Here is a 69,818-nt window from a genome sequence, read left to right on the forward strand (position 1 = left end):
CACCTTCATCGGTGACTTCCACCTCGACCGCTCTATTTGATCGGTGTCGCCAACCTTCGTCCGGTCGAGAGTCCGCTGACCGTCGGCAACCGGAGCAACAAGTATTTTCAACGGCTACCTTCATGTTCTCATGGCGCAGCTTCAGCCCAAGATCTTCTGATGTATTGAACATCTTGGCGAGGTCAAGGAAAGTTGAAGGTTCCTCTTTCTTCGGGAAAAAGTAGGGGAACAACGCCGACAAAGCCCCACTGGCATTGGCCACGCCTTCACGAATTTCGCGTCCATGGGACTCTAGAAGAGAAAGTGCGTCAAGGAGAGGGTCATTGACAGTGTTTCTCCAGATCAAAATCTTGGTTGGTTTGAGCTGCCACATAAAACAGAATGTTAGTCGAAAACCAAGAAACAAGAAGTACAAACAAAACAGAAGGGACAAGCGATATTACTCAGCGTACGTCGACTTTGCGAATTCAAGCGCTTGATGATCCCTTGTTCTCGTGCAACCTCGTGCAGATTTTTGCTCGTGCAAGGCAGATTCAGCATCTTTGAGCCTTTGCTCGCAATTCTTCGACACTAGCAGCCTTTGCTTTGGCATCATCGGCTTCAGCTCGGCTTCGCTAGCGGCAAGCTCAGCCTTCTTGCGAGCCGTTTCACTTTTCTCAAGATTCCGAGAAAGTGTCTCGGCACGTTTGTTAGCCTCTGCAAGTTTTTCCGTTGAGAAAGGAAAAGAAAGAGAAGAAAGATTAAAAATAGCGACAAGCGTAAGGAGTAAAAATTCAAGGAAAAACAGCAAGTACAACAGTCGTTACCTTCGGCTCTGCTGGCATACTCGCGGTACCCAATAAATTGGGATCCGATGCGGATGAGATCCTTGATCATAGGCTGTCAAAGAAAAAAGTAAGAAGGGGAAAAACTTCGGCATTACAAGAGTAAGGGTCCGCAAAAGCAAAATAGAGGAAATATAGATCTCGATAAACTTACATCATCTAAGAGTCGCGACGAAGAGTTGCTCGATTGAGGAGGAGGCTCAACGATCATTTCAACCCTTGCCCTTTTTGGCGAAGGGACAAGGGGGCTCGATGGTGGAGTAGTAGTGACGACGTTTTGTTGGGGAGGCGATGTTTCATCTCCTTCAACTAACGTGTCCGAAACAAGCACATGCACGTGACGTGCTGGTCCGAGGAGCTACGTCGATGAATCGGTACTTCTTCCTCATCACTAGTAAACAAAAATCGACAAGACAAAAAGCAAGACAAGAGTTAAAACCTTTCGAGTACATAAAAAAGAGGAGGAGAGATAAAATTGACTTACGAGCTGATGAGGGATTCAAAATAAGGATCATAAGCTGCCTTCGGATCAGAAGGAGCAACTTCTTCAGCCTTAGAAATGCCGGAATCCTCGACTTCAGTCCTTTTCCTTTTGTTCTTCGGAGAAACAGCAGGAGGAAGGGATTCAGTCGATTCACTGGCTTCAGACTCAACCTCTCTCTCATGAGAAGCCGCAGATTTGTGAGAACCCGCGACTTCACTTTCAGGAACAGAAGAGCCCTGAGTATCGTCGGCAACGATGGTCATTTCTTCGACCTCTCCACCCTCAGGAAGAGGAGGAAGGGAAGTTATACTAGGATGGTCCTGAAAAAATAGAAACCAAAGAAAACGTAAAGAGATGACAATACAATGAGATGCAGGAAAAAAAAGGCGCAACAAGATAAAAACGCGGAAAGACAAAATACCTTGGGGAGTGGATTGGTGGAGCTGTATGGTTCCACGCGACAAGAAGAAGGAACTGGATCTTTGCCCAGGCGAGAAAGTCTTCGAACCAACTTCTCTAAGTCCTTGGTGGAAAGGTTACCGGAGATTCTGTTGGCGTCATTTTCACCAGAGTACGTCCAAAGGGGATTTTTGCGAGCCTGAAGAGGCTGCACTCTAATCCTAAGGAAGTAAGCAGTGATTTGAACACCAGATAGCTCCTTGCCTCGAGTATTTTGAAGCTGGCGAATGCGAGACATGAGCGCCTCTGTCGCCTTTTTCTCTTCCTCAGAAGCTTCGGCATCCCGTGAGCGACGGCGCTGAATTTTGGCATTCCCGTCGAAGGGAATTATGTTGTGCTCAACGGAGTTGGCGCTTTCTTCGTGAATGTAAAGCCACTTCTTGCGCCATCCTTGGACAGAATCAGGAAACTTGACGTCGAAATAATCGACATCAGTACGAATACAGATAACAACGCCACCTATGTTATAAGTGACGTTGTGGGAGCCATTGCGGCGGATGCAGAAGATGCGTTTCCAAAGAGCCCAATTAGGAGCGACTCCAAGAAAGCATTCGCAAAGGGTGATAAAAATAGAAATGTGAAGGATGGAATTGGGGGTCAGATGATGCAGCTGAATACCATAGACAAAGAGAAGACCGCGGAGGAAATCATGGATTGGGGTAGAGAGGCCGCGGATAAGATGATCAACGAAACTAACCCGATACTCCATTGGAGGCTTGGGATAGCTTTCTTCACTGGGAAAGCGGATGGCGCCTTCCTTCTTCATCAGGCCAAGCCTTTTCATCAAAGTTGGCGTCTTGGTTGGAGATTTTGGATCTCTCCCACTCAAGATCTTCAGCGGCCATCGCGGACTCTGGAGTGCTGTGGCGGGTCAAACGCGCACGCGGCGGCATCCACGGCAGCGGATTGAGCAATGTATGCGAGAGCGGGAAATCGGCGAAGATTGGGCGCAGAGGAAGATTTGCGAAGAGGAACAGGGAGCGGCGCAAGCGAGGGATGAACGGAGGTTGAAGACAGGTTTATATAAGAATTGGGTGAAGCAAGTTGTACCGTTGGATGAGGAAATCGTGTGGTGAGAATTGATCTTCTAGTTACAAGGGCAAAAAGTATTTTTACTGGGATAGGCGTTACCGCACGAGCACCAGAAAAAGCGGAGGACGTGTGTCCCCCACTTGCACGACGTGTCAACATGGTGGGAACGATGGACCCACAAAGCAGAAAAATATCGACCAGTGATAGAGTTGAAGAAAATTTGACAAGGGAAAATATGTCGACAAGAGAAAGGAGAAGGGCGACAGGATAAGTTATTTGAATGCATCGGGAGCCTTTGGTCAGAAACAAGTTTTTGCCCAAATGCTCGGGGGCTACTTTGAAAAAAGAAAACTTTCGACAATGGCAAATATAGAAAATGTTGAGCCTACAGTCAAGCACAAGTTCTTGGCTGTAGCCTCGGGGGCTACTCCCATCAGGAGCGCTGTTCGCGCACCCGATAAATAAAAAAAAAGAGAGAGGAAAAAAAAGAAAGAGAGAAGAAGAAGGAGGAAAGAATATCAGGAGATAATGGCAATATAGTGACAAGGTGGACTAAAATGTTGAGCCTACAACCAAGCACAAGTTCTTGGCTGTAGCCTCGGGGGCTACTCCCATCGGGAACGCTATTCGCGTGCCCGATGAAATTAACAAAGGAAAAATAGAACAAGCAAGAGAGTATATTTCGAGTTATCATTAACTCTCCATATACTCCCATCGGGAAAGCAATATAAGTCATATTTGACTCAATAAAATGTGCCATTCCAACAGCCGGAAAAGCACTCGACAATATATTCTCGAACGCCGAAGTTGCGATCAATTTCTCGAATGCCGCAAAATTGCGAAGGTAAGACCCCGGACCTATTCTGCTGGGCGTGGCATCGCCGAAGACTGCGCGCTCGCTACTTTTATCCGTATCAACGGATACGAAGAAAAATCCTAACGGACGCGTTAGGTACTCGATAAATTTAACTCGGGACTCGACGGAATGGTAAGACCTTAAGCGGCGCTCGTCGAAGTTTACACCAGTATCCCGAAATCATGTCCAGGGACGTGATTTTGAAGTAGGTTTTTGCGGATTGCCACTAGAGCAGTTAACTAGTACCTGATCCGTCAGATGAACTAGCCCCAACTACCAGTATCCCTGTACAATATAGAATTTTATGAGAAAAAATATAAAAGTTAAAAGCTTTCGAGTAAAAATAAACAGTGGAGATTTTCCCTGATTCTACGATTCAAGTAAAATCTCGGGGCTACCGACATAGGCATCCCAAATGGGCCTGCCTAATATAGTACCCGGGTTTATTGAAGGCCCACTACCCGAAGAATAAGAAGACTCGAGAGCCCAAGATGTATTTAAGGAAAAGATAGAGTTGTAATAGGAAGTGTTATTTGTAAATCTGGCGGGATGAGTTAGAAACCGTCCCGGACTCGTAATCCTTGTATAGCACGAATCCCTCGGCTCCACCTATATAAAGGGGGGTCGAGGGACGAGAAGATCATCGAATCATTGTCTGCAAACCCTAGTTTTCATATTCGTCGAGTACTTTTCGGCTGAAACCTTCGAGATCTACTTGCCCTCTACTTCTAACTAAACCCTAGCCTATAATCCATAGGCATTGACAAGTTAATCCTTTGTCAGTAGTACCGCTTGAGCCCCACGTGTCAGCTCTGCAGGCCGAGCTAAGACCCAGAGCGGTAGTATCGCTCCCATGAGCGGTAGTACCGGTTGTGCGGGAACTGCACATAACGGTTGCATTTGGGGGACACTATAAAAGGGGGCCTTCTCCCTAAGCCCGAGTTAGCTCTTGCACAACCATTCTCTCTCCTCCATTGTTGATCTTGAAGAGCTTGATCCCCCTCTTGATCCCCCCTCTATTTGTTGCATCTTTTTGGGGCAAAACACTCTCTTGTATCAAGAATTTGACTTTGGAAGACAAACCATTTCATTTTGGTACTTTTGTGCCATCATGAAAAGTGTTGAGGGTTTGGTTTATTTAGAACCTTGCTTTCTTTGGGAGTTGGTTAACTCATTACTTGATATTTGGTTTTAGATTCTTAAAATTTAGGAGTTAGCTCTTTCACATCTATTTTATCTCCTCCATTGTTGACCTTCAAGAGCTTGATCCCCCTCTTGATCCCCCCACTATTTGTTGCATCTTTTTTGGGGAAAGGAGAGAGGAGATCTTGATCTAGTGCTCCACCAAATGAATCCCCCTCCTTGCGAGGGGATCTTGGATTAATTTTGTGTTCCTCCTCCTATTTGTTATTCCTCCCTTATTCCCCCAATAGCTTATGTAGCTTTGTTGGAATTTGAGAGAGAATGACTTGGGCATCTTAGTGGTGTTCTTAGTCATTGCATTAGGTGCATCGGTTTGGGTTCTCTCCGGGGTTTCGGTCTCGTATGAGTTCCCTTAAGGGTTCTTGGAACCCTAGAGTGCTTGTTGACCTTAGTGGTGTTGTAGCCTTCGTGGCCTTGTCGCCTTTATGGTGTAGTAGCCATCGTGACCTTGTAGCCTTTGTGGCCTTGCCACCTTTGTGGCATGGTAGCCTTTGTGGCGTTGTCACCTTTGTTGCGTTGGAGCCTTTGTGGCCTTGTTGCGTGTGTGGCGTGTTGTAGCCTTTGTGGTCTTGTACTTGAGAGCCTCCGGTGTTGTGGAGTTTGCCTCAAGCTTGATACTTGGGTGTTTTCCCCAAGGTTGTACGGGTTCGGTGACCACCCTTAAAGGTCCCTTAGCGGATCGAGGCTTTCCCTTTGGTGGAAAGGCTCGAGGAGAATATGGTGGCCCTAGCCGCTCATTTGAGTGCCTCGTACCTTCACACCGCTCCAACGGAGACGTAGCACACAAGGGTGTGAACTTCAGGAAAACATCATCGTCTCCTCGTGCACCCGTTACTTCTCAACCCGAGCTCCTTTACCTATGCGCTTTACATTGTGATAGCCTTCGTGCTTGATGTTCTATATCTAGTTTGCTATCACCTTGTTGCTTATCTTGCTTAGCATAGGTTGTTGGTGGACAAACCGTAGTTTGTAGGCTTAGTGCTTGACAAGTAAAACATAGTTTTATTCCGCCTTGTTAAGCCCTCAAGCAGAAGTTTTTATAGCTCGCCTATTCACCCCCCTCTGGGCGACATCCTTGTACATTCAACCGGATTCTTTGCACCGGTTGGACAACCGGTGCTAAAGCCACTTACAAACTGGTGCTGAAGCCCCGTTTTCCACTAGTGTAATACGTTTCCAAAAGGAGGAATCACTAGGTTTTACTAACACTTGTGCGGATTTATCATTAAAATGATTATTATGGAGTAGTTCTTGCTAAACAAAATATTCATTCAAAAGTTTAAGCAACCATTCGATGAGTAAGCATTTGTTTCTATCTCAACATTTTCAATGCCAAGGCCACATTGGTTTCTCGGTCTACAAATAATACCCCATTTAGTCAATCTATTTTCCATTGATGTTCATTGCATTGCCAGAAAAAATTGGAAGATAATAGTCCATTCTCTTGTGCACTCCTTTGGAAACTTCAAAGAATGGCAACATAAACATACATACCGTGAGTGGTAAGAATTGTGTTAATAGGACACGAATGATATATTTTTTATGTATTGTTGAGACCTTGTGGATTGTATTGCTGGTACTAAATTATGTGAACTTTATACATGAAACGAATTAGTGGTGGAGCTAATTCACACACTGCTTGTATCTCACATTCTCACTTCTTTATAGGGGCATAAGGATTGTAAAAAAGGAATTTGACGAAAGCAATGGCTGGCAAAATCTAATAGCATGGGTTGCATGGCTGCTTGCTCACGTTATGTGAAATTTGGTTATTATTTTTGCTCTTGGTTCGCGATGAATCAAGCGAATGAAGAGCAAAAATATACCCCCTATGTACATGAACATAGGTAGTACTTTCTTGCCGGCATGTCATGTGGTTTTGGAGGTACCGATCAATATGGAGACTGCCCACTGGTATATGTCACTGAACAAGTCTGTTCACGCCAATCGGATTTGTGTGGTACTTCCTTCCTCCGTATCTAAAGAGATGCCATTATTAGGAAAACTAGCAAGATGGTCTTCGCAGAACCAACCTCAGGTTGGATGGTTAGGAGGGTGGTTGTACCCCCAGCCCACCAGAGTTCAAACCCCAGGTTTGACATATGTGTGTCTCATAAAGGCGGAATATTCTTTCAGTGAGAGGCGACGTTCCCGTCGACAGCGAGGCGCCTGTGGTGACTTCGTCAATTTCAAGATCCAATCCGCCGGCTCGGTCTTCCGGAGGTGCTCATAGGGGTAGGGTGTGCGTGTGTGCGTTCATAGGGGTGAGTGTATGCGCGTGTATGTGAGCGCCTGCGTTTGTACTGTGTTTCTAAAAAAAAAAATGCAAGAGCATTATTGTAGTGTTTGTGGTAAAAGTAAGTCTATATGTTATATGTATTATTTTTAATGTGTAATGATTTTCTTAATAGAATAGGAAAGTAATTTGTTCATGATGCAATTAATAGAAAATAACTTACTGTTTGTTAATTTGTATTGCTTCGTGTGGAATTTTCTTTGTATCATTTTCTATACCTATTTAAAATACATGATAGTTTTCTAAAAAAATATGGTACATTCTAAATATGAACATGTACTCCAAGTCCCAATTCGTGCATTGTTTTCTATACAAATATATATCTTAAATTAAAAGTAATAAACATAAATAGAAGTAGAAAATCACCTGAGCTTAATTTATATATTTCTTTATATTGGTAGCCAATTTCTATATAAATGATTAAATTTTAGAAAATTTAGAAACCATTCCATGGGCAAAATGTTTCATCGTCAAGACTCAACTAAATAAATGATCCGTTAATTAAGGTCATTCGGGTATAGTGGCAGGAAGTCTCCAACTCTTAGATATGGCAAAATATCTTAGAAAATATATTTGTGAAACATTGGTATCCATTAGACTATATTTTGTATACTCAACCATGAATACATATAGGTATACACTATACCCGACTTCATATAGATATATTCATTAATTTATACATGAGATTGTACCATACATTTTCCATCACATTTAAGCTAGCTAGCTTTTTTATGTGTCAAGCTAGCATATGCTTATAGTGTACGTTTTTTTTACCAACGCAGATAGCACAGTTAAACCTAACGTTAAAAAGTGGAGATAAAATATGTTCCACTAATCTAGAGACTTGGGAAACCAAAACCGTGTCGCTCAAAATCAGAAGTGGTCGTACATAATTATTGATTTTTGTAGTTTTTTTTGTATATTTTTTAGATTTTCTTTTCTGTTTCCACATAGTGGAGCTGATGCCATACATGAGAAAGTTTATTTTTTCTTGTGTGTTGTGGATCTCGCAATTTAAGTTCGGAAAGTATGAAGTTGTTGGAGTTTTTTTTTACTAAAGGTGTTAGAGGTATGATTCTCTTTCCAGATCTTAGGGCATCTCCAACCGCGCGACCCAAACGGACGCGCTGTGCCGTCCGTTTTGGGCCGTTTGGGTGGCCGAACGGACACCCGGACAGCGGCCCGCGTCCGCGTGTCCGTTTGGGTCGCACGCTGCGCCCAACGCGCGGACGCACCGCATATGTAATTAAAATAACAAAAATAAAAATAAAAAAGGAAAACAGCCAAAAATAACATTAAAGTAGTGGTTAATTAAACTTAGCCCTATTTTGGGCAATTTTTACACAAAAGAAAGCCCTATATGGGCTTTAAACTATATAAAAAAAAACCTAGACAGGGTTTGCGAGCACGGTGGCCGCCGGCAGTACTACTCCCAGTAGTACTCGTCATCGTCGGCGCCGACGCCCCCCGGCGGCGACGGGCTGTTCCGGCGACTCCGGCCAGGGCTCCCACTGCGCCCTTTCCCAGGGGGAGTGCGGGTTCGGCGGGCTCGCCGGCCTGCGCAGCCGTGCCCTCCGCGCGGACTCCTGCCGGAGCTGCTCCTCCGCTGCGGCCTGCGCGGCCACGCGCTCCTCCTCCGCCAGGCGCGCGGCCCGGCGCTCCTCCTCCTCCCGGAGCGCCGCCTGACGCGTAGCCTCCTCCTGACGGCGCGCCAGCTCGAGGAAGGCCCACGCCTCCGCCTGGGCGTCCTCCTGGGCCTTCCTGGCCGCCTCCTCCCGCGCGGAGGCGCGCAGCGCCTCGGCGAGGTGCGGCCATTTGGCCAGCTCGTCGAGGTCCTGCTGCTCGCGGGACGCCGCGAGCGCCGCCTGCAGCTCCGGGTCGTTCTCCTCCTCCTGGGGCTGCGGCTGCGGCTGGGGCTGGGGCGCGGGCACGTTGATGTAGAGGCCGCCGGGGCGGCGGCCAGCCCGCCTAGCAGGTGTGCCTGGCTGCGCGCGAGGCCGCGCCGTCGCGGATGTGAAGCATGTGCGCCGGCGCGCATCGTGCTCCACCTCGAACCACAAGTCCCAGTTGGGACTTGCGTCGCCGTACGCGGGGTCCTGCCGGAGGTCCGCCGGCAGCTGAGCGCGGCGCCTCCGGATCTCGGCGTAGCGGGCGCGGCCGGAGCCCGGGATGGGCGGCACCGGAACCCGATCTGGGCTCAGGTGCCAGCCGTGGGGAGGTGCACGTCCCCCCACGGCATTGGGACGCCGGCGTCCCAGAACATCTGCGCCACCGCTACGGTGACGTAGATCCGCTCGCGTCTGGGAGGCGCCGGCGGCCCCATTGTGAACGCCGGCGGCGCGACTTGCCGGCTGCTGCCGGCCTCGTGGTCGTTGGCGGACGGCTCGAACTCGCGCTTCGGTGCCATGGCGGCGCGGAAGCTTCGAGCTCGCGCGTGCGGCCGGAGTGGAAAGTGGGGACTGGATAGGGACAGTCCCCTTCCCCGATCCACATTTAATAGGACCGGGGCACCGACAGTGGGCCAGCCACGCGGACAGGGCGGACACGCGAGGACGCCGCGTGCCATCCGCGGCCACGCAAACCCGGCCCAGATTTGGGCCGGGTTTGCGTCGTTCCGGACGCCGCGGCCGTCCGCTTTTGCGGTGCGTCCCCGCGTTGGGCCGGGTTTTTGTCCGGCTGGACCCATCCGGATGCACGGGCGCGGGATGGGTCGCCCCGTTGGAGATGCCCTTATATGAGCAACACGAGTAACCAAAAAAGTATGTACATGCAGCTGGACACGTCCCTAGATGCGATGGGAATTCTTTTTTTTTTTAATTAATTACATGTAGCAGGATAGGTCTGGCCATATCGCTTGTGGGAATCAGTTCAATTGTTTGAGCTGAATTAGGGAAAAACTGATCAGCCGGGTACGTCATGGACTCTTATTTATTTCTAAAGAACATGTCTATCGATCTGCCATTACGTTTCACAAATTTAGTTTTGTACATGTACAATATTGTGAGTAACACTTTTTATTTTTAATCTCAGACGCTCAGATTAATACCATCGGCTTATATTTGTTAAGCATTTGTGGATTAACCTGGTGCTTCGAAAAACACTCTTATTTTGCTTTTAATATATAATAATAGATAGATTAACCTTGATCAGTTTTGCAAGCCACCCTCTTGCTAGCCTCAACCGCTCTCAGACACGCACATCTTGCTGCTGCCAAATCTTTCTATTCTTAATAGGTGATCCCATTTTCCTGCACATGCAAGGTATCCACCTCATCAAGCATCACTGAGCAATCATAACCTGCCACCTAATCAATTCTTCCACATCATCATGTACATGACCCATGTGGAAAAGACTCCACTTACTCTCCTGCAATAACGCGACCACGCATCTTTAATTGTCCAGCCACTGCATCTTCATGTCCTGTCCATTCGCCTCCACTCCCATACATTAATCCCACCCCGCTTTTCTTCCATGGTTTCACCACCGCATAGCTACAATTTAAAACTAGCAGGATCCCAACAATTGTCCATCTTTACTACTCTAGGTAAATGCAGAAGAAACGGTGGGGAACTGAATGGCCATGATTTGTTTTAAATACCAGGCACAACTGTGGGACGCTGCTCACATCGCCTATCATTTCACCCACAAGCTATCTCATTTTCTTGCATTTTTTGTTGAATCCCATGCTTCAAATCCGGTGTTTCATTTTCTGTAATCAACAAGGATTGATTATTTGATTTTGTCATGGTGGCAGACGATTTGCTCGAATGGTAAGTCTTACTGTTGTTCATTGTTTTCTTCCCTTCGGCAGGAAGTCTTCCATCTACCAAACAACTTCCAAAGGATAAGCGTGGCAAGCAGATTCTAATAATGAGCATGAATCGCTTGCGATCCTATCCAGGCAAGAAGGTTGCTGCCCTGTAGTCTATGATCCGCCCTTTCTTTTCATTTTAGATTTAAGCATATGAATCAGGGATTCATTCCATAAGTACTGATCCATCTCATTTTGGACAGAATAAAATCCTGATGTACAACTTCCATTTTGGTAACGTGTTAATTATGTATTTTTATTTCACTTTCAAGTTTTGTTTCCTGTTTGTGCAGGACAGTATGAGTTGCAAAACTATGTTTTAGAGAGAGAAAATCGTAATTACAATACATATTCCAATTCTGATCACCAATATATATTTTATTTTATATATGTACAAGATCGGTGTTAACCGCAAGAAAGGCTCTGTTAGCGGAAAACATTTAAAGGGTACTGCTTGAATCATTGTATGCCTTAAAGCGCTTAACCTTCTTTTTTTCATGTAGCTTCTACCGGGGTTCATCTGCGATGCCATCTCAGAGTTCTCAAGAGCAACACCAAAGGGAGTGGTTGATGCACACTTAATAAAGGCTTCCGCGGATCACCTTGGTCGCAGAAGCATGACCACGATATAAGCAACTTTAGCCATGTCTTGGGCGGTTCTGATTTCAGCCCTCAATTGTGGACAACAACTATGGCCCGTGCTAAGCAAAGAGTAGCTATACATGCACACTATCAATTGATATTTAGCATTCTGGTATTTTCCATTGATCAATTGACATATTGTATTTTTTTCGAAAAAAGTTAACTCATCTGTTTCTCAGAATCCTGGTCATTAAACTGGTGTTGGACTATACATGTGTTGGCAATCGAGCTGACAGCGTGCTTCCATCCCAACGATGTACTTTATGAAATTAGGGTCAACTTTTCAATTTGTTGTCAACACCTAAATTCTCTACATTTCTCAGGGATAAATGATTTTGTGTTTACAAAGACATATAGCAACATTCATCCTGTTGTGATTCTAAAATGTGTTTCAGCACCTTCATTTAGTTTTTCCATCTTTATGTTAGAGAAACTTTTCAAATTGAGTAATAATAAATAAATATTTCGCAGCAACGCGCGGGGTATCATCTAGTTTATCTAAACGGTATCATTGTGTGGCAACAGATGAAGGGTTGCACAGTCTTTCATGATTAATGGAATCTCCCATTCCCCCACAAAAATATGGTCTTGGAGGCAATATAGCCAGATACATAAGTAAATAACTATAATCGGATTTGTTTGTCGGGTTGATGTGCAATAGCAATGATTATATATAAATTTTGTAGGCCCTTTGTCTCATGAAACATGTACATCTTTAATGGGATGGAGGGACAAGTAGTTTTGAAAGATGTTTTTCACGGTTCTCCACTTTTACAAAATGGTTTTGTGAGCACACAAACTCAATTTCATACCAACATTATTGGAGGTGAATAATGGAAAATATTTATTATGGAGAGAAATATATGTGGTAAGCAATATGAGTAAAGTTTAAAGTGATCAATATAGAGGTTCTAGTTCCAATATATAATATCTAAATTTCTATTTGGAATAGTTTCTCCTAAGATTCCAATCAAATGTCAAGATTCATTTTCAAAACTACTTCTAAATCAGGACCATAGTCCATATTCCATATTGATTCCATCTATAATTCAAATCCAAACATGTACGAGAAAATACACAAAAAAACATGATCATGTTGAGTGTAATTATTTTATAATTTAATTATTAATTTATTATACAAACATGATTAAATTATTAAAAAATGGTATTATAGCAAGATATAACTATTTATATTCGATAAACAAATCAAGGTGAAAGTTCATCATCCCGGTGTACCAAATTATAATCAAAATATGTCTCACTGAAACTTTAACGTGAGTCTAATATCTAGTTGAAGGATCATCTAACTACTAATTGGAATAGTAGATACATGACAACTTAAAACTAAATAATTCATTCGTTCATACTAAACTTTTTTATATCAATGTAACTCATCTTGTCAATAAACTTGTGTCTTTTTAGGTATATATCCTTCTATATATTCTCTTAAATATTGTTTTTAGACATAATTAACAACATATGAACATTTATCAATATTTAATCCTAAATTTCAACATACATATTTTTCATATTTATCAAAACAATTTTTTTTTTTGATTTGCTAACTTGTGAATTAATTTCATCATCAAATTTTGTAGCTTATTTTTATTGATTTTAATTTGGGGTGCTTGAGAAAATATTTAGTTGCAATGGGCTTGAACCTAAGTCTTAGTATAAATATTTAATATTATAGCACTTAACCAAACAAAGTATGCTTCGCAATATGTATTAGTTATAGTGTGTTTTTCCTATGGTATCACGTCCTTAAATATTTCCGAGAGTATTTAGAGTGAGTCTAATACAATGATGGAGGTTTCTACGACTTTCATGAAAAACAAGTTTAGGTGTAAAGTATTTTAAACTGTAGATTGTATGAGTTATTCCTCGAATTCCCTCATGCTCCCCCGCTAATTGGTGACCCCACTTATGCCTCAAATTCACCATCTAGCACATGTTGGCTATGTCTTTTTCTTCGAAATCATACTATCTAACATGCATGAGCATCTAACATTCAACCTTTGATGTGTCATAATATTGTCTTATTTTACTATTATATTGATTGTTTTTTTAGAATAAAACATAATGTGTGGTGTCAAAGTTATGCAACCCAGATACAAATGGGTCTCTAGTGCTAGCTCTAAGTTAATCCTATCCTCATGAAACCAACTCGATCTAGAACAAGTTATTGTATATTCAGATGACAACTTTGAAAAATGTATGTGTAACAAGAAATTACATTGCATGGTCCAACATCTCTATCAAATTAGTTAGAATCTCATTCCTTAAAACCATTATATGGACTTTCATATTTTTTGTAGAATCTATGATTGAGGGTGCTAGACCAGATTCACTAAAGCATGTTCCTTCAAAATTTTGTCCAAAGGCACGGATGAGCGAACCCCAACATCATCAGTGTTTAAACCCGCATTCTTCCTCTGACACAACTAAATATGGGGAGGTGGACCTAGCAGTCGACCAACTCGATCTATTATGAAATGATGGGGCAAGTCCTCCTCTCCCCATCAAGGGCGACCACTGCAACCACTGCAACCTGGAGTTCATCGGAAAGAATGCAGGGGACGAGCGCCACACGAAGGCAAATGGGGTGGAAGAAGTGGCCATAGCAGGGAGAGTGAAGGAGGAAGGAAACATCAACAAATACGGTGGTTGAAAAGCAGCCACAAGCAATTATATTCATGTTCAGGAGGGTTTCGAATAAATCTATCAAAAAAAAAATGGAGAGCAGCGTTGGGAAGAAGTGATGTCAAAAATAAAGAGCAACGGTAAAGTGGAGGCGAACAAACATGTACTTTGATTAGTGTTTTTGATGCTTGATTGTTTTACAGACTAAGATATACACAAAATGTTTGGACAAATACAAGAAAAATTTGTGAAATTCTTCATAAATGAAGGATTTTAAAGTATATGCTAGAAATTTGTTTTTCTTGATATTTCTTAACTTTAAGTAATTAAACTGTTTAAATTTTTAGTGCATGTTTGGTTCTAGACATATTTTACTAATCTAAGTTTGGCATGCCTCAAACACTTCCCCCTCCCCTGCTCTAACCCTGCTACAGTAGCTTTGAGAGGCTCTCCACCTTGACCGGGCCGCCGATGGCCACTCCGCCGGATTAGCTGGCCGGAGTTGGTTTAGGTTGGGCGCCGGAGTAGTCTAGGGCTAGATCTATAAGTTTTCTTGGGTGTTCCGGCCTCTGCCGGCGTTTTGGGCGTTTTGCCCGTAGTGGAGGCGGAGCTCTGGATCTCGGTCGCTGATACGTCCAAAACGTATCTACTTTCCCGAACACTTTTGCTATTGTTTTGCCTCTAATTTGTGTATTTTGGATGCAACTAACACGGACTAACGCTGTTTTCGGCAGAACCGTTCGGTGTCTCGTTTTTGTGCAGAAATCCAACTTTCAGGAAAAACCTTGGGATTTTGACGAAAGGGCCTATTTTCCCAGAATAATGACGGAGCCAGAAGGACAATTGAAGTGGAGGCCCGAGGGCCCCACACCACATGGTGGCGCGGCCCAGGGGGGCCCGCGCGGCCATGTGGTGTGGCCCCCTCGGCTGGCCTCCGACGCCCCCTTCGGACTACTTATTCGCCTCGACCTAAAAACGCACGGGGAGAAGTCGAAGTCGCCGAAACCCTCCGTAACGCCGCCACATCGCGAAACTCCGTCGCGGGAGCCGAAGTCTCCGTTCGGCACTCCGCGGGACGGGGAATTGGAGGAGATCATCACCGCCATCACCGCCAACGCCTCTCCATCAACCAGCAATGTTTCCCCCATCCATGTGTGAGTAATTCCCCCGCTGTAGGCCGAAGGGGATGGTAGGGATTGGAAGATTGGTCATGTAATAGCATAAGATTGTTAGGGCATAGTGCCTAGTGTCCGTAGATGGTACTTTTATGATATTGTTGCAACTTGTTATGCTTAATGCTTGTCACTAGGGCCCGAGTGCCATGATCTCAGATCTGAACATGTTATTGTTTCATGAAGATATTCGTTGTTTATGATCTTACCTGCAAGTTGTATACACATGTCGCTGTCCGGAACCAATGGCCCCGAAGTGACAGAAATCGGGACAACCGGAGGGAATGGCAGTGATGTGAGGATCACATGTGTTCACGGAGTGTTAATGCTTTGCTCCGGTACTCTATTAAAAGGAGTACCTTAATATCCAAGTAGTTTCCCTTGAGGCCCGGCTGCCACCGGCTGGTAGGACAAAAGATGTTGTGCAAGTTTCTCATTGCGAGCACGTACGACTATAATTGGAACACATGCCTATTGATTGATTAGTACTTGGATACCGTTTTATTATTATCTCGCAAATGCCCTGCTATGATTGTTACATGAGTTTCTCTCATCCATGCAACGCCCGTCATCCGTCCCCGTGCCTACGATATTTTAATCCTGCTGTTTACTAAAATCACTACTGCTGTCTTTGTTACTCTGCTGTCGTTATTTCACTACTCGCTACTACTATAAAACTGTTACTACTCGATAAACTCTTGCGAGCAAGTCTCGTTTCCAGTGTGCAGCTGAATTGACAACTCCGTTGTTAAGGCTTTCAAGTATTCTTTGTCTCCCCTTGTGTCGAATCAATAAATTGGGTAATACTTCCCTCGAAGACTGTTGCGATCCCCTATACTTGTGGGTCATCAAGACTATTTTCTGGCGCCGTTGTCGGGGAGCATAGCTTTATTTGGAAGTTCACTTGGATTGATATTGTTCGCTGCAAATTCTCCATCATGGGTAAACCTCGCGATACTAAGGTCGCCATATTACCATCCACTACAAGAAAAGGTACAACTCCGAGTACCTCTGCTCGCTCTTGATTCACCATCTCGTGATTGATAAACTTGTTTCACCGCCACATGCTTCAAATGCTGGTACTTCGCTGAATCTGAAAACTCTCATAATATCGATAATATTTCGCTGTGCTTGATGATAGTGGTTCATTGGGAACTTTTCTAGATGCTAAAATTGCTAGGTCTAGACAAATTGAAAATACTGAAACTCCCGATGTTACTACACATCCGAACTTGAATACTCTAGTGATGATCTTGATGAAGATTATGTGGAACTTGATGATGATTTTATTGAAAAATGCCATGCTACTACCGATGCAAGAAAAATTAAAAAGTTGCTTGCGTAACATACCGTTAGATATAAACTCGTCTCCCGATCCTAAATTTGCCACATCTCCTATAAACATTAGGGATAAAGATTATGATTTTTCTCTTGATCTATCTCATATAGCTATTGTTGAGAAAACACCCTTTTGTGGTACCGAAAAAGAAAGTGCCGTTGAACACATGACCGAGTTATCTACTTTGAGTAGCTTGTTTTCCGATGATGTTAAGAAGCGTACTTACTTTGTTGCTAAAATCTTTCCATTCTCATTAAAGGATGACGCTAAAACTTGGTATAATAGTTTGCCACCTAGCTCTATTAAAAGTCCAAAAGAATTGCTTGTCTGTTTTCTTTCGGAAATACTTTCCCGCTAGTGCTCAACATGCCGCATTGCAGTAGAGTTTATAATTTTGATCGGGGAGATGAAGAGAAATTGCTCGAGGCTTGGGCGAGATTTTGCTCTCTTATTAGAGCTTTGCTCGACCATGATTTAGAAAAGCATGATTTACTTGATATATTTTATAGTGGACTAACCATTGAGTCTAGGGCATACCTGGATAGTTGTGCTGGTTGTGTTTTCAGAAAAGAACTCCGCACGACGCCGAAGAATTATTGGCTAAAATAGGCCGGAATTATGATGATTGGAATACGCCCGAACCAACTCCAACGCCAATAGTGAAGAAGAGGGGTTTAATTAAATTGAATGATGAAGATATGAGGGAAGCCAAGAAGTCTCTCAAGGAGAAAGGTATTAAATCTGAAGATGTGAAGAATCTACCTCCTATAGAAGATATATGTGAGATAATTCCCCCTTCATCCATGATTGAGGTAAATTCCCTTCAACGCTTTACTAGGGAAGATATTCCGTATTCAAAACCTCCTCGCGCAATGCTTAGATGAGTTTGATAATTATATTGTTAAGCAAGAAAATTTTAATATGAGAGTAGAGAATCATCTAATGGAAAATTCTCAAGCTATTAGTCAATTGCATGATATTGTGGAGAGAACCTCCAATGATGTTAAGATGCTTGTTAAACATTTTCATATGATTCAAACTCAAATTGATCAACTCACTAAAGTGCAAAATGACTTGTTAGGAAATAATGCTAAAGAAAAACATGCTTATGAAGTAACAACTAGAGGTGGTGTCTCTACCCAGGATCCTCTATATCCCGAAGGGCATCCCAAAAGAATTGAACAAGATTCTCAACGCATTGAACCTAGAGCTCATTCTAAGAAAAAGAAGAAGAAACATAAAAATGTTGTAGAATCCTCTCGAACCTCGCTAATGATCCTAATAGTATTTCTATTTCTGATGCTGAAACTGAAAGTGGTAATGAACATGATAAAGATAATGATAAGAATGATACTCCTGATAAAGAAGAGGTTGAAAAAGAACCTGAAAAGCATGCTAAAAATAAAAAGTATACCAAAGAAGATTTTATTGCTGAGAAACATGGTAATGAAAGAGAACCTTGGGTGCAAAAGCCAATGCCTTTTCCTGCTAAGAAACGAAAATCAAAGGAAGAGGAACACTATAATAAATTCTGTGATTGGATGAAACCTTTATTTTTGCAAATTTCTTTGACTGATGCTATTAAATTGCCTCCTTATTCAAAGTATATGAAAGATATTGTTACTAACAAAAGGAAAATCCCCAATGAGGAAATTTCCACTATGCTTGCTAATTACTCTTTCAATGGCAAAGTTCCAAAGAAGTTGGGCGACCCAGGTATACCTACTATTCCTTGTTCTATTAAGAATAATTATGTTAAAACTGCTCTATGTGACTTGGGCGCCGGTGTTAGTGTTATGCCTTTTTCTCTATACAAGAGACTTTACTTAGATAAGTTGATACCTACCGATATATCTTTGCAAATGGCTGATAAATCTACTCGCTATTCCCGTTGGTATATGTGAGGATGTTCCCTGTTCAAGTTACTAATAACCGCTTGATATTAACTGATTTTGTTGTGTTGGAAATGCCTGAAGATGATAATATGTCTATTATTCTTGGGAGACCTTTTCTTAACACCGCAGGGGCTGTTATTGATTGCAATAAAGGAAAAGTTACTTTCAATGTTGATGATAAGGAACACACCGTCTATTTCCCCAAGAGGATTGAAAAAGCGTGCGGAGTTAATACTATTTCTCATGTGAGAACTATCAAAGTTGGAACTATCGATTGCCCTATATATGAGCCTAAAGAAGAATATCAAACTCTTGTGATTGGATCCATATCAATACAATTCAAGGTAACATGATTGATTTGAGGTTTATTTCTTCATATGCTATATAAAATTTATTTGGTGGCAAGACTTGATCAACCTTGTTAACAAATACCTTTTATATGCATAGAGGAGGTAAACAACATCTCTTTATTTCTCCACTTGCTTTAGTTGCTGTAGCATTTTTAATTTGCTTCTTAGTTGATTTGAGATTTCAAAATTTTTCCTGGCCAGTAATAATAAACTTAATACCCAGAAAATGTGCATTTTTCAAAGTTTTCAAAAATTCACGAAAATTACACCGTTGGTCCTATTTTTCGACGAGGCACTGGGAGCACCGGAGGATGACCCGTGGGGCACCACAGGGTGCCACACCACAGGCCGGCGCGGCCAAGGAGGTGGCCGCGCCACCATGTGGTGTGGGCCCCTCCTTGCCCCACTACATCATCTCTTTCTCCCAAGCACCTTCTCTCTCCCGAAAAACTCGAACCAACTTCCTCTCACTCGCGTTTTTGCTCAAGAACTCCAGATTTCTCGATCTCTTTGCTCAGCCCAGATTTCCTGCTGAAATTTGGCACATTTGCTCCTTGGTATGTGACTCCTCCACCCATCCAAGTAGAATTTTGTTTGGTTGAGTATATCTTGAATATTTTGCTGCTGTAGGTAACATGTTTAGTGAGCTTGCATGCTTGTTCTAAGTGGTAGAAATTAGTTTTGATGCATGATTAGTACTCTAGCAAGTTCCTATAGTAGTTCCCCTCAATTATATGTCACCAAATCAAGTTTTATATTGTTTGTTGAAAATTTTTAGAAAATGGAAGGAGGTAGGTACCAACTCAACCAACATGAGTTGGAGGTGCCACAAGTCATGAGAGTTCACCGGGAAGAAGGAGTATATCCCACTTACTATCCGTGTGCGGATTTCATGAGAAGTGCAGGATTTTGCAGGACGTCCAAAATTTAATCTCTCGTGCAGGATTGGATGATTTTGTTGATGGGGAACCATGCCAATATGTGAAGCTGACTATGTCAGTAGTGCAAGATTTTAAATTCAATTGGTCGCAATCTAACCCCATGGTTCAGTACAAAATTTATAATAAAATTGTCAACTTGCCATTCAATGATTTTTGTGCAGCAATCAAAGTGCCGCAATGGGGATCATGCGAGAAGATAAAGGGATCGCCGCAAGAGCTCTTGGATCTCTTCAAGATGATTTGTCATGGAAGGAGTTTCTCAGAGGATGATGGTAAAATCAGTAGTATTCATTTCCCAGCTATTCGTTACTTCGCCTATTTCATTACCAAGTGCGTTCTAGCAAGAAAGAATGGAGGTAAAATAACTATCCCAGATCTAGCCTTTCTAGCTGCTGCATTACAAGGTAATAAGACTTATAACTTGGGAGCTTTGATAGCCAACAGACTTGCCACTAACCGTGAGAAGGGAGGAATTTGTGGGGGTCTCATCGCCTCTCGTTTATTAGCTATGCATAATGTGAGACCTCACAGTCTTGATATTCCGCTCCCTATGGAGAAACTTGACATAGCTTCCATGATTAAGCATGAATTTCTTTCTAATTCGTCTAATTTTGGAAACCTGTCTTATAGAATAACATTTTACAAGAAATCTTGGACAAGGACTAAGAAAGTTGAAAAATTAGTAGGATTGCCTCGCACCTTCTCTGTTTAACTTTGATTCCAGGGAGGATTGGTCAGTCACGGAAAGTGCGGTTAACACATACATCGAGGGAGGAAGCCATCGTGCACGAGACAACACGGATGAGGTCGAGGAACACCTCGACTCGTCATCCGATGCAGCAAGCTCTTCGCATCCACAAGCTGGGTATGAGGAACCCCCACGCTTTTCTTCTGCATCGGTACCTTATTATGACTACTCCACGTATGATCCACCGGCGTGGAACCCAGGCCCTCGATGGGGTTGAACTCCACTTAGGCCAAAAACCTAAGCTTGGGGGGAGGTATACCGGCATCACTCATTCTTTGCATTTTATGATTGCTGGATACTTGTATATACTTGTTTAGTCTCTTTGAGTGGTTTTCTAATGAGAGGAAGATGATATTTGGGGAAGTGCTGCCTGAAAACAGATTCTGGGCTGTTACCGTAAAAATTCGTGCGCACAGCCAGAACGTTATTTTGAGTTGCAAATTTTTGTGCATGTTCCCCAGGTTATTATCTAACTTTCATTAGTTGAACACTTTTTGAACTGAGCAACGTAAGATTTTTGTAAAAATCGATTTCTGTACTGCTGTCAGGTTTTGGCAGATTTCTGCCATCTCGCTTTTCTCGTGTTTCTTTTAGTTTGCTATTTCTTGTTTCCACTTTGTTTCTTTCCCAAAACACAAAAAGACCAAAAATATTTCTGTTGTTTCTCTTCATCATTTGTTTATCTTGGTTTCTTGCATTTGTTTCGCTTTATTTGCTATTGCTAGTTTGCTATAAGAAAACCCAAAAAGATTTTGCTTTGTTTGCTTGTTTCCTTTTGTTCTTGTTCTCAAATTCGAAAACACCAAAAATATTTGCTGCTCTTCTTTGGTTTGTAAAGTTCATCATGAGTTCAATGGTTTTCGGTGGCTGGAGCGTGGTTTTCATTTCATATTATCCAAGCTACACAAGTGAAAAGGCAATAATGACGATCTACGACAATCTGATTGTGGTGAGAGGCTGGTATGAACTCTATTTGTTTTCATTTTTGTACATATACTCATCCATGTGAGCATGCTTAGTTGGTTCATGTGAGGTATATGTCATTTAAGAAAGTCTAGTAGTTCATGATCTCTCATGATTAACTCCAATTTATTAATATGAGTAGCATGTCATGGATGTTTGCTTGCATTGTTTTATTCATAAGTAAGTATGGCATTGTGGTATCCTCCTCTGAATAATTCATTTATATCGACTTGGCACATGCTCACGCATGCATATGACTGAACAAGAGTCAATTAAGCCTCAATGATTTACATTGCTTCAGAGTTCTTGTATCACTTTTATGCCTCAGCTTAATTTATTTTGCCGCAAGCATGATTATGACAAGCACTTGCTCTCTTGATTTATCGCTCCCTAGTCTTTTTGCTAGCCTTCACTTGTACCGAGCGGGAACGCTGCTCGTGCCTCCAAACACATGAAAACCAAGTTATTCCGCAGTGTCCACCATAAATACCTATGCATGGCATTTCAAACCATTCCAAAGTAAATTCTCATGCGCTACCTTTAAAATCTTCAAAATACTTCTCAATTTGTGTTTATGTTTCATAGCTCATGAGGAAGTATGTGGTGTTTAGCTTTCAACCTTGTCATTTACTCTTGACGGACTCTCATATGGAATAGTGGCACATCCGCTTATCCAATAATTTTGCAAAAAGAGCCGGCAATGGGATTCCCGAGTCCCGAATTAATTAACTTAAATAGACACTCCTCCATGGTTTGTGATTGTTGGACTAAGCACCGAAGGATTCGGTTAGCCATGGCTTGTGTAAGCAAAGGTTGGGGGGAGTGTCATCATCATAATAAAACTAAACTAAAAAGGCACTCCTTCATGGTATGTGATTGTTGGCGGGCACCCGAGGATTCGGTTAGCCATGGTTTGTGTAAGAAAGGTTGGAAGGAGTGCCACATAAACATGCAAATAATTCATGGGATCCGCTCTTGAAAGTCCGGTTGGCGAGGTAGTTGGTGTACCCATTACCATTCGTTGACAACAACAAACACCTCTCAAAATAATTTTACTCCTGCTTTACAAATGAAAAGCTCTAGCGCATGTTAATCCCTCGCTTCCCTCTCGCGAAGGGTCAATCTTTTACTTTTATGTTGTGTCTCCATCCTTTCTTTGAGCACTTTCTTGAGAGCACAATTGTCATTCTTAGTATAATATGCTTGTCTCAAAATATGATTGATTGTGGTATAACTTTGATGCTTTTATCTTTGACAATCACTACTTCTAGTCTTTCTATGAACTCCAGAGGTGCCCGGGCATTTATGTTTTGCCAATCAAATACAGTGCAAGCGAGATACCACTTTATCATACTCTCTTATGAACATTGCAATCCTGTTTATATACATGATTCATGATGCTTATTATTAATTGTTGGTACCTCTTCATGATTGACATAGTCTGTTAGATGATCTTATTTGCATGTACCTTATTATGAACTGCTCAAGTATTAGCCATATCATGAGAATATATACATCATATGAGCAAATGTGTTCGTGAAAGTTCTTTTATCGCTCAGTTGTTAATTGAATTGCTTGAGGACAAGCAATAAGCTAAGCTTGGGGGGAGTTGATACGTCCAAAACGTATCTACTTTCCCGAACACTTTTGCTATTGTTTTGCCTCTAATTTGTGTATTTTGGATGCAACTAACACGGACTAACGCTGTTTTCAGCAGAACTGTTCCGGTGTCTCGTTTTTGTGCAGTAAATCCAACTTTCGGGAAAAACCTTGGGATTTTGACGAAAGGGCCTATTTTCCCGTAATAATGACGGAGCCGGAAGGACAATTGAAGTGGAGGCCCGAGGGCCCCACACCACATGGCGGCGCGGCCCGGGGGGCTCGCGCGGCCATGTGGTGTGGCCCCTCGGCTGGCCTCCGACGCCCCCTTCGGACTACTTATTCGCCTCGACCTAAAAACGCACGGGGAGAAGTCGAAGTCGCCGTAAACCCTCCGGTAACGCCGCCACATCGCGAAACTCCGTCGCAGGAGCCGAAGTCTCCGTTCGGCACTCCGCCGAGACGGGGAATTGGAGGAGATCATCACCGCCATCACCGCCAACGCCTCTCCATCAACCAACAATGTTTCCCCATCCATGTGTGAGTAATTCCCCGCTGTAGGCCGAAGGGGGTGGTAGGGATTGGATGAGATTGGTCATGTAATAGCATAAGATTGTTAGGGCATAGTGCCTAGTGTCCGTAGATGGTACTTTTATGATATTGTTGCAACTTGTTATGCTTAATGCTTGTCACTAGGGCCCGAGTGCCATGATCTCAGATCTGAACATGTTATTGTTTCATGAAGATATTCGTTGTTTATGATCTTACCCGCAAGTTGTATACACATGTCGTCGTCCGGAACCAATGGCCCCGAAGTGACGTAAATCGGGACAACCGGAGGGAATGGTAGTGATGTGAGGATCACATGTGTTCACGGAGTGTTAATGCTTTGCTCCGGTACTCTATTAAAAGGAGTACCTTAATATCCAAGTAGTTTCCCTTGAGGCCCGGCTGCCACCGGCTGGTAGGACAAAAGATGTTGTGCAAGTTTCTCATTGCGAGCACGTACGACTATAATTGGAACACATGCCTATTGATTGATTAGTACTTGGATACCGTTTTATTATTATCTCGCAAATGCCCCGCTATGATTGTTACATGAGTTTCTCTCATCCATGCAACGCCCGTCATCCGTCCCCGTGCCTACAGTATTTTAATCCTGCTCGTTTACTAAAATCACTACTCGCTGTCTTTGTTACTCGTCGTCGTTATTTCACTACTGCTACTACTATAAAACTCGTTACTATCGATAAACTCTTGCGAGCAAGTCCGTTTCCAGTGCAGCTGAATTGACAACTCCGCTGTTAAGGCTTTCAAGTATTCTTTGTCTCCCCTTGTGTCGAATCAATAAATTGGGTAATACTTCCCTCGAAGACTGTTGCGATCCCCTATACTTGTGGGTCACCAGTCGCCGGATCCATGGTGCTTCTAGGGTTGCTGATGCTCGTGCTGTTACTTCCTTGGTCGAAGCTTGGCGTGGGAAGTGGCAACACCGTCTCCAACAATAAATCGGTGGCCTCAAGATCATCTCTTCTCGGATTTTGCTGCAAGATGGACAAGCTCTTGACCGGCCATGGTGGCGAGGGAGAGTGGAGTCTACCTTCAGCAAGGTTCCCTCTTTCTTCTTCCCTGGACGGCTGACATAGGTATGCCTAGAAGGCATGCCGAATAAGGTATCCAGGTTATCTGAAAAGGGACAACAAGCCCATGAACTCAAAGATTAAGAAGCCCGAAGGCCCAGAGAACTTCAGACAAGGAAAGTAGAGTTGTAATAGGGAATATGATAGCAATATAGGAAATGCCCATATGCCTCTTGTAGTTTGTAACTTGTACGATATGAAAAGCCTCGGTTCTACCTCCTATATAAAGGGGAGTCGAGGGATAAAGAAAAGATCGAACCTATAGTCAACAGAACCACCATAATCTTTAGTCGAGCACCTTTTCAGCTGAAACCTTGAGATCTACTTGCCCTCTACTTTCCAGAAAACCCTAAGTCTACAATCTGTAGGCATTGATAAGTTAATCCCTTGTCAATTGGCGCCGTCTGTGGGATTGGAGGCAACAAGGTCCTGATCTCGATGTCACATTCAACATCTCGTGGTGGCGAGGAGGCGCTGAAGAAGGGTGGACCGATTTTGGATCCTGGAGTGGGATCTTGCCTCTCCAGCTGTTGCTGCTCCTGCTTGAGTGGCCACTTGAAGTTGTCGATCCTATCCTGCCATGGTGGCGAGGAGGATTCCGACGATTCCATGGTTGCTCCGTAGAATCTGCCTCAGCTTCTGCCTGCAGGGTGCTATGGATCGTTGATCCTTTGTGCGGAACACATGGTGTTGCTGATCGACACTATGATCTTAGGCCGAAAGGGCGGCCCGTTCTCAACCTCCATCGTGGACGCCTCCTTCTCTTCTGCCGGGGAAGCTCGACAACGCCCTGCTACCAAGTGGTTTCGTCCCCGGTGGCTTGGCGACGGCTGCTGGCAGAAGAGTCTCATCGGAAGAGAGCCCTCGAGCTGTCTGCTTTTGTTCCTTGGCGGCAACGCCCGGAGGACGCCGGCGGTCGTTGGCAGAGACACCCTAGTCCTCGATTGCTTTTTTCAAGTTCTTTGTAGGGTGTTTTTCGTAAAGTGCAAGCCCCTTTCTTCAAATACTAGGTTCTTCGAGCGAGTGTTGTATAAGGGGTTTTCTGTAAAATTATGTACCTACCATGTTAATGGAAGAAAAGCTGGGGTCTTCTGGACCCCTCTCTGTGTTCAAAAAAAGTTTGGCATGCAGGATTTCAGCAAGTTTAGCTGTATCAATCGGTACCGTTCTTTGCAAAACATGACGAAAACTGATTACTAGCACAGCACGGATCTTGAAGTAATAGATCGGCGGATAGCTAGGGTGCACGGTTGAAATGCCGTGTTTTTACATTTGGAAAAGGTTCAAAGACCTGGATGTATCTGCCCACCCGCCCAATTAATGCTCCCCTCGGGACCAGCGCATCACTTCAATGCCAAGAACCAAAAGACCCCGAGGAGAACGAAAAAAAAAATACTCGGACCCGAGGAGGAAACCAGCAGCGGTAGAAGCAGAGCGCGAGGAAGAAGGCGCCCGGCCGCCCGCAGTGGGAGACTGGGATCCCTGTGACCCCCAGCCGCATGGCAGCCGCGCCCTGAGCCCTCAGCGCCCACCGCGCTCCGGCGGCAGAGATGCGGCCGCGGGGAGCGGCGCTGCTCCTCCTCGCGCTCGCCGTGCTCTCCATTTATGGTAAGTATGTGTATCCTCTGAGATTTTCTACCTCCACCCTGCTCTTCTTGCCGAGGCGTTTCCTAGCACTTTTCTCGGATTCGAGCTGCAATGCCGAGTAGAATTCCTGGCCTGGTTCGCGGCCCTGCACTGGGATCGCCGCCCGGGAAAAGCCGCCGGCATGGCGTGCGTGGCAAGTCCCCCCATGGTTATGCGGGGAAAAAAAAGGGGTTTTGCCTTTGCTTCACGGAGCTTCTCCTCCTGTGATTTGCGCATCTGAATCTAGTTCAGGTACATGGATGTCAGCTCTCCTGCCTCCTTTCTCTCTCTCCCTTTCGTGCATCCAATCAGCGCTCAGTGCCTCGAGCTTGGAGTTTTGTGGTTTCGATTTGCTTGCATTGGTGTCGCTAGGCCGATTTGATCCCGAAAATTTTAGGTTTTGGTGCAATGCTGGCGAGGGTTTTGGCCTCTTGGGCGGTGTCCGCTCCGCCCTCATCTTCTTGCGTACAGCTGCCATCGCACTCGGCGTCACTCGACCAACTGCATACATACTGCCAAACACCAACCGAGGGGGAAAAAATAGCCTGCATTTGCATCTTTTAGTCCATCAAACATATCGTCATTTTGGTTACAGTGAATGCAAGTTTTTTGTTAACTGTTTCGGTGTTCGTATGCACTGCATGGGTTCAAACGCTTTTCTTATTTTCTGAATATCATGTGCAGTGCCACTGGGAACAGCAAGCTCAACAACCATCACGGCATACTTTTTTGGATTATGGAGCAGAGCGCGTCAACAGCATTCAGCTCCTTCCCCTGCCCCAGCACCTTCTCCTGGACCTCAACGTAAGTAGCACTACTCATGAGGTTTCCACATACAAGTGGTAATGCAGGTGTAGCATAGCAATCAACTATTTATTTTCTCTGTGTATTCTTCCATCTCAAGTATCCAGTCTATTTAGAATCATCTGTATCTTATCTATCATTTTGATTATCAGATGCCTATCTTAATCACCCAGCGCATAGGCATCATGGAAGACGACGTCATGCTGCCCCACCATCATTTGATAGACAAGGTTTTACTTTTCTCCTCAGACCAATAGAGACCACAAATACTAGTATTGTCACTCCTTAACAGCATAGCATTAATATACATGCCTGTTGCTGAAATTTAACAGATTGCAGTGGAATAACTTGTTCCGCTCCGCTCACTTCTACTCCAATTGGTTCCCCCTGTGGCTGTGTATATCCTATGCAAATTCAACTTGATCTTGGGGTAGCACCTTACCAGCTGTTCCCAAGAATCGATGAGCTGGAAATTGAGATTGCAGCAGGTACATTCCTGAAACAGAGCCAAGTCCGGATAATGGGTGCTGGGAGCAGTATTCAAGATCCTGAAAAGACAACGGTCACCATTGATTTGGTACCACTAGGTCAGAAGTTTGATACGACTTCAGCCTTACTGACTAGCAACAGATTTTTGCAAAAGAAGGTTCTGATAAAATCGTCTATTTTTGGTGATTACGATGTAACATATGTTCATTATCCCGGTGAGTAACATGATTGTTGTTGGTACATCCACTTCACTAGCATAATAGCCTTGTGTTGCTTCCTTTATTTATAATCTTATAAACATTTCAGGGCTTCCTTCTTTGTTACCTACTGCTCCAAGATCCTTGGGTCCAGTAGGCAGTAATGAGTACCCGCTTGGTGCAAATATACACAACAGAAGCCATCAGAGGATTAACTCTAAAATTGTTGCCATAATTGCTCTGTCAGCTGTTGTGCTTGTTTTGACGTGTTTTGGAATTGGCATTATATGGAAATATAAAGGATGTCAAAAGCCTCATGGTAGTGGTCATGCTTCAAATTCGTCAATCACGAGAAAAGCAGGTAACTTTGGTAGCAGCTATTTTATAATATGCTGCACTCATTCAAGCTGCAATCGTAACGCTAGGCCTTGACTATACAAATTTCGATCTTGCTACTGTTTCCTAGCCACTATACACCAGGAACAATAGAGCCTCATTTTCAGATTGTATAATGTCTAAATCCCTTGATGTTTGTAGTAACATATTGTTAGTGCTTCAGGTATGAGGTCATCATTCTCCAGTATGAGTAGCTCGCCAACATCTTTCCCTTCAACGATAGCAACCTGCCCTTCAACAGTCAAGACATTCTCAATTTCCGATCTTGAGAAGGCAACCGGAAAATTTAGCTTCAATAAAATAATTGGCGAAGGAGGGTATGGGCGTGTTTATCGCGGCATAATTGAAGAGGGAGTTGAGGTTGCTGTCAAATTGCTTACCGGGAAACACCAAAATAGAGATCGTGAGTTCATCGCAGAGGTTGAGATGCTAAGTCGTTTGCATCACCGCAATCTTGTCAAGCTGATCGGTATATGTGTTGAACGGAGCATGAGATGCTTAGTATTTGAGCTTGTTCCAAACGGAAGCGTAGAGTCTCATTTGCACGGTATGTGAACCTATGTTGTATTACATAGCATGGTAGACGTCCATGAAGTGCTTAAGAAACTTTTACCTGCAAAGGATAGCACACCATATGCATATATAATCTCATCATTCTTGCCGGCGCATCAACATATCAGTTATTTCTGTACTGCAAATGCAAATATACTTGATGCCATCTGTGCAGTTACTTACATTTCTATATTTCAGGTCGGGATAAAATATATGGACCACTTGACTTCGATACCAGAATGAAAATAGCCCTTGGTGCAGCAAGGGGTCTGGCCTACCTGCACGAGGATGCCAATCCCCATGTTATTCACCGTGATTTCAAGGCTAGCAATGTTCTACTGGAAAATGATTTCACTGCCAAGGTTGCAGATTTCGGGTTGGCCAAGGAGGCATCAGAAGGAATGGAGCACATTTCTACTCAGGTCATGGGGACTTTCGGGTAAGCTGTCATATCATTCCAGAGTACACCGCGCTACTGAACTTCTCTGAATCCTTGTTGAAATTTTGGATGGATGGTTTGGTTCATTGCAGATACGTTGCCCCAGAGTATGCAATGACGGGGCATCTCCTCGTCAAGAGCGACGTTTACAGCTACGGCGTGGTGCTCCTGGAGCTGTTGTCGGGCCGGAAGCCGGTGGACATGACTCAGCCATCTGGGTCCGAGAACCTCGTCACGTGGGCGCGCCCGTTGCTCACCAACCGTGAAGGCTTGGAGCGGCTGGTCGACCCATTGCTGCCGCCGGCGACCCGCGACTTCGAGAAGCTGGCCAAGGCGGCGGCGATCGCCTCCATGTGCGTGCACGTCGAGGCGCCGCAGCGGCCGTTCATGGGCGAGGTCGTGCAGGCGCTGAAGCTGATCTACAGCGGCAACAACGACGAGACATGCAGCGGCTCCTTCGGCGGGGGCGCCACGGAGGAGGAGTCGCCGTGGAACGACGGCAGGAGCTGCTCGTGGAACGACACTGACGGAACTCCTCCGCCACCGCGCATCCCCGGGGCGCCGCGGCCGAACAGGATCGGGTACAGCTCGGAGCCGGCCGACGACGCGTCGGCGCGGCGGCCGCGGTCGACGCCCAGCGCCGTGCTGGACAAGATCGAGTCCCTGGCCATGTACGACTGGTCCGGCCCGCTGAGGACCAGGACGAGGAACTTCTACCGGCTGAGGGGGAGCATGAGCGAGCACGGCCACCACCCCTCCGACGAGTGCAGCGTCGAGGGCGACTGGATGTAGCAGATGGATAGAGCTCGTCATCGTGTTTCACTCTGCAATTGTATAGCCCCGGTAGATACTGCTTCCTGATGAGATTTTGATGCGAAGAACCCCTGGTTCTTAGATCGTTTTAATGTAGTGGGTGAATGCGTTTTGGCCAGAACTTTGCTCGAATGTATGTATGATCTGGGAGGGAGTACTAGATAATGGGTTCATATCTGAAGGCATTGCTGACCTGACCCTTTTTTTTTTGACCAGTTGCTGGTCTGACCTTTAGCATACAGGAATTTTTTTTAAAAAAACCGTTCAGGGCTCTTTTGCTGGTCTGACCGTAGCATAGAGGAGAATGAATGCTGGCAGTTAAATTTTTGAAAAATTATAATCTCTCCGAGCGGATGACTTGTCTGCCATCCAAGTTTTTAGCGGACAGTAGAGATGACAACTGCCATCAAAACATGGTCTAAAACTGTTCGCGCCCTCCTCCCTCCAACCCAAATAATACTTTTGCTGAAACGAGTAAATAAACACATTAAAATATATCTAGATGCAAGTGATTTAGCGACAAGTATTATAAATTAGAGGGAGCAAGTTTTCTGTTCGTATTGCGAGTTTTTTGTTCGTATTTGTAACAGGAGAGGTGATCAGGAGACGGTGGCCACAAAACTCAACTAAGATTGCGTTCTCCTTGTCGGTGTTCCCGCCGGTGAGCTACAGCCTTGGGATCTTGGAAATGAGATGTGGCAGACCATAGCCCCTCGCCGGCAGGAAGTTTCCCCTTTTTAGGTTGTTTTTTGTGGGTGGTGAAGCTATATTCTAAAGGTCCTCCACTTCCTATCCTCGTTCCAGCGGTACGTCTAGCGTAAACAGAGGGCGTGTGGAGTCGTGTGCCCGGCAGATCTACTGAGACCCGATCGGTTTTTGTGTTTGTTGGTGTGGTTTTATATCAATCTCATCCGATCTACAGTTGTCATCATTGACGATGGTTGCTCCCCTGATGCGTTGATCACGACGACTTTTCGTCAATCTGCTACAAGAAGCTTTATTATGGCAAGCTTTGCCTTGCTCTGGTGATGAAGGACGAGGGCGGCGACACGTCTTTGGCTCGTGCTAGTGTTTGTAGTCACCGTTAGGTGATGAAACAAAAGGCACGAATGCCCAACTTTAAATTAATAAAGCCATACGGCCGTTAGGTGATCCGAGTACCTATTTATGATTTTGTTATTTTTTTGCTATTTATAATACTGTTGATTGTTATTAGTGAATCGGTGGAATTTTGACAAGCAAAAGTGACCGATTGCGATTATTACTATACCCCACATGGATTAGAGAGATATATGAAAGTGGATCATTTTTTAAATAAGGTCAGCATCAGACTTTGCATCGATAGATGCATACAACTTTCTTTTTTTGAGAAACACAGTACAAACGCAGGCGCTCACATACACGCGCATACACTCACCCCTATGAACGCACACACGCACATCCTACCCCTATGAGCACCTCCCGAAGACTGAGCTAGCGGATTGGATCTTGAAATCGACGAAGTCACCACAGGCGCCTCGCTGTCGACGGGAACGTCGCCTCCCACTGAATGAATATTCCGCCTTTATGAGACACACAGATGTCAAACCTGGGGTTTGAACTCTGGTGGGCTGGGGGTACAACCACCCTCCTAACCACCCAACCTCAGGTTGGTTCTCTGCATACAACTTTCGGTTGCATTATTATCGATGCATATGGAAGTGGATCATGCCCATCGCGATCGAGTGAAACGGGAAGTGGATCAACCTATTTCCATGGTAAATTTGACACGACGCCCAATTAGTTCACACCACTCCCCGATCTTTGAAAACGCTAGGCCATGGAATTTTGGGAAATAACAAACTCGAGAAGGTTGTATGCTGAAATAATCTTGGTTGCCGAAAGTGATTTATAGATAGATAAACGAAATGAAAAATGTCACACAGAGAAGCATGAAAGCGAAAACATTGAGGCTCTGTTTGGTACCTCTGTTTTTGTTGAAGTATTATGAGAACTAGATTTAGATGTGCGCCTTGGCGCACGATCCCGTTGAGCTCGTGACTACATTCATTATATATGAGAACAATAAAATTAATTACCAATAGGATAATACATTTCTTAGGCTTTACAGTTGAAACTCCGATACTACAAACGTAGCAGCAAAGCTGATATAAAAAGAAAATAGAAGGATGTTCTATGAAGAGCAATACAAGGTAGTGACATCAAAAGCAACATCTACATAAGCAGCTCATGGACATTGCCGCGACATGGTCCGCACCAGCATAAATGAGACATGGCCATAACAAGTACTTGCACCACCAAACAGAAATACCGCTGTAAATGAGAAGATAAATTAACCATTAGTTAAAAGCCAGGCAAATGAAAGAAATGTTAAAAGATGGAGATTAATGTGCCAAAGTACTTATCATTGTGGAAACAGGACTATTGGAGACGATACATCAACTGCATCGCTGAAAAATCAAATCTACATAAACGTATAGGGTATTTCAGGTCAAAATGTTGTTAAGTTTACAATGAAAAATATTCCTAAGGAATTCTAGTTCAGATACCTATATCATTGCTGTCGGCAACAATTTCTTCAGCAAAGAAATGGCAGCTACTATAAAAAAAAACACTATTTCTCGTTGAGCTGAATTTAGATATGACTGCTTAGTGCCCTATACATAGAAGAAATGCATTAACTGCTTGGCCTGCACAACCAAGAGCAGAACACACGGCATCAATAATTGGGATGATACCCAGCAATAAGGAGCCTAGACATACCTGCATCTTGCTTGTTGCGATAATGTTGTCAACCTATCCATATGTTAGGGGACTGCTTCGCTGAAGTAAGAACCTTGAAACCATTGTACAAATAAAATGAGCAGAACACCTCATTCCTCCGAAAGAAAAAGAGCCGAACGTCTCATTCCTCCCAATGTTTATGGCACATTGGCACCCTCAGCCACCAACATCATCCCCTCCTGCTGCTATCATTATAGGATGATATCAGCTTGCTATTTCTCTCTCAGGGACCATTATTCAGTCCAAACAGTGTCAGTAATGAATTTGTCTACAAATGGAGAAAATAACATTAGTATAATCAATACTGCTAATATTCATGAAGAATAATGCTTATAGAGCTATGAATCTCTGAAGATCTAAGAGTAGAGTACATGTCAGGTTGTTGAGTCACCTAAGTAACTGAGTGAGAGTGATATTTCACTTTGCAGCTTGAAGTGACAACAACTCGGCTTTATTGCAGGCAATTCGCATAACTGATTGGTGCAGTTAGCTATCTCGCTTGTATTGGATTTTGTACTGAAACCCCACTACAACAATCTGCGAGTGAACGTGCTCGAGTGGTACCTTCCCATTCTGCTGAAACACCACTGCAACATATGAGATGTGGCAGTACACATGAACAACCAATATATAAGCCTTCAAAATTTGCAATCATCATTTTTTTCCGCTGATTAAGAGAGCAGGATGTATGTGAACCAGAAACTCCATCCTTTTGCTTCATTGAGACACAAATGAGCTCCCAAAAATAGATAGCATGGTAATTCAGTCATTTGTATATCTATACACCGTACTCGTATCAGCAATCATGCCTAAGAAAGCATCACATATATTATTAATTCTGTATTGAGATTTTAGGCTATATAAAAGTCTAAATAATTAGGTACTATATACCTTTTTTCAATTGGGAGACCTGGAGGCACATTGGTAGTTCTGAATAAACTATTGCATACTGAACAACATGAGAAACAACCTGTGAAAAAGGAGACATTATACATGAATAATGGGCCTGTCCTAAATCAGGATGTATGAGCTCAAGTGACACAAAGATATAAAAGCAAAAAAAGTCACATATTTTAGCCAAATTTCAGAAAATAAATCTATTGTGTAGAATGGATATTACAAACCTCAATATTTCTCTATTGCCCACTCGTATTTTCATCAAAGATCATGTAGGCATAAATAGAAAGGAATCTGGACAAAGATGAAAGATTAGGGGATTAAACCAAAATGTAGTGGAAGAGACAAATCCATAGGAAAAATTGCACACCTCGCTCCAACCATATGGTTGACCCAAACAAAAGGGCAAAATGAAAACTTCTCCGCATTCAGGGTCCTCTTCTACAGGGGATCTGCAATGCACTAAATCCAGAAGGATGAGCATGAATCAAACAGGCAAAATCTAGAGAGAGAGATTGGGGATTTACCGACAAATCATATGATTTGTCTCTTCCATAAGGTTGGAGTTTGGTGTTCCCGACCTGATGGCAAGCAGTTTATATTCCCCTAAGCAATCAAATAAGTAGGTTCCTGACTTTCGTACTGATAAATAATTCAGAAACACTATCTGAAATATACTATCAGTAGGGACGCTGCTTGCCACGCGACCCGCCTTTCGCAGACTTGTAAAACTTAAACATACAATTACTACAACTTGATGGTAGGCAGTTGAATAAGCAGACATAGATAATACATGGAAAGGCTGCCAGGAGAGAACTCGAACCATCCGTACCACGGTGCGGCATCATTATTTGTAGCCTCCAACCACCAGGTGATGGCTAGAAAGTGAAAGGCTGCCATAAGCAAATCGAAGACACTGAATTAATGGATAGAATCTGACGATGGCCACCAGCTTTGACTTTGGAGGCATGTAAATCTTTGTGCAAAACGTTTCATAATCTAGCGAATATGTTAAAAAAAATTCAAACATACATAAGAAACATAGGTGGATATCTAACTTAACAGAAATGTTGGAGCGAAATAACATCAATAGTCCATAAAACAGGCACACTAATTTAGGCATTCGTATTTACAGATGAATTATATCCACAATGATATACCACATGTTCTTAATAGGTTTGTCACCATATAGAGGGCACGATGGAAGAAGCACCGGAAGGCTAATATGTACTCCCTCAGTTTCATAATATTAGAAAACGTTTTATATTATACAACATAGTGATGATTGACTTTACTACTGCTAATTCTGATGTGCAACTTCTTTGTCATTCAAGCCCTTTGTCATTCAAGAACCCTTAACTGGAATTGATCTTCAATTCCAATTTATATTACCTAACATGACATTAGGGCCATTTCACTTCAGCTCAGTAAAATATTATTTGCATTGCAGCTGGTCAGCAGAACAGATATTTAGCCTGACCAGCTGATTGTGTGTGAATTGTGCCTAGATGCCAACGGGTAACAAAGCAGGCCAAATGGCCATCATAATCAACAGATATCGTAAGCACAAAAGAATAAAGGTCACAAGCTGCGCAAGCAAATAGCTAGGACATGTAGTATGACAAAAGTAAGTTTCAGGTGACACTACGATAAAAGTAAGTTTGAGGCGACAGAAGCAAAGCGGGAATTATGCAAACAAAACAGACCATAAAATTAATAAGCTTAACACATGTACTATGTCACATCATCAAAAACCCAGAAGCAGTTTCTACAGTACTGAAGTAGCAGTAGCAGTGGATCCGGCATAAATGCGCACCACTTGCTGAACTCGGCACTTGAAAAAGAAACCACGACAAATATTGTTGCAGCTTCACCTAGAGACACATAAGCATTTCAACGAACCATGTGATCAACAATCAATCAGCTTACCTTCGATGACAGGAGCTCAGGACAATCAGAAAGACCTGGGAGGAACACAAAATAAAATTAATACTGTATCACAATTCAGCCACCGCTAGTAGTAGGATATGTAGATTGTAGAGTATAATGTTCGATTCAAACAATGAAAAAACTGTTCATGCATCATTTGAATAGTGAAAATTAAAGAGACACAAACATAACATGCTATAAGAGAGAGAACCGCTTGACATATTTGGGGAGCAAGAAGTCCAGCAATCATACATGTAAGCATAATAAGTCAGAGAGAAGCTGAGCACATCCTCTTGCTTTGTACTCCTGTATTTCTTGAACATGATCTTTGTAGTTCCAGAATTTAAATTGTCTGGAAGACCAGAAGCAATATTATAGTTAGTCATGTCAAAGTATAGCTGGGCAACCATAGGAAAAGTATAATAGTTAATAGGATTAATGGGATTTTTTCATAAATAAATTAGAAGAGCTCTGTTCGACAGTAGCAAAGCTGGGAAAAGGTTCAGCAACAAGGCAAACTCACTCCACAATGACCATGTCTTAGTTGAGTTTTTTTGGGAGAAAAATATGCATATGCCCTGTTAAAATTTGCAGTATTTTAGCAGAGAAGCTTTAGAAAATTATTGTGCATCATGAAGTGGTTTCAGATATTCTATTACAAGAGCCAAGTATACCTAAAAAGTTGAAAGGATAAAGATCTATTTTATCTATATAGTAGATTAGACGAGCGCAAACACAAATGTTAAGTTTTGTACTTATCTAGATACTGTTGAGAATGAAGCTTAAAATAGTATCTAATAAGGAGGTAGAAGTAGTGGTATTGGAAAATTTAACTTATGTGTATTAGTTACCCATCTGCGCCAATTCTACCAGCATGAAGGGTAAGACATACCTTCCTTTCTACCAGCATGAGGTTTGCACAAGCTTGCCACATTCCGCCACGAGTGTCCCATATTGTATAAACACACGGAGTCTGAAAATGGCCAGCATTGGCGAACATAACGCTTCCCATGAGATCGATACGTGGGTAGCAAACAGAAAGGATAACAGGTAAACGCATAAGAATGACACATAGCTGTAAGAGGCCATTGAAGTAAATCCCGATGATAAATCAAGAACCCAAGAAACAAAAAGTCAAGGCAATAAATTGGGATTGAGACCCTGACCATGTAGATTTCTTATCTGCAGTTATGATGAACAAAATGCCAAAATGGCGCACTAAACCATAACTTATTCCAGGTCACAAACCAAGAAAAAACATCACGGAAGTTTTGTGTGTATGCATAGAAAGACTACATCTACATATGCCAGTAGTATAACATCACATATTTTTTACCGGAACCAAAAGTAGCAAACTTCTCTTTCTCCATAAAAATAAAGTTGATTATGAAGAAGAATTCATACCTACATGAGAGCATGTAGAGCTGCAAGTCCAGTGCACACAAGCTCATATTTACCGTCTTCCTGCTTTCCCATCTCCGAGTTCGAGCATGGATGCGCTCCTCCTCTCCCTCTTGTTGGGTGCTCGACATGTAGAGCACGGTCCAAGAAGTGGTCAGGGAACAACATCCAAAATCACATCTTGCAGCTTATATCATGTAATTCGTCGAGACCTTGCTAGACGATCGGTAGTGGCTAAGAGGGAGAGCGTGAACGGCAGGCAATCCTGGCACCATCTCCAAGGCGGGCCTGAGACTGCAAGAAGAACATGAATAAATTGACTTTTTGGATATAAAGAAACGGTTCATATGAGGAGATAGAACACAAATTTTAAAGCTATTTAGTGATGTAAATCAGAGGTCTAGATAAACACAAATATTAAAGGTACAAATGTACCGATGCAATTTGCAACTATTTCCCAACTGATATCAATTTTTCATCAATTTTGCTCAAAGCAAACATATGACATAGATTAGTCTCCGCTTCCAAGATTTTTTGTGCAACACATTTTAGGCATAAATAACAGAATCTCCACAAATAAGAAGGAAAGGACAGAGAAAGACCAATTTGGATACGCAGCACACCAAAAGAATGGGGACGAGGCTAATTGTGTGCAGCTAGCTGCAGTTCTGCTGACTAAATCAGACTAGCTCTACCTTCATACTGGAACTTGCACATCCAGGCCACGGACGGGAAACAAACGATTCACTGGATGGTTGCAACACACAAATTCCAACACATCAGAAGAGGGGGAAAATGACCTTTTGTTGTGCATCGTCATGGTCCGGGTCGGGCATGCCTAGGTCGCTCCCCTTCGCATCATCGGCTGCAAATCCAGATGCGAGCTTGAAGTGGAGGAGGTCGCCTGCTGCTTGTGCGGCCTACCGCTGCCCACGGCTGGGGCAGCCTGTAGTAATCGCGTGCTGCCCCAGGGCCGGCCAGCCACCGCTCTTCCGCATCCGCGTCTCCGGCGGCGGGGGCGATGGAGTCGTGCCGAGGGCTTCTTGCCCATCCTGGTGCGCCCGCTCTAGGGGATGATGGAGGGGACGGCGACGCAGTTGGCACGCGCAAGGGCTGGCGTCATCGGACTTCGAGGGAGAGGGAGGAGAAGGAGGGAGGCGGCGGGCGGCGCGGCAGGAGGGGAAGGGGAGAGGCTGTAGGTGGTGCTGCGGGAGGAGAACGGGAGAGACGATAGGGTTTGTGGCGAGTGGCGATTGCCTTTTCCCCTTCGTTCAGGATTTCTTTTTTCTCCACGGGCTGACCCAGTCAGAAGGCAACAGGTGGCCCAGTGGATGTGGACGGACGCGAGCGAGCGCCCAGCGCTTTCTCGACACATGCCCTATCGTGGATAGGCCAGGAGTGCTCCATGAGGGTGCAACCTTTATACCTTTAGATACTGCAGTTTTTAGAAATACTACAGTATGGAAAACTGTGAGGTGTTTGGCTCTAACAAATATTGCAGTTTTCAAAACCATAGTATTCCCAAAACTGTGGTATTTTTGCAGTATTGAAAAAAGAGGTCCGACCCTCTTTTTTCTAAAACTGAGAAACGAGAAAAACGACGCATCATACATTGCTCGCGTTTCCAAGTCTCCCCCGCATCATATCTGCTCTAGATCTTCGCTTGGCGCCATGAAGAAACACATGGGCGCTAGCAGAAAACGCGCTAGCCCACGGCTGAGCCTGAGATGAGAGGACCTGGGAGGAACCGTCCAGTGATCCAGGCCATTGCAATTCGCAAGAAGACGGCGCACGACGCCACAGCGGCCATCGCCCACGCCATTGGAGCATTGTACTACTCCGTCCAATCAGTTTACAACCGCTATTGCAGCTACATTATTGGGCAAAACTTGATTTTACATGCGTCAAAACCACAATAAAGCAGTACTTGCCAAACATCTCTGTGTTTTTGCCAAAACGTCAAAAAACTGTGGTTTCAAGAAACTGAAGTATTCATTTGCCCGACACGGAAATACTATGGTTTTGTAATACTTTATTTTTAGAAATACTTTGTTGCCAAACTAGGCCTGAATTTTTCCGAGGGTGATGAAAGCGAAACCATGGATGACTTGTGGGGACATTTTTGGTTTCTCCTCAATTTTGCCAGGAGAATCGTGCGTCTTGCACTCTTGCCGACCTCGCCAGCACGACAGATGGCGCGACACGCATAGGTCCAAGCTGGCGAAATGCTGGGGGCCCCAGCGAGCAGTGACAGAGCGGCCCAGCGCAGACGTGGCGCGCCTCCCTCCTCATCGCCACTCTCAAGTCCGAACACTAGCGCGCCGCGCGCACACTCCGCTAGAAGCGCCTCCTCGCTTTTCTTTCAACTTCCGGAAGCCGCGGGCGGGACGAACAGATTGGAGAAGGTTCTCCCATGGCGCCCACGAGCGTTTGCCCCATCGCGCCGCGGCTCGCGGCGGCCGCGTCCGTCTCCGGGCGCCCGTGGTCGCCGCCGGCGAGCTACCAGGCCGCGAGCGCGAGGTGCTGGAGCGCGAGGAGGGGGAGGAGGAGGAGGTGGGCGGGGCTCAGGGCGAGGTGCGCGGGCGCCGAGCCCGCCGTGGAGCCCGGTTCGGAGAGCGCCCCGGAGGAGCCGGTTGGGGACGTGGAGCAGGCGAAGCCGCAGTTCGACCTCAACCTCGCCGTCGTGCTCGCCGGGTTCGCCTTCGAGGCCTACAGCAGCCCACCCGTGAGCCCCTTGCTCCTGCCCTACTCGTCATCCTTATCTGCACTGATCCTGTATCGCTGTGAACTGATGCCCCTGTCCCACTCCTGCTCATCTCCTTGAACTGCACTAGTTCTATATTCCTGCGACCTTTATTTTTTTTAGCTTCAGAGCTCCCAATTTTCATTTCCATGAAAACTGATAAACGTAAGTTCATAAGTGTCCAGTGAATACACCAAGACCTAATTAAACTGGTACAACACAAGTTGATAAGTGTCCAGTGAACATTCCAGTGAGTTGATGGACGCGAGCAGTGCTGTGCACTGGCAGAGGATTCAGTATCTCAATCTGGTTCCTCGTACTTGGCAGGAAGATGCAGGCTGGCGTGAGACCGATGAGGCCGGATGTCAGACGGTGTTCCTATCCAAGTAAGTTGCGGGCGCTTTTCCCTTCCCCTGGCGATCGAAGTCGAACCATCATGTTTGTAAATTGTGCTGCAAGTGTGCGTGGTCGCCCTGGTCGTAAATTCTGAAAGCATTGTGATGCAGTGTATTTCTCCGTGAAGTATATGATGGCCAACTAGTTGTGAGGCTGAAGAAAGGCACGAGTCTTCCTGCAATGGATCCATGGGTATGATGATGCATATGCCCGTGAGTGGTCGCCGTTTGTTTTCTCGATGCCGTATGCTGCATACAGTATTTGTTCTCGATGCTTCATATATTACTATTTTGTTGCGGAGAATGCTGAATAATTGATGGATGAGAAAGTTAACATGCATATTGAGTAGAATAATTGATCGTTGAAGAATTTAAGATGTCATTAATACCATTTAAGTTGTTATCATTAACCTTAGACAAATACTTGAATATAACTGAAAATTCACTCATTCGCTTGATACCCAGGATTATATGGGAAAACACCCAGTGATTCGTCTGTGTGTTAACTGCTGGGTATACAAGATATCTGGGATGATTTACAGATAGCGTCCTCATTGTGCAGATTCCAAGAATTTTCTGAACTGCAACATTTCTTTTAATGTAGTAGTTTGCACATTTCAACTACTATTACTCAACACTTTCTTCTTCAACTTTATGAGCAACTCCTAATCCGCTTCCATTGCAGGGTACAAGTGATCCTTATGTAGTTCTACAACTTAATGGTCAAACTGTAAAGAGCCAAGTTAAATGGGCGTGAGTAACTTTGTCCTTTTCTGTGTATGTATGTTGGTGGGCCTGGGGGCACCTCTGGACAATAAATTTTGTATACAAATAATGTATGCCATATATATCATCGCCTTCAAGGTGGCAACTAATGGGTGTTGGCAAAATATCTGATACGCTTGAAGACTGCTATGTCTTCCATGGTTGGTGCAGTTTCTGATTTCTGATCAATGTAGGACGAAGGAGCCAACATGGAATGAAGATTTCACATTAAACATTAGGAAATCTCTAGAAAATCTACTCCAGGTATGAAGAGAAATAATGTGTGCTCATGGTGATATTGAACTCACTCCATGTTGTGATTACTACACATTTCTTTGTTGTTATTGTACTTCTGCATTTTGGAGTTGTGAGATACATTTACAGTATACAAGGCAACTGGAATACATGGTGCAAATTCTTTTATTTAATCATCAAGAAGTACATAAACAACCTATAAATTTCATTTTAGCAAGTGACATAATATCATCTGATTTTAAGCACCCTTTAGTGTCCCAGTTGATCACCTACTTCGGGTATGTCCTGGCATCACCACAATTTTTTATGCCTTTTAACATCTTGTACAATTTTACTCAATAGGTTGAGGCTTGGGATGCAAACCTTGTCACTCCACACAAACGCATGGGAAATGCTGGGTTGTACCTTGAAACACTTTGCGATGGTAACTCTCTGATACTTCTTTTTGGTGTTAATTACGGTTTTGGAACCAATTTCCATATGAGGGTGGAGCTTGTCTATACAGACCCCAACCCAAATTCCATAGTTAAGCCGGCTGAATTGGCCAGAAACCATAAGAACTTACCAATTTACGGTTGATGGAAGTTCGAGAAATGCAGTTCCCAGTCTATTAGTTTGTGCTTCTGGAATACTGATTTTACACGAGAAAAATTGATTTAGAATAAACCTGGCTGAGTAAAAACCAACCAACTTATGAACTCACCATTTTGAAAACATCCAACATGTAATCTACCACAATATACGGTTGATGGAAGTTTTGGAACTTTGGTGACGACTCCTGATGTTGCTCAATTGCATGTAATCATACTGGTTTATTGCACTGTCTGCACTATGGTTATATGAATTCATTTGTAAGACTCACTCTTGGGACAACCTTGTAACTACCTTCCTCTTTTTAGGAAATAAACATGACATTACTATTGAATTAGAAGGTCCTGGTGGCGGTGGAACTATCGATTTAGAGGTAAGAACGTGATCCTTACAAGAATGTCTTTGTCATCGCTGTACTCCCTTCCAAAGGTTGCATACCACAGTGAACTGATCCTTGTCTTGCAGAGGGGTAGGAAGTACCATTTTTCACAAGCAAAGCCCTCTTATCCTTTTTTCTACACCCTTCTGTGTATAGGTTTTTTTTAGAAAACCAAAACCAGCAGAATAATTTGAACAGTTAACTGGCATAGGATTTTTTTCACTCTACAAACAAAACCCTTTTGCTAGTCATAGGTATGATCGTCATTTTAATCACATAATAACACCATGGATTATATAGGCAACATTCACAATAACAACATTTTAATGGTTACCAGGATCCCTGTTTATTATGCTGTTCTCTTAGAACAAACAGGTACAATGGTATATAGAGCCTACCTATTATGTTTGGTATATCAAGAATTTCACATGTTGTAGACTTCATTTCAGGTTTTATCTAAAAATTATTATTATTAACACATCAGGTCAGGTACAAGAGTTATGATGACATTGAGCGTGATAAGCAATGGTGGAGTACACCTTTTGTGTCTGACTTTCTTGCAAAGAGCAGCCTAGGATCTGCTCTTAGGTCGGTCCTTGGATCTGAAACTGTAAATGCAAGTCAGTTTGTGCAATCCGCATTTGGTCAACTGAGTTCTTTCACTGACACGAAGGCTCAAAATCCTTTTGATACTGAATCTGAGGTTTCTGAAAGGCCCGAGGAATCCCTGGATAACTCTATTGGACCAAATGAACTTCAACAGAAGAAGATTGATTCAAAAGTTTCTGGGGACAATTCAGATTCTCAGAGTGAACCTGTATCTACTGCTGCAGTTGTTAAAAGTGAAGGAAATACGCCACTTGATACGAAGGAACCTGATGACTTCTGGAGTGCTTTCACCAACACACTAAACCAAAACGTTATAAAAAACTTCGGAATTTCTCTTCCCGAGGCCAAGCAATTGGATGGATTTGACTTATTAAGTTCCCTTGGTTCGAAATCACGTGAAATCGCGGAACAGGTGTATTTGGATTCCGGACTGGCAACATCAGATACCTCAACTAGTGATGGCAGTGAAACAACTCCTGAACTTACAGTCGGTATTGATGATAAAGATAGCACAATGCCAACTAAAGAGGCTGCACAGGCTTCATTTCCAGACATTAATGAAGTATCTCGGGATGTATTGTCCCAAACAGAGAATATACTAGGAGCTTTGGTGATCCTTTCTAAGAATTTCTCATCGCAAGAGAAGGGTTCAGAAACTATTGACGAAGCGGACGTGAAAGATGGTTTGATTGGAGAAGATCAAGGTGCTGCGGATTCCATTGATAAGGCTGGTGCTGTTGCATCCACCAAAGAGCCCAAAGATACAAAGAAAGCAGATGACACACAACAACTGTTTGCAAGTGCAGAGACTGCCGTGGAGGCATGGGCTATGCTGGCCACTTCAATGGGGCGTTCCAGTTTTATAAAATCAGACTTTGAGAAGATATGTTTTCTGGACAATGGTTCAACAGACACACAGGTTAGTAACATTAGTTGTTGTGCTATTTGTGAGTCTACTATCTCTTTGCCCTTATGTTGTGTTGCCAATGCTAACAAATGTCGCCAGGTCGCCATTTGGCGTGATTCTTCACGAAGAAGGCTGGTTGTTGCTTTTCGAGGAACTGAGCAAGTATGAAATGGCATGAAGGACCCACTTGCGTTCTTTGAATATAAAGGCAATAATTATTTTTTCACCTCCCATCTTATTTATTTTGTTTTCTGTGTCATTTCCAGACAAGGTGGAAGGATTTGGTAACTGACTTAAATCTTGTGCCGGCTGGGTAAGAGTCAACACACCTAGCCTTTTTCTCCTTTCATTAGTTATAGTATGTTTCCATTTCTAATACTTACTAGAATTGTAATGAATTTTACTATATTACACATCATATTTTGAAGTTGATTGCAGACTAAACCCTGAGAGGTTGGGTGGTGATTTCAAGCAGGAAGTTCAAGTTAGTTATATAATCTCTTCAGTCACTTGTTTATCCATTTCTGTAAGTTTATGCTTACCAACTTCTTGCCATCTTATATTTCAGGTTCACAGTGGATTCTTAAGTGCATATGATTCTGTTAGGAACAGGATCATGGTTCTTATCAAATACGCCATTGGATATATGTGAGTATGTCGTAACAAATTAAGCATCTCTTGAAGTATAAAAAGTACCAGTTCAGTCCAATATGATGCGGCATGAAAACCTCAAGTTTTACCTTTTGTGCACGCTCTTGCCATTCTCCAGTTGTTACTGCTATCACACAAAATAAATTATTGCGAAAGCAACCGTACAGGCTGGTATATACCAATCTCTTTTTGTCAATTATTTATCTCAACTCTATTCATGGAGCATCTAATTTTTCCACTGTAGGGATGAAGAAGATGCAGAAACGATAGCTAAGTGGCATATCTATGTAACTGGACATAGTTTAGGCGGAGCTCTAGCAACCCTTCTTGCTCTCGAGCTTTCATCAAGTCAAATGACCAAGTAAGATCAAGCTGACCCTGATCCATACGCTTCTTGCTTCATATATAGGCAATGTGATATCATTCAGTCTAGGGTAAAAGCTGAAAGAAGTGCCAGTCAAACATTTAACACAGGGGATTCTTTGTTAAGCAATGCCACATACTTGCCTAAAGTGCTTTAACCCAGTTTAAGTGGCATGGCCTAGCACAGGGGATTCTTTGTTAAGAAATACCACATACTTGGCTAAAGTACTTCGTTAAGCAATGCCACGTAGGGTCATCCATGTAAGAGTATCCCCACCGGTGCCCCCCCATGGCGCCCGGCAATTGCGCTGGAAGAGCCATTTGGGGCGCCGGTAGAAACTGCCGCCATTTGAGGCGAGGCTGTCCGCCCTGGCGCCTCCCAAATAGAGCCAGCAAACACATCTGTAATTCAGATTGGATAATTTTAACAAATAAAATGTGATGTCTACCTGCGACAGAAGCAGCTTGAAAATGCAATGCCTCCGTGTGCTGTGTTAGTAGAGATGAGACATTACTTTATGTGTCAAGCCATTTTCTAGTGACTTGTCACTCAAAGTAATGCCACATCTCTACTAACACAACACAAGAAGACATCACATTTTAAATCTGCTTGCAGCACAGGTTGGCATGGCATTTTATTTGTTTGAATATGCATAAATGTGTTTGGTTCGTGTGACAATTATCAATGAAGACTATACCAGCGCCTACTAGAATAGTTTCCATAGCACAAAGTCTCACACATAAATATTTTACAACTACTTTTTTTTAGCACACACTCTCAATACAAAAATCTCACTTATCAATTCTTGATTTTTTTTCCTAAATTGACAAGCTCGCCAAAACCCTAAACCTATAAGTACATCGTCGGTGTAGGATAGGAGCTAGAGTGGAGGAAGGACTCACATCTCCGAGCCAAGATTCGCTGGAGGTCTCCCCGTCGTTCCAGCTCAGCAGGGCACGGTCCGGCAACGGAGAGGTTGCTACGGTGGGTCGTGCGGGCGTTGTGGCGGCTCCAATAGTCGGCGACGCGACGGACGTTGGGTCATGTTGCTCCGGTACAAGCCGCCGAGATTTCGGCGCGTCGATTCGCGGACGGCGGCGACCGCGATTTGGAGGAGGCAATGGGTGTGGAGTAGGTCAGGGGGACAAAGAGGGCGCCTGGGACAGCGTTGCGTCGATGCCCCCTAGACGGCTTTTTCTGCATGCCATGTGGTGCCGGCACCCCCGTTTGACCCCCACTCTACGGGGCTGGCACAGGGGGAGGGGGAGGGGGGATTGAGTTATTGGGTGGCAGTTCACGCCGGCAGCGCTTGGGGGCACCGGTGGGAGGCGTTTTTGGCCCAGATCCCCAAAGGCCCCAAGAGAGCATCATGGGGTTGCTCCTCGTTATATTTAAACTTCTGTTAAACAGAAGATGCTTAAGAGAATTGGATGGTTGACATCCGACTCTTTCACGGTAAGTTATAAAGATGTTGGCATACCGTTACCTCTTCTCATGTAGTTCGCAAAAAATCCTATTTCCACGCACCTTTTTCCATAATTGTATACTCATATTTTTCATGCCACCTTGTGTAGGGATGGTGTTATATTTGTGACAGTGTACAACTTTGGCTCTCCTAGAGTCGGAAATAGAAAGTTTGCTGACGTCTACAATGCGGTAACTATCGAATAATTTACTAAATAGGAAGAAGCTAAAAATCAAGTTAATGTTTTCTGTGCATAGTAAAATGATTATATATTTGTATGGTTCTGTTCCATTTTTTTCCTTTTGGATGATCCAAACTACATAATGTTATGGTTCTGTTCCATTTTTTTCTTTTTGGAATATCCAAACTATATTATCGACCTCTTTTGCTCCATTTCTGAGTTGTGCAAATGAATATGGTTGGACCATTTGCACATACTATTGTCATGTTCTAAAGAAATTATCTAAGTCATATTGTCATGGACGTGCGGAATGAGGGAATGAATGTGAACATTGAACAATGTCATTTTCTTATGTCTTTTGGCATATTAATTTGATTTAATTTGCTTCCCCTCCTTGGATAACTAGATTGTAAATTATGGGGAAGTTATTTGCTAGAACTTAAAACCTACAACTTAGGCTTCGTGTGTAGTTACTGAGGTTATCTTATAATGTATTGCAGTAAAATAGCAAGGAAAGCAAGAAGAGATTGATTGGCCTTGGTTAGAACTTAAAACCTGCAGGAAACTTAGGCTTAGTTTGTGGTTGTTGAGCTTATCTTCTAATCTATTGCGGAAAAATAGCAAAGAAAGTAAGAAAAGGTTGGTTAGCCAAATGGTAATGCACAAAAGCTGGCTGGACAGTCGACATCATCATAATCCATCACAATGACAAGCACAACCTTGCACTACCAATAGCATAGGTTAGATTGGAATGTTGGAATGTGAAATTTAGAAAATAAATTTGTCCAAGTTGTGGGTTACTATGTAGAGAAGATTGGACTAAAAATAGAAAATAAATAATTAATTAGTGTTCCTTGTCTGCATGGAAGGAGAGGGATACAAATGTACTATAGAGTAAGATGTTTTCAAGTATCAATAGCTATGTGCTAATCCTGTTTGCGTTGGATCATGTGTAAATATATTATTTATGTATTAAGTTGACAATTCAGATGCTAATCATAGCCTTATCTAAAACCAACAATTGATTTTGCAGAAAGTAAAAGATAGCTGGAGAGTTGTCAACCACCGAGATATCATTCCAACAGTGCCACGTCTTATGGGCTATTGCCATGTGGAGGCACCAATTTATCTTAAATCTGGAAATCTAAAACACGCACTGGTGATAGTTTTTATAACTTGCCCTATCTCAATTCACTTCTATTATAATACCGTGCTTAGTTCATTATTGTCAACATTCCCTCTTTTATCCTTCAGATCTTCAATTTTCACCTGAAAGTTAGAAATGTATTTGTATTCTGACACAGGAAAACAAGGAAATTTTGGATGATGAAGACCAAGGGGATGAGATTGGCGAGTACACCCCTGATGTCCTTGTTAGTGAATTTGTAAGTGTCTTTGGATCCTTGCCCTAGCAACATCTACCGCCGATTACCAACTGAAAATCGATATGTTTGTCTAAATGGGAAGTGTTACAAGATGCGAAATTAGTTTATAGGAGCATAAAAAAATCCCATGACTTAAACTAGTTTGCTCCAAGATACTACCTAGAAAAAAAGAACATCAAAGAGAACAAATGATGCATAACTAAACAAAATTGATGTTACTCAAGTTATATTTGACAAGTTGGGCATGCTAAATTCTCTTCAGATGAAAGGAGAGACGCAGCTTGTGGAAAAATTACTACAGACGGAAATAAATCTACTCCGCTCGATCAGGGATGGGTCAGCTGTTATGCAGCACATGGAAGACTTTTACTATGTCACTCTTCTAGAGGTTCATCAATCGTCTAGCTTGCCTTCCGCTTAACAATTACTTCTGCTATTTTAGTACGCAACTTTTGTCAAAAGCTTCCCCAAGAGAAGATAACTGAATAAAGAACAACTGAATTGATGCAGACTGTGAGATCAAGGTACCAAGCGGTTGATACCACAAATGAAGTATAGCACCAGTTGACTGAGTAAAATTGTGTGATGGAACTTCCCAGACCTGATTCACACTGGATGGGAAATGATACAAAGGTATCCTTTGAATAGCATGCACATTTAAAAGGTTATGTCTACATTGTTGACATTGTTTAAATAATTTCATGTAAATTTCATGCTCCGTCTATATTGAGATCCAGAGTTGCCGGTACCTTTTAATATGTTACATGGTGATGAACTGAATATACATAGTACTCCTTATATTAGGACGGTTTCATTCTCATTGTATTATTTAAGGAAACATGCATGTTTATATCATTCAGATTTTCTTGCAGTACTCCTCCTCCACACTTGCAACTGCACACCTCTTACCTAGTGACTGGTATGTTTTGATCTTTTTTATTTGCAGCATAAGGTATTTACTTCTGACCATGGTGTCTGATGTAGCCTTTTAGCTTGCAGGGCTCCTTCGACAAAGATGTACTAATGAATATTGCGACCAAAGAAAATCTGATCCAGAAAACAACAGCATATAATAGTCTGCCAACCTATAGCAAACGATATTTCTGACTGGTGGATGTAACTAATTGAGATGTGGCGTGGGAAGATGTGTATTCTCCATCAGAAGTCACAAGGTATATTGCAAAGCCCAACCATCCAGGAAAATGAGTGAATGTGCAGAAACATTGTTAACATCCTGAATTTTGTTCGTTAAATTTTACTTTGACAAAGGATGTTACATGGTCTGTAACTAACAATAATGTAGTTCATCCATAGTGTGTCTAAATCAATCCGTTTTGGAGTTAATTTAGCCTAAAGAAATGGGAGAGTATATTCTGGGGCACTCTCTGTTGGTAGTTTGCCCCAGGAGCCCTGGAAAGAAATTCCACTGGATTTTCCATGTACAGTTTTATTTGCTACTCCCTTCGATCAATAATATAACTTTGTACTAAATCCTTGACACTTACTATGGATCGGATGAAGTGGGATTTTCTCATAATTCACAAACTTGATTTGAATTAAGTTTTGAACTTAAACATCTCGACCTGCACACTGGCCATGACAATGACTCGACTAGCACACCGACAATGGTGATGATGCGGATAATCCAAGCTACTTCAAGCATGAATGCACGATCCAACTGTTCCCCTCACCATTTTAGATCGCAAGTTCCATCCAGCGTGGAATAGAGGGACAAATGGTCATCCGACCCAACTCAGCAAACTGTTTAACTCGTGCCAAAAAAAAATCGTGCCAAAAGGTAAATCATACAGCCACCTCTTCTTTTCTAAATGCATCGAAACGCAAGACTTTTGCGTTTTCGCGAAAAAATCATACAGCCACCTAGGGATGGCATGGCATCCACAGGGTATGGGTACGGGTAGAGTCATCTCATACATATCCGTCGCCTTCAATTATACCCGTCACTCGTACCCATACCCGTCAATGGCTACAAGTTTTTCTATACCCGTCACCGGGCAGGGTAAATGGGTACACGCAGGTAAAAAAAATACCCGCACTTACAACATATCAAATTGTTCAAAAAAATATGAAATGAGGTAAAGCGATTCTAAATAGGGGTCTAATCCTTACTAACCTACCAACGATTGTCAGATCAGAAAGCGTGAGGTTCAACCAAGCAATACGAAGACGTGGTTAGGGAAAAATTAAGTAGTTCAGAATATTACAGTCATCCACTTATCAAATTTATATGGGTAAATGAGTACGTGGGTATGGGTTGTACAATCTCAACCCGTACCCGCTCTACCCGATGGGTATGATATTTTTTTCATTTACAAATCCATAATGCAGGTAATATTTTGCCCCATACTCGTATTCCTATTGGGTTTTTACCTGACGGGTACGTAGGTCATGGGTATTCATTGCCATCCCTACAGCCACCGGAGATCCAACTGTTCCCCTCACCATTTTAGATCGCAAGTTCCATCCAACGAATACTCCCACCCTAAATCTGAGGTTGTATATGAGATGCTGCCGTGAATCTAGTTCAGGATCGAGCAGGGAATATTTAGCCATCTTTAAAGCGATATCATTTGTGCCTAAGATTCGACAAGTCCATAGGACACCTTCAGATTTTTCTTACAACGGTTATAAGTAGGATGACACAGAAAACCAAAGTTTTACACCATTCAGGCAAGCTAACTTTGATGATAAAGGGGGTGACTGATGTTTCACACTAGTTCAACAAGTCAATGTGTGTGGTGGCCTTTTAGTGTCGAGCGCAGAAACAATTGTGCAGGTGATAAAACCAAGAATTGGAAGAGAATAGTAAAAACTTTTCCAATCAACCTAAAGAGACACACCTTAGGACGAAAAACTAAGAGCACTCTGGTAAGCGGAAGTCTCAACCAAGAATTAAGCCTGTATCTTGCCAGCGTATACAAGGAGAAGAAGCCAACACAATCAGTTCTGAGACCAAAATTTAAAAATATTTTATTTCAGACATACTACCCTAAATTTTGTAGCAGTGATCACTAGAGTTTAGCTTAGCAACTGAATATTATTTGAAGAGAAAATGGTGTGTCTGTCCCTGTGGCTGTAAGCCTACCCAGAGTACAACATGGCAAAAAAAAATGAACAATTACGTTTCCACGTATAGTAACATTGCAAATGGGATTATGATAATTTCTGCAAGCAATGCTGATTGCGTATGGTGTGGGTACAAAACCTCAAATTCAGGCAGAAACTCCTGATTCATGTTTTATCTGGGAGAAACTAGAGAGTATGGTTGATCTTGAATTTGCTAATTCCACGATTAGTTCAAGTGCTACATGAAACAAAAATATCAGTTAGAACAACATAAGGTTAAAGCATAGTGTATTCTACTGTCCGTGTTAGGAACAAAACCTGTTTCGAAGGATACTTGGGTTGTTCGTAATTTTGGAGACACCAATGCTCCGAAGACTGATAATGCTTTTGATCTTGCCCTTTGAACCTGCAGGACAAAGAGAAGGAAAATTAGTATAATTTAAGCAACAACTTTCAACTTTATGACACCAATAAGTGGCAGCACCTAGTTGAAATTAAATTACGTGTTTACTAGCAACAATGTGAAACTTGGTAGAGTCATCACAAGCCAGACTAGCTTGAACAAAGTATCTCAAAACTGAGTACAAATATTGTAATGCAATACTAGGTCTAGCATCATCATATCAGGCAGGGTGGCTTTGCCAAATTAACCACTCAAGAACATGAACTTGATTTAATGGACTTGCACTGATTTAGCTCAACTAGTGGTCTAGTGCATTTTCTTTTTTACTTTTTGATGCTTTTAAGCCGTCATTTGCCATCAACTGTGCTCTATTTTTAGGAGTTGCATATGTTGTTTTAGCCACGATATTTATAAAAGATAACAGGCTTGTTTATATTGCACTTACCTGACCGCTACCGTCAACACCAGTACAAGACTTTGCGGTATTTGCATCTGATTCAGTGTTACCATCTATTTAACCAAATAAAATCGAAGGTGAGAAAGGGAAATCAATCTAAAAATATAAATATTTAAAAAGTAGAAATAGTGCATGTGCTAATACCTGGGGTAGTAGCTGCTCCTCCTCGATACCTTAGTTTTGGTTCAGCACTATCTTGCGCGCCACTGGAGTTTGATTCTTCTGGCAAACACCACTTCGACAGAGAAAACTGTGGGCTTGAGTCTGAAACATGATTAAGGAACAGCTCATTACTTGTACATGAAACCATCATTAAAACGGTTTTCAAATGAAATAGACAATGTAGGATATATGAAAAATATAGGGGAGAGAATATAGAGGATGGAGTTTAGACTATCTGCTGGAGGCTGGAGATGGAAGAGATGCAGAGGAGGAATTAGTCTATATGGAGATATAGATGATGAGATATAAACTATGTGCTACACTCCATGAGAGAAAAAAAAGGTGATTCCCGTAGCAGTTCTGAGTTGTTGATAAAGGTTTTTAACTCAAGTAATACACAAGCGGTTACCTGATGGGTGCAAGTCTGCAGAACAATCCACTTGCAGCTTAGTGGCCGCAGATTGCTCTTTATGATCAAACAGTGTGCTGGAGACACGCGATGCGCCCATCGAATGACGAGCACTTGCCAGATCAAGCCAACCCTAGAAAATGAAGAAATCATTCATATTTACTAGAGAACTGTGGCAGCATTACAATAGGCAAACAGTTTCTCCTGTAAAGTTTACTAAAGCAACTAATGCGTGGAAATTGTCCAAGTACACGAAGAAACCCAGATCCAGATAAGTTTCAGCCTTTCAGGGCACTAAGCAATGGTTGGTACCACCAATAAAACATTAATAGAATAATTATCAGAGCAAACAAACTGCTAGTCCGATACTACTGCCTCTATCCAGGCATTTAGCTAGAGTTCTGAAGATCGCAGTGAAATAAGATTGTTCGGCTGCCTGACACATACTACTTCACTTCACCTGAAGTCAATCCAACTGCTCCACAGATCAAGAGAAAACCTTACCGAGTACAGACCATAGAACCCCATCCAAAGACAGTAAATACTGGGCGGCGGATTGATATCTTGATGTAAGGGGGGCAACGGCTGTCAGCCGGGGTGTGACATACCTGGCGTAGAGCGGAGGAGAGCGACTCCATCAGGAGGAGGTAGCCGTCCGCCGAGTCCATGAACCGCAGGATCTCGTCGTCGTCTCCCCCGAGACCTTCCTCCGCTACCGCGACATCCGCATGTTTCACTCCAGAGGCGGGTCCCATGTGCCGCAGCTGCTCCTCCTCCTCTGCCGCCGCCGCAACCATCGATTCGATTTTCCAATACCGCCACGCCCAAACCCCTCTTGGTTCGTGCGTGGGCGCGGGTGCCACCGACGAGATCAATCACACACAAACACGACGCCGCGGCAAGGTGGGTGGTCACTCACTGGTGGGAGGACAGGAGGTCGTCGGTGCGATGAGAGGCGACTGACCGAGCACGCCGTGCCTGAAGCAGGGGAGATTGGACAGACTTGCGACCGAAGCAGGTATAATTCGGTTTAGTAGTCAGGGCATCCAACGGGGCGAGCAACGGCGATTTGCACAAAAATAACCTAAAACTGAAAGGAAAGCACAGACTCCGGTGAAACTATTTCACCCATCTAACCCTTTTGTGTGGTGCTCCACGCATCGGCGCCACACATACCAGTGTGGCGCCCTTCCTGCCGGTGCCACTCTCCAAGCCGACGTGGCGCCATCGACGCTGAGCTGGTGCGCCCATCCGACGTGGCAGCATGTGTGGCATCCCTCCCAACGGCACCACACATGCCCTTACAATTGCCCAAAAACATATTGTGAGACAATTCGTCTGAGACTTAGCCGTTTTTGCGAGGCTCTATGTGTGGCGCCGATGCCACGGGCGCCACACTAGCATGTGTGGCGCCGATGCCACGGGCGCCACACAAAGAGCATCGCCAAAACGGCTAAGGACTTATCGTCCGGAGCCCCTGGATGTTTTCGACCCAATACTGGATATAAGTTGGCATGTGTGGCGCCGATGCCGTGGGCGCCACACGAGTGCGGTGTGGCGCCATCGTGAAGGGCGCCACACATTGACTTGTGTTAAAAACTCGAAAAATCCTACCAAACTCCAACGAGTTTTCATTGGACACAACAAGTACCAATCTCGGAACATACACAACAAGTAGCAATATCGGAAGATGTAGTCTACATCGTAGCAAGTAAATTCAAACAACAAGTAGCATTACAAACATTGTTCGAAATGACATAGGGTTCACAATTCGATACTTATGAAGATATAGTTCACAACAACACGGAGCACATCCTAGTGTCGTCCTCGACGTGTCGTCCTCACTGGCTGCTTCCGGACGGCCATCCTCTTCGTCCACTGTCGTGGCTCTTGTTGCTTGCTTGCTCCTGCCGCTCCCTGCTGCTCCTCGCTGCTCCTCCTCCTCCGAAGAGAACGGCTCGTCGTTCCTCATCCTCGACAAAGATGATCTCCGCACCGGCCCCTCATCCTCCTCGGTGACAATCTTCTTTCCTCGGTTGACATAATCTTCCGGAGTGTACCGTTTTGGAGCATTGCCCCTTGGCTTCAAGCTGGTAAGCTGACCGTGGGGCTTGCTTGGAGGTATGCTTTGGAGGTATGCTTTGACTCGAGAATCAAGTCGTCGTCGGGAGGAATCTTCACAAACATGAACACATGAGATTACAAAAGTTGAAATTAGTAAGAACATGTTTGACAAGCAACAAAATAGTCCATACCTGCGGTTCTTCGGAAGAGGGGATGTAGGGATTTCGCCTTCGCGGCAACCTAGCAAGTTCGCTAACCGCCGCATCTTTCATGCGGTGTTCGCGTCATGGAACTCACGGTTACAAAGCCACCAGAACATAATTGCGTACATTCAAAGTTGGTGATCATACCTTAATGAAATGCCGCAATGGTCCGACAGGCTTTTCATCTCTGTGGCTCTGGTCCCACATAATCTCGCACTCGTCATCTATTTTTTGGATCTCCGACCGCTGTGACAAACATAGCATACACAGTTTAAGCGAGCACATGGCAATCTAGATGATGTACTATTTAGTGAGAGAATCCATTACCACGAAGTTCAGCTCGGAAGCAATAGAAGTCGATCTCCCTCTGCGAGCATAGGTGTCGTGCTGGCTTTGCGCAACCTCATCGAACTCGATGGGGTCGTCCAAGATGTAGTCGGCATACGCGCGCTTCACTAACTCGATACGCGTGTTTTCATGGAACCACTGGAGGTAGTTGTTGAAAGCGGCCAAGTCGTGAGGCACAATCTCCGGAGGGCCAGCAGTCCGTGTCGCTTCCAAACAGTGTTGGAATGCTGCGATGTGGCCGCTATGGTGGACTCGGCCAATTTGTGATCTTCCTCTGCCGCTGCCTATCAAGCCTGCAAGAATCAAGAAGTTAGATTCTACCTCTTCTATCGGGAATCTTCCGTCGCCTCGATTCCGAAGTTTACCTATGAAGCGCCTTGTCCGTGTCTTGCCACTAAGGTGGGCACTCCCGATACAGCCCAAACTGTCTCATCACTGCTGTGCGGCTGGTGGTGTTCAACAAGCCACATGCATATGAGTGGGCAGCGCATCCGCCGAACGGGGCCTCCTCCGTGCACTTGCGGTTGAGGTCAGCCATCCCCGCGCCAATACGGTATTAGGTACCATATGGCTCCCATTCCACCTGCACCATACAAATATTTCAGAATTTAGAACATGCCAGTAGAATCAATGAAAACTAGGATTGCAAAAGAGTGATCGGTTACACCGCTCAGCGGTAAGAGTGTCCAACTCCGCGGTGTACTCGCTTCGTACATGACCATTGGATCGCTTGTCATCTCCGAGACACCGTCCCAAAGATATGCCCAAGTGGGCTCCCGATCGAGGTTGTTCGGGTAATGAGGCCATGGCCTCTCGTTGAGTACCCTAGGCCGCCCAACCGATATGCGGTCCCGGCTCCATACGGAAAGTAGGAGCAAGCATCCACCAATACCGGCGCTCCCAGTCCTGCTCTCAGTCCTGCGACAAGCTTCGTCCAACTGCGTACATAAGACATTTGGTTAGTACTTTGTCTAGCACACTACTATAGGAAAATAGTACATAGAACAAGTCATCACCTGCCGGTAGAGGTAGGCAAGTGCCGCTGTTCCCCAACTCCACCGGTTGTCCAACACAGTAAGCGCCTTCAGCCAACACCAATGGCCAGCTTCCCCCCACTGTCAGGAAAGAGAGTCTTCGAAATCATGTACCATAAGTACACGCGGACGTACGTCCTCCGAGGGTACTCGTTGGCCCCTTCCGGGCATTGTGCAAAGTTAGTCTTGATCCAAGAGAAAGACGCGCCGGCGGGAACTCTCTCCTTTGGATTTGCTGGCGCCGGAGGAGCCCTGCCAATAAGGTCCTCCATCTGTCCGCGCCACCCATCGAAGCCGTGTTCATACACGGTGGCTCGCCCCGAATAGGTAGTCCAAGGATCATGGAAACATCCTGGAGAGTAGGGGCCATCTCGCCGGCCCTCAAGTGGAAGGTGTGCGTCTCCGGCCTCCACCGGTCGACAAGAGCAGTGAGTGCCGCGGCGTTCATGTTCGGCCCCCCACGGCTTACAAGGGATATGAACGGCATAAGACCGGTAGGCTTGATGAACTCCGTGTACCTCTCGTCATAAGGTATATCCACTGTGCGATGGTAACGAATCTTCAAAGGGTGAAGATCTGTTCCCCTCTCCGTCATATGAACAGCTCGGTGCTCCCTGTCGTACTCTTCATCCAGAAGCCACACCATCCTACATGTTTACACAACCATGTTATGAGTCATTCCACTAACAAAAATGAGCAACACATACATGAGAATATATCTAACTTTCGAATCACCTATACATCACACATACATGAGAGTTCATATCCAAATACATCACACATATGAATTTCGCCACATACATACATACATAATAGACATATGTAAGACAATAGAATGCATTTGCTAAGCTCCAATTTTGCCTTTCACCACATACATACATAAGGTTCCATACACACATACATTCATATCTAGGGATAGAACACCATAGCCATTTCAAACATCTTTGGATACAATGCATACAATCTAACAAAATTTAACATCTATGGTTCAAACACATGCATACAATCTATGATTCCAACAAATCTATGGTTGAAATCTATGGTTCAAACACATGCATACAAATCTATGGTTCAAACACAACCAAAATTTCCAATCTAGGATGAATCGAAGGGAACGAATTAAACCGGAGCAAATCTTGGATGAATCGAAGGGGAACGAAGGGGAATACCTTGAGGATTGTATGGGGATGGATTTGGCCGGCCAGATCTGTCCAATCCGTGGAGGATTTGGTGGGGGGCAGCGGAGAGGCGGCCGGCGGCGACGGTTGGAGGAGAGAAAGAGAGGAGAGAAAGAAGAGAAAGAGAGGGTCGGGCTGGGGGCGGGCGCGGGCGCCACACTTAAGTGGATGTGTGGCGCCCGTGGAATCGGCGCCACACATGCTAGTGTGGCGCCCGTGGCATCGGCGCCACACATAGAGCCTCGCAAAAATGGCTAAGTCCCGGACGAATTGTCTCACAGTATGTTTTTGGGCAATTGTAAGGGCATGTGTGGCGCCGTTGGGAGGGGCGCCACACATGCTGCCACATCGGATGGGCGCACCAGCTCAGCGTCAATGGCGCCACGTCGGCTTGGAGAGTGGCGCCGGCAGGAGAGGCGCCACACTGGCATGTGTGGCGCCCGTGGGAGGGGCGCCACACAAAAGGGTTAGATGGGTGAAATAGTTTCGCCGGGAGGGTCAGTCCGTGCTTTTCTTTCAGTTTTAGGTTATTTTTTTGCAAATCGCCGCGAGCAACCGTTTGTCTCACCTAAAATGCGTCGGCCCTGCTCCACCGGAGTCTCTGCGTGTGCTACGCGGTTGACTAAAGTGATCGGGTTGGTGGCATCTGGGCCCGCTAGGCAGCAAAATATTTCTTCATTACAATTGATTGGCCAAAAGGACCATCTTTACAGACATGGTTAGTCGAGTTAACCTAAAACTACATCGGCAGTACCTACTCGCCATCGCGCGGCCTACCATGGCCGGGGTTACTCGCAGTCGCGCTGCCTACTGCTGGCCACCGGAAGGGCTGGCGCCGTCGTCAAAGCGTGATCGCTTCACGCACTCCTCCACCGCGCACGCCGGCGATCGGACTTCTCATCCTGCCGCCTGCGGCATTCGAGCGCATCAAACAGAGCGGAGTCCCACTGCACTCTCATCGCCGCATCCTCCTCCGCCGCCTCCACGACCACCATGTGGGCGTGGTAGCGGGCCCTGTTGAAAGTGCATGGAGCCCCCATGTGTGGTTTTGGTAATTAATGACAATCCCTATGGACTAATGTTTGCATTGAGTTATATTTGTAGGAGTTGTCCATAGGCAATTCTTGAACCATATGTTGGCTTCAAGGTTGCAATAAGAAGAAATTGATGAAGGATATCAAGTGTCAAGTATGTCTTGAAGATGAAGATGAAGTGAGCCCTCAAGTTACTTCAAGACATCAACATGATGAAGAATGAAGAAATGATGTGCAAGTTCAAGATGAGCCATCTCGAAGAGATCCTTTGCTTGAGTCTTGCCATCCATATGGTGATCATGGATATGTGAAGATGCGCCGAAGAAGAAGCTCTCCCATGGTGGATTATGGGGGAGCAATCCACATGGTGGTCATGTTTATGTGAAGATGCGCCGAAGAAGAAGCTCTCCCATGGTGGTTTATGGGGGAGCAATCTACAAGACTTCGTCAAGCAAGCACAAGCAAGTAAGGCGTTCCATCTTGTTGAGGTCAAGATCATCGTCATCAAGCTCAAGTGGAATGCGCAAGTATAAGGTTTGCTCTTGATAGGGTTTCTTTCTCACCGGTCTCATAGTGTAGTTGGAGACCGGTTTATAGTTTAGTTGCCGTACTATCAAGAGGGCTCTCGAGTGAGTAACTCGATCGTATCGTTCGGAGAGAGCTCAAACCTTTGCATCCTTGCATCATCTTTCTTGGTTGTTATTTGGACCTTATCCATGTGATGTTTTAGAGCTTGTGCTTATTCTCATGACAAGCTCTAGTTCATCGAAAACGGATTTCTCATAGATCACTTGTTGCGTTTTCGAGTTTGGTTCATCATCTTTCTTGGTTTTATTTGGATCTTATCCATGTGATGTTTTAGAGCTTGTGCTTATTCTCATGACAAGCTCTAGTTCATTGAGAATGGTTTTTGCATGGGCAACTTGTTGCATTTTCGAGATTGGAGGTTTTACCGGTATATCTTTTTAGATAGGTCAAACCTTTCATCATTTGTTTCTATCCTCCCTTGTTTGACTATGATGGTTTCCTGCATGATCTTGTAGAGCTTGTTCCTAGCTTCAAAACAAGCCCAAGATCATCAAAATCGGAGTCCGGATGCTAAAGTTATGCCCGTTTTAGTTTTGGTGTTTCGCAGTTTTACGGGGGCCGGATAATCCGGCCCGAATGACCAAAGCTCGGGACAATATCCGGCCAAATATCCGGCCCGAGCCAGGGGCGATTTCGGGGGCGGATAATCCGGCCCGGGGCGGATTTTCCGGCTCGGGAGGTCCCAAACGGTCATATTTCGTTGGGAGGGGGTATATAAGACCCCCTTCTTCCTCCTTGGGCTGGTTGGTTCACTTTCTCTCTCTCCCTCCATTGTTGTACTTCAAAGCTTGCCCTAGTTCTTGATTCCCCCCATGATTCTTGCATATTCTTGAGGGAAAAGAGAGAGGAGATCTAGATCTACATTTCTACCAATCAAATCCATCTCTTTGTGAGTGGAACTCTCTAGATCTTGATCTTGGTGTTCTTTGTGAATTCCTTTGTTCTTCCTCTCTTATTCCCCCAATAGCTTTTGTAGCTTTGTTGGAATTTGAGAGAGAATGACTTGAGCATCTTTGTGGTGTTCTTGCCATTGCATTTGGTGCATCGGTTTGAGTTCTCCACGGTGATTCGTGGAGGTGAAAGCAAGAAGGTTGTTACTCTTGGGTTCTTGGAACCCTAGACGGATTCTAGGCCTTTGTGGCGATTTGTTGGGAGCCTCCAATTAAGTTGTGGATGTGTGCCCCAATCTTTGTGTAAGGCCCGGTTTCCGCCTCGAAGGAAATCCCTTAGTGGAACCGTGACCTAGGCCTTTGTGGCGAGGGTCACCGGAGATCTAGGTGAGGCGCCTTCGTGGCGTTCGGTGTGTGGTGTGAGTACCGCATCTTGGGGTGAGGCCTTTGTGGCGTTGGTGTGCATCGAGCAACCACACCTCAAGGTGAGCCTCTTGTGGCGTTCGGGAGCACTAAGCAACCGCACCTCTCCACCGGAGATTAGCACTCGCAAGAGTGTGAACTCCGGGATAAATCATCGTCTCCCGCGTGCCTCGGTTATCTCTATACCCGAGCTCTTTACTTATGCACTTTACCTTGTGATAGCCATCGTGCTTGAAGTTATATATATCTTGCTATCACATACTTGCTTGTATTGCTTAGCATAAGTTGTTGGTGCACATAGGTGAACCATTGCTTAGAATAAGTTGTTGGTGCACATAGGTGAACAATAGTATATAGGCTTTGGGCTTGACAAAGTAAACGCTAGTTTTATTCCGCATTTGTTAAGCCCATCTCGTAAAAGTTTTAAATCGCCTATTCACCCCCCCATCTAGGCGACATCCGTGTCCTTTCAATTGGTATCAGAGCAAGGTCTCTCATTCTTAGGCTTCACCGCCTTGAGAGTAAATATGTCGGTTAGGGGATTAGATCACAATAACTTGTTTATATTTGATGGCACAAATTATGATCTATGGAAAATTTATGTGCTTAATATTTTGCGGGGTATTTCCCCGAACATGGAGCGATTTCTTGACATGGGTTTTTCTTCTCCTAAGGATCCCCAAAATTTATCTTATGAGGAGAAGAAAAACTCTTGTCTCGATGCTCTTGCTTCTCATGTGTTTTCCATTGTTGTGAGCAATGTAGTTACTTCTTCAATCATGCCTTTTGGGAGCGCTCATGAGTTATGGACAAAGATTCAAGATAAATATGATGTGTCCAATATTATTGAGGATGATTGTTTTGCTTCCACTTCCGGCCGTGATGAGTTCTCATCTTCATCCACTTCACCAAAGTGTGGTAAGACACAAGGTAATGATATGGTGAGTGGTGATGAAAATTGCAATATTGGTATTGAGCTTACTATTGATGATTCTTCATCTCTATCTCATTGCAATGCTTCATCTTTGGACTTAAACACATCTAGCACTAGAAATGATTTACATACTTGTGTTGATAGTCCTTGCATATCACGTGTAAGTTGCTTGAAAAAAACTAATGATGATATGCTTGCATTGTCTTGTGGCCATGATAAAAATGATTCTATTTCCTCTAGTTGTTGTGTGTCTAACAATGTAGAGGAAACCAAATATTCTATTGGTCAAGACAAGATCTTGAAAGGAGCCTCAAGTAACTCCTCATCTTTATCTCACGGTCCTCATATATGCCTTATGGCCAAGGGTTCCACGGTACCTCCTACCATGGAACCTAATATGTCTCGTGGTGATAAGAATGAGGATAAATATGAAGAAGAAGATTGGGTTGTCTCTCTACGCGATAAAGGTGAGAGTGTATTCAAGGTTCTTTACAAAGATAAAATTGCTAGCTCTCACTTCTTTGAAATCTTGACTACCGCTATTGAGAGCCAAAAACTTATTTGGATGCATGAGAACACCATTGATAAAAATGGTGCTCTTGAACGAGAGTATGCCGATGATGTAGCATCATTAAAGAATGATCTTGAAGAAGAACAAGAGACCGTAGCCTCTCTTGAGGAGCAACTTCAAACCCTTGAGGTGTCTCAAAATGAAATATTTGCTAAACTCACTAAAGAAAGAGACCATGCTAAAGCTAAATTAAAATTGCTTAAAAATGAAAAGTTCAAAGTTGGTGTTGGTCATGATAAACTTGTTAAGGATCTAGATGATCTAGACAAGGCCCACAAGGCCTTGGAGAGCGAACACTCTATCCTCACCAAGTCATATGAGCAACTACAAGCTTCATATTTAAAAGAGCATGCTATGTTACCCTCTCTTCTTGATATGTCTTGTGATGATGCTTGTGCTACTAACTCTACTTCTTGTGAAGCATCTATCTTGAAGGAGAATGTTGAGCTAAGGGCTCAACTTGAGTTGCTAACTTGCAATTATGGGAAATTGGAAGAAAATCATGGAAAGCTTTCTAGCTCCCATGAGGATCTTCTAGCCTCTCATGATAGGCTAAAGTTAGCTCATGAGGCTATCATATCTAAGGCAACACCTTGTGAGCCTCATGTGGATACTAGCACTACTACTCAAAATGCTATATTGCCATGTGCTAGTCCTTGTAATTCATCCACTCATAATATTGCTAAATCTTGTGATGAATTATCTTCCTTGCCTTGTTGCTCTAACAATGAAGGTTCTACTTCCTCTAGTACTTGTGTTGTTACTAACCATGTAGAGGAAATCAAAGAGCTCAAGGCCCAAGTCTCTTCTTTGAAGAACGACTTGGTAAAGGGTCATGAAGGGAAATGCAAACTTGATAAGATGTTAAGTGTGCAACAATCCCCCAATGACAAGAGTGGACTTGGATTCAACTCCAACAACAAGATCAAGTCCAAGAACAACAAGATTAAGAAGGGCCAATTACAAGTCAAAGACCCGGCCAAGATTGTTTGCTTCAAGTGCAAAATTGAAGGGCATCATGTTAGATCTTGCCCTTTGAAGAAGAAGCAAAAAGGGAGCGGCCTCAAGCTCAAACTCATATTCAACCTCAAGTTGAAGAAATGTCACTTCCCAAGAAGAATCAAGCCAATGCTCCCATTGTGGAGAAATCTAGTGAGAAGAAGGAGAAGAAAAGAACTTGCTACATATGCCGCGAGAAGGGCCACATCTTCTCTTTTTGCACTATTGGTACCTCATCCAACTCTATCACCGTTGATGATGTTTATTCTCTTCGTAAGGATGAAGGTGGCAATGTGTTTGCCAAATATGTTGGTGCTCAAAGTGGTGTCAAGAAAAGAACCATTTGGGTTGCCAAGCCTATTGTGACTAACCTCTTAGGACCCAACTTAGTTGGGGACCAACAATCCAAAACTTGATCAATAGGTGCTTGTTGGAGGGCATTGGAGACTTGGCTACATCATGAAGAATTAAGGGATCTTCATCATTTATATTATATCAAGCCAAGTCTTTTGATTATCTTGCTACTATCATATATCCAATGTTCCTCCTTGCGCTAACATGTTCTCAACTCACTTATATTGAAAGTTACTCGCCCCTTTGCATGTGTTAGTTTTGTTCCTAGCATGTGTTTGTGTATGTTGTGCTTCCTACTTGCTTTTCTTGAGAAATCAAGTCTATGTATGTTGGGTTGCACACCGTGTACTTGTGTTTATGTTGGAGCCTCTTTGCATCTTGTTGTATCTTATATGGCTCTTATGAGAGATTAATGGACTATCCCGTTTTGGGGGAGTGATATTCCTTTGGGAATTTCATGATCCTAACAATGTGTGTACATGAGGAATATCACTTAGAATTGATATTGCAAGATTATCTAGTCTCTATGTGGTATGTCATCTTCTTGAGAAATTCAAATTCCAATGTCCATTAATATCTCTAGTTGGATCTTATTTGCCTCTTGTGAAAATAAATTCTTTATCACATTATGGGGGAGTAATAAGCTTTGTGCATATTACAAGCCTAGGAAATGTGAACATTTGAGGTTGTGTCACATAGAATTGATATTGTAAATTATCTCTCATATGTGACATGTTTTCTCAAACAAGGTCCAATTTGCTTAAATGGCTTCATTGCTAATATCTTTGTGGATCTTTTTTGTGAAAGTTTTTCTTGGCATGGTTTTTCACAATGTGTCCCTCAATAAATTTTTGGAAAACCATATGCTTCAAGTCATGCTATTAATTGCTTTGCATGTTGGTATGAATACTATTAATTGCTTTGCATGTTGGTATGAATACTATTAATTGCTTTGCATGTTGGTATAAATACTATTAATTGCCTTGCATGTTGGTATGACTAAATGAAGCTATCAAGAAACTATCTTTTGCATGATGGTTAACTCTTATCTTTTACCATATGCTTTGTTCGTTGTAAATATGATCTTATGTATACTTACAAACTACCACCGGGAAATATTTCCTAATACCTCTTGTCCTAGGACAATTGGTAATCAATTATGAGGTAGATATTTATTGATCATATCTACATTGGCTCTTGTATTTATATTGCCTTATTTATTGCCATGAATTTGTTGTGCTTTGACTCCCATGTGTCTTCCTTGCATCTTATGGATCTAAGTTGTCTATTCAAACTTTCTTAGCATTGTTAGAAGATATAGGTAGCGTGATGATCCTAGTTTTGTGCATTTTGTATTCATATAAAAAATCCTAGATAATGCACCAAACTTGGGGGAGCTCTTCTATATTATTAGAATGCTTAACATCTCTTGATCTTTATCAAAAATTTGGTTTTGGGAGACATAAAATTTTCTTTTTGGTACTTTGTGCCATCATAAAAAGTTTCTAGGGTTTGGTTTATTTGTTGGAACCTTGCTCTCTTGGGAGTTGGTTATCTCATTCCTTTGTGTTTAGGTTTAATTAGCTTCTTATAATGAGATAATTCTTTGGAGTCAATCTTGTGTTGATTTGATTCTTTGATATAATTTGGGCAACCATTGTCTCTTGATTTATTTAGTGTTTTGTCCAAATTGTATCTTCCTTTGGTTCTTGAAAGTATTGTGCATGCATATTTAATATATGTATATCTTATGGCATGTGTCACTTTCTTTGATCCAATATATAGGGTAAACTCCATCAAATCCTAATTTGACTAAGATGTGCATGAAATTCAATTTCATATCTATATGCACATAGAATTGTGGAGTTTGTACTATATGTTGTAGTGTGTCTAACTACTTCGGACCCAATTAGTTTGGGGACCATTTTGTACTTACCTTTGTGTTAGGTACAATGGATATGCATTGAATGCTTGTCTCACTCTTGGAAAGAAGTGGTGACTCAATGGTAACGTGAGGCAAGCTAGGATGATCAACGAACACATATCTACTACATCCACACCAATGCTATCTTGGTAACAAGTATCTTCTCATGCATACTTTTCTTGTATCCAACCTTATGGTTGCATCTTGGCATGAATCTCTTGATTTGCAAATGTTGTGCTTCTTGCAAAAGTCTTAATGAAACCTCTTTATTGTGAATGTGAGTAATTTGAAATGAGTGCATTTGTTGCGAAGTATTTTAAATCATGCTCATGATTCATCCATCCCAACTATGCCTATCTAGCAATTTTGTTGCATATCAATTCCTCAAGGCTCTCACATGTGCAATATAGATGAAAGTGCAAATTTAGTTACTTCTTTTGGTATCCCCGTTTGTGATACTTGTTGCCTTTCTCAAATGCATCCCAACTATCTTCTATCCCTTGTTGATATTTGTGATGTATTTTAGTTGTTTGTGGTTGAAGTTCATGAATGTACAATAAGATAAAATTGAACCTTTGGCCATGCTATTAAGCAAAAATTCTTATTGGTATATTGCATGACTTCGTCTTGGATATCATACTATTTTTCTTGCGTATCTATTTTATGTGTGCATGTTTCTTTGTGGATAAATATCTTTGTGATATTGCCCACTTAGAGAAACTTATACACATAAGATATGATACATCTCCTTTTGATATCTTATTTATTTATTGCGTGTTGATTGGTCATGCTAAGAAATATAATTCATTGAAGATTATGATGATGCTTTTTGCTCATCCTTGTAATAGTCTTATAATATGCTTTATCATGCCTTTCACATATCCTCTTGGTTGAGCCTTTTTATTATGGTGCCTCTTACTTGTTGCTCAACTATTTGTTTGTTGCAAGTGTTAAGCTTATTTCTCTATCTATGATCTATTCCAAATGTTTGTGTTTTAAATGGTAATGAGGGAGTGAGGATTCCATGTTATGCATATTGTATTCAAATACAACATTTTAATTTATGCATGTACCTTGGGGAGCTTCCTCATTTAATTTAGAGCACTATCTTTTGGTGATCATTAGAGTTTGATTCACTTGGTATATTTTGTTTTTGAATGATATTATGGGAGTGATGATTCCATGTTTGTGCACTTTATACTCCAATGCAAATTGTCTTGTTTTATGCACAAACCTTGGGGAGCTTCCTCATATTATTTAGAGCAATCTTGTTGATCTTATCATAATATCTATCTTTCTTTTGGTATCTTCTTTGTGGTTCATTTGGTTGCTTGCTTCATTTGTTGAAGCTTCTTGACTTTGTTATCTTTTTGCAATCTTTGATCCTATCTATGGTGTGATTCCTTCCGAATATTCGTAATTGGATATGTGCATTTGATTCCACTCAAATTATGAGAAATGCACACGCTATGGAGGAACTCTCACTATATTGGCCTTCTAAATTTTTCACCCATTTCGGCAATTGGTGCCAATGGGGGAGAAGTTTGGAGGGTTTAAGGGAATTTGGTTATGTCTTTGCTTTGTGCTTAAGCATGTGCCTTTATTGCATTGCATCTTGTTGCTTTGCATAGTTGAATATTTAGAGGAAACTCCACTAGGCTTTGAATGCCAATATATGCAATGAAAGTCAAGATCATTCACACATGCATATATTATGGGGGAGTTTGCTCTATAGATTCAACTTATTTGTTACTTAAATTCCTTATATAAACCCTCTCAAAGAGATTGTTATCAATTACCAAAATGGGGGAGATTGAAAGTGCATGGAGCCCCCATGTGTGGTTTTGGTAATTAATGACAATCCCTATGGACTAATGTTTGCATTGAGTTATATTTGTAGGAGTTGTCCATAGGCAATTCTTGAACCATATGTTGGCTTCAAGGTTGCAATAAGAAGAAATTGATGAAGGATATCAAGTGTCAAGTATGTCTTGAAGATGAAGATGAAGTGAGCCCTCAAGTTACTTCAAGACATCAACATGATGAAGAATGAAGAAATGATGTGCAAGTTCAAGATGAGCCATCTCGAAGAGATCCTTTGCTTGAGTCTTGCCATCCATATGGTGATCATGGATATGTGAAGATGCGCCGAAGAAGAAGCTCTCCCATGGTGGATTATGGGGGAGCAATCCACATGGTGGTCATGTTTATGTGAAGATGCGCCGAAGAAGAAGCTCTCCCATGGTGGTTTATGGGGGAGCAATCTACAAGACTTCGTCAAGCAAGCACAAGCAAGTAAGGCGTTCCATCTTGTTGAGGTCAAGATCATCGTCATCAAGCTCAAGTGGAATGCGCAAGTATAAGGTTTGCTCTTGATAGGGTTTCTTTCTCACCGGTCTCATAGTGTAGTTGGAGACCGGTTTATAGTTTAGTTGCCGTACTATCAAGAGGGCTCTCGAGTGAGTAACTCGATCGTATCGTTCGGAGAGAGCTCAAACCTTTGCATCCTTGCATAATCTTTCTTGGTTGTTATTTGGACCTTATCCATGTGATGTTTTAGAGCTTGTGCTTATTCTCATGACAAGCTCTAGTTCATCGAAACGGATTTCTCATAGATCACTTGTTGCGTTTTCGAGTTTGGTTCATCATCTTTCTTGGTTTTATTTGGATCTTATCCATGTGATGTTTTAGAGCTTGTGCTTATTCTCATGACAAGCTCTAGTTCATTGAGAATGGTTTTTGCATGGGCAACTTGTTGCATTTTCGAGATTGGAGGTTTTACCGGTATATCTTTTTTAGATAGGTCAAACCTTTCATCATTTGTTTCTATCCTCCCTTGTTTGACTATGATGGTTTCCTGCATGATCTTGTAGAGCTTGTTCCTAGCTTCAAAACAAGCCCAAGATCATCAAAATCGGAGTCCGGATGCTAAAGTTATGCCCGTTTTAGTTTTGGTGTTTACGCAGTTTTCACGGGGGCCGGATAATCCGGCCCGAATGACCAAAACCGGGACAATATCCGGCCAAATATCCGGCCCGAGCCAGGGGCGATTTCGGGGGCGGATAATCCGGCCCGGGGCGGATTTTCCGGCCCGGGAGGTCCCAAACGGTCATATTTCGTTGGGAGGGGGTATATAAGACCCCCTTCTTCCTCCTTGGGCTGGTTGGTTCACTTTCTCTCTCCCCTCCATTGTTGTACTTCAAAGCTTGCCCTAGTTCTTGATTCCCCCCATGATTCTTGCATATTCTTGAGGGAAAAGAGAGAGGAGATCTAGATCTACATTTCTACCAATCAAATCCATCTCTTTGTGAGTGGAACTCTCTAGATCTTGATCTTGGTGTTCTTTGTGAATTCCTTTGTTCTTCCTCTCTTATTCCCCCAATAGCTTTTGTAGCTTTGTTGGAATTTGAGAGAGAATGACTTGAGCATCTTTGTGGTGTTCTTGCCATTGCATTTGGTGCATCGGTTTGAGTTCTCCACGGTGATTCGTGGAGGTGAAAGCAAGAAGGTTGTTACTCTTGGGTTCTTGGAACCCTAGACGGATTCTAGGCCTTTGTGGCGATTTGTTGGGAGCCTCCAATTAAGTTGTGGATGTGTGCCCCAATCTTTGTGTAAGGCCCGGTTTCCGCCTCGAAGGAAATCCCTTAGTGGAACCGTGACCTAGGCCTTTGTGGCGAGGGTCACCGGAGATCTAGGTGAGGCGCCTTCGTGGCGTTCGGTGTGTGGTGTGAGTACCGCATCTTGGGGTGAGGCCTTTGTGGCGTTGGTGTGCATCGAGCAACCACACCTCAAGGTGAGCCTCTTGTGGCGTTCGGGAGCACTAAGCAACCGCACCTCTCCACCGGAGATTAGCACTCGCAAGAGTGTGAACTCCGGGATAAATCATCGTCTCCCGCGTGCCTCGGTTATCTCTATACCCGAGCTCTTTACTTATGCACTTTACCTTGTGATAGCCATCGTGCTTGAAGTTATATATATCTTGCTATCACATACTTGCTTGTATTGCTTAGCATAAGTTGTTGGTGCACATAGGTGAACCATTGCTTAGAATAAGTTGTTGGTGCACATAGGTGAACAATAGTATATAGGCTTTGGGCTTGACAAAGTAAACGCTAGTTTTATTCCGCATTTGTTAAGCCCATCTCGTAAAAGTTTTAAATCGCCTATTCACCCCCCCTCTAGGCGACATCCGTGTCCTTTCACCTGTCCCTAGCCGCCGCCAATGCATCGTCCCTGGCGGCGATGGCGTTCGCCAGCTCCCGGTTCTCCTGCTCGAACCGCGCGGGAGAAGGGCCCCTCAGCGCGAGCGAATCCAGGTTGGAGCACATGTACCCCCGAGCCATGGCGACCGCATAACTGTGGGCTTCCTCCTCCGATGCCCAAGCCTGACAGCGCTGGGCATCCCCAGCTAGGGTCTCGAACGATGCGAGCAGAATCAGCTGGTCGCCGACGCACTCGAAGCGGCTGGGTACGTCCTCGTCGTCGGCGGCGATGTCATGGATGACAACGTTCGCGGGTGGGGCCGCCGGCAACGGAGGGGCCGCCACCTCCGCCAGCGCCTCCGCGAGCGCTGCCCTGGCTTCGGCGAGCTCCGCCCTGGCGTCAGCGATTTCCGCCTGGCCGCCGAGAGGCGCTGACACCCTACTGCCGCCTCCGCCTCCGCAACCTCGGCCTCCACCTCCGCCGCCTCCAGGTCCAGCTGCTCGGCCTAAAACGCGTCGGCGGCTAGCTGCTCATCCTCCTCCCAGTGGACTTGGCGGCACATCTGAACAACATGATCCCAGCTAAGGTTGTGTTTGGTCATGGATGGATGCTAGGGTTAAGCATGAGTGTGTCCGTCAC

The 69,818-nt window shown here is 43.5% G+C and overlaps 3 protein-coding genes and 2 long non-coding RNA genes across 7 annotated transcripts; 2 read left to right on the forward strand and 3 right to left on the reverse strand.

The window, feature by feature from the left end:
• Positions 1-26,446: 26,446 nt before the first annotated feature.
• Positions 26,447-30,409, forward strand: LOC124674703 (receptor-like serine/threonine-protein kinase ALE2). The gene is made up of 8 exons (XM_047210752.1): positions 26,447-26,505; positions 27,208-27,327; positions 27,480-27,557; positions 27,660-28,031; positions 28,123-28,374; positions 28,573-28,956; positions 29,160-29,400; positions 29,493-30,409. Exons 1-8 carry the CDS (start codon positions 26,448-26,450, stop codon positions 30,190-30,192), a joined length of 2,205 nt encoding a protein of 734 aa, XP_047066708.1. The 5' UTR covers position 26,447; the 3' UTR covers positions 30,193-30,409.
• A 1,858-nt stretch (positions 30,410-32,267) lies between these two features.
• LOC124677543 lies at positions 32,268-33,424 on the reverse strand. Its single transcript, XR_006994095.1, has 4 exons — positions 33,369-33,424; positions 32,977-33,265; positions 32,763-32,870; positions 32,268-32,677 (listed from the first exon to the last, which is right to left on the reverse strand). It is a non-coding gene; the product is annotated as an uncharacterized LOC124677543 (long non-coding RNA).
• Positions 33,425-33,467: 43 nt separating this feature from the next.
• On the reverse strand, positions 33,468-38,196 carry LOC124677542. Of its 3 annotated transcripts, none has more exons than XR_006994092.1 (11): positions 38,025-38,196; positions 37,228-37,518; positions 36,716-36,796; positions 36,076-36,175; positions 35,824-35,858; positions 34,727-34,787; positions 34,422-34,475; positions 34,265-34,346; positions 34,122-34,188; positions 33,908-33,967; positions 33,468-33,806 (listed from the first exon to the last, which is right to left on the reverse strand). It is a non-coding gene; the product is annotated as an uncharacterized LOC124677542 (long non-coding RNA). The 3 variants fall into 3 exon arrangements; XR_006994093.1 differs by having other exon boundaries at positions 34,265-34,356; XR_006994094.1 differs by having other exon boundaries at positions 34,422-34,500.
• A 1,441-nt stretch (positions 38,197-39,637) lies between these two features.
• LOC124671575 lies at positions 39,638-49,358 on the forward strand. The gene is made up of 20 exons (XM_047207933.1): positions 39,638-39,949; positions 40,295-40,353; positions 40,474-40,555; positions 41,048-41,115; positions 41,322-41,391; positions 41,725-41,806; positions 42,282-42,346; positions 42,837-43,880; positions 43,968-44,030; positions 44,135-44,181; positions 44,307-44,352; positions 44,437-44,516; positions 44,764-44,880; positions 46,458-46,539; positions 47,563-47,688; positions 47,834-47,914; positions 48,177-48,302; positions 48,425-48,547; positions 48,787-48,833; positions 48,914-49,358. The coding sequence occupies exons 1-18, from the start codon at positions 39,638-39,640 to the stop codon at positions 48,470-48,472; spliced, it is 2,598 nt and encodes an 865-aa protein (XP_047063889.1). The 3' UTR covers positions 48,473-48,547; positions 48,787-48,833; positions 48,914-49,358.
• Positions 49,359-50,952: 1,594 nt separating this feature from the next.
• LOC124671680 (coiled-coil domain-containing protein 115-like) lies at positions 50,953-53,436 on the reverse strand. Its single transcript, XM_047208023.1, has 6 exons — positions 53,041-53,436; positions 52,433-52,565; positions 52,006-52,125; positions 51,850-51,914; positions 51,320-51,407; positions 50,953-51,239 (listed from the first exon to the last, which is right to left on the reverse strand). The coding sequence occupies exons 1-6, from the start codon at positions 53,227-53,229 to the stop codon at positions 51,148-51,150; spliced, it is 687 nt and encodes a 228-aa protein (XP_047063979.1). The 5' UTR covers positions 53,230-53,436; the 3' UTR covers positions 50,953-51,147.
• Between the last annotated feature and the right edge of the window lie 16,382 nt (positions 53,437-69,818).

This window comes from Lolium rigidum, chromosome 7, assembly GCF_022539505.1.
Source record: "Lolium rigidum isolate FL_2022 chromosome 7, APGP_CSIRO_Lrig_0.1, whole genome shotgun sequence".
NCBI lineage: Eukaryota > Viridiplantae > Streptophyta > Magnoliopsida > Poales > Poaceae > Lolium > Lolium rigidum.

What these genes read in the sequence shown, in the direction of transcription:
- LOC124674703 (XM_047210752.1), top strand. Translation starts at nt 26,448, where the DNA reads ATGCGGCCGCGGGGAGCGGCGCTGCTCCTCCTCGCGCTCGCCGTGCTC. An exon ending in ACCTTCTCCTGGACCTCAAC is followed by an intron (nt 27,328 to 27,479) that starts GTAAGTAGCACT and finishes TTTGATTATCAG; the next exon opens with ATGCCTATCTTAATCACCCA. An exon ending in CGTAGAGTCTCATTTGCACG is followed by an intron (nt 28,957 to 29,159) that starts GTATGTGAACCT and finishes TCTATATTTCAG; the next exon opens with GTCGGGATAAAATATATGGA.
- LOC124671575 (XM_047207933.1), top strand. Translation starts at nt 39,638, where the DNA reads ATGGCGCCCACGAGCGTTTGCCCCATCGCGCCGCGGCTCGCGGCGGCC. An exon ending in AGGCCTACAGCAGCCCACCC is followed by an intron (nt 39,950 to 40,294) that starts GTGAGCCCCTTG and finishes CGTACTTGGCAG; the next exon opens with GAAGATGCAGGCTGGCGTGA. An exon ending in TTCCTGCAATGGATCCATGG is followed by an intron (nt 40,556 to 41,047) that starts GTATGATGATGC and finishes CTTCCATTGCAG; the next exon opens with GGTACAAGTGATCCTTATGT.
- LOC124671680 (XM_047208023.1), bottom strand. Translation starts at nt 53,229, where the DNA reads ATGGTTGCGGCGGCGGCAGAGGAGGAGGAGCAGCTGCGGCACATGGGA. An exon ending in GTGTTGACGGTAGCGGTCAG is followed by an intron (nt 51,408 to 51,849) that starts GTAAGTGCAATA and finishes TTTGTCCTGCAG; the next exon opens with GTTCAAAGGGCAAGATCAAA. An exon ending in CCAAGTATCCTTCGAAACAG is followed by an intron (nt 51,240 to 51,319) that starts GTTTTGTTCCTA and finishes TGTTTCATGTAG; the next exon opens with CACTTGAACTAATCGTGGAA.